The sequence below is a fragment of the Triturus cristatus genome, chromosome 7 (assembly GCF_964204655.1).
Source record: "Triturus cristatus chromosome 7, aTriCri1.1, whole genome shotgun sequence".
Taxonomy (NCBI): domain Eukaryota; kingdom Metazoa; phylum Chordata; class Amphibia; order Caudata; family Salamandridae; genus Triturus; species Triturus cristatus.
The window spans coordinates 692,461,084-692,533,172 of NC_140590.1; the positions used below are offsets into that span (position 1 = coordinate 692,461,084).

A 72,089-nucleotide genomic window follows, 5' to 3' on the forward strand; every position below is an offset into this window, starting at 1 on the left:
TAGTTTCCCCTCCCCACTCCCGCCTCCCAGCTGTCCAGCCCTCCCCGACACCTACTTAATGGCGCCCGTGGAGCGCCGAACGTGCGCCAAAGGCAAGCCCGTCTGCGCGCGTCCGCATCCCGAACGCGACCAGCGCCAGAAACTCTGGACCTACGAACCGTCAACGCTACAACCCAGCGTCACTCTAGGCACAACCCAGGTCGCAACAACAACTGCAAGCTAGCATCACCAGCTGACACCCACAGACCCTTCAGTTGTCACCGCTGCCGCCACTCCTGCAGCACCACCAAGACCACGGATCCAACACAGCCCGCCCGCAACAACGCGACTGCACCAAAGACCCTGCAATGCATCCTCCTCAACATCTGATCCCTCCACAAACACGCCGCCGAAATCTGGGACCTCCTCGACAGCACCACCCCGGACGTCGCATTCTTCACAGAAACCTGGACCAACACCACCTCGGGACCTGACATCGCCATTGCCATTCCCCAAGGATACAAGATCTCCCGGAAGGACCGACCCACCTGCCCTTGGGGGGGATCGCCATCGTCCACCAATCCACCCACCGACTGAGCACACTTCCAGACAAGCCCACAGACCTGATAGAACACCTACACTTCAAGATACAGACCAGCCCTACCACCACCCTCCGGGCAACCCTTATCTACCGACCCTGGACCCTGCAGACCATTCACCAACTCCATCACGGACAGCATCACCCCGCAGGCCATTGCATTCACCAACTATACCTTGCTGGGAGATCTCAACTTCCACCTCGACAACCAACAAGACCCCAACACCACATCCATTCTGGACAACCTCCACAACATAGGACTCCGCCAGATCGTGACTGAACCCATGTACTCAGCAGGACACACCCTCAACCCCATCTTCACAACAGGAAACGCCATCACTTTCAGCCACACCACCGAACTCCCGTGGACAGACCATCGCTGCATCCATCTCACCTTCAGAACACCCACAATCCACAGAACACAGCACCTGCTCCTGCTCCCACAAAGAGACTGGACTAAAGTCACCGACGACCAGCTCACCACCTCACTCGGCAACTCCACCCTAACCCTCACGGACGACGACCCCAACACCGCAGCCCGAACCCTGCACAGATGGATCCCCGACTGCACCAACACCGTAGCCCCCCTCAAGAAGAACAACAACACACACACCAGCAAAGCCAGCTGGTTCACCACCGAACACCGAGAGTCCAGACACACATGCCGCTACCTCAAAAAGGCCTTGAGAAACACCAAATCTACAGAAGACCACAACAACTTCAGAGCCACCACCAACACCCACCACCAACTCATCAGCTATACAAGAAAGAAAGCGATCAATGACAGAATCTCCACGCACGTTCACAACAGCAAAGAACTCTTCAGCATCATCAAGGAGTTCGCCCAACCCATCAGCGAGTCGACAGACATCCCTCCCTCACAAGACCTCTGCGACAAACTCAGCACCTTCTTCCAGCACAAAATCAAGAACATTTACGACAATTTCGACAAAGAACACAGAACCCTCACCAACCACCCCCGACACCTTAAAGTCAATGATTGACAGCTGGACAGCCCACACCACCGAAGATACACTGAAGATGATTAAGTAAATCAACTTCGGGGCCCCCACGGACCCCTGCCCCCACCACATCTTCAACAGAGCTGCCGACACCATCGTCCCCATGCTCCGCCACACCATCAACCGCTCCCTCGCAAACGCCTCCTTCCCCTACGACTTGAAGCACGCCAATATCAACCCCCTCCTGAAGAAACCTTTGGCGGACCCCACTGACCTCAAGAACTAAAGACCCATCTCCCTGCTCCCATTCCCAGTGAAAGTCATCGAAAAAGCCATCAGCAGCCAACTGGCCACCTTCATCGAAGAGCACAACATCCTCAACTGCTCCCAATCCGGATCCAGAAAGATCAACAGCACAGAAACCACCCTCCTTGCAGCAACAGACGACATCCGCTCCCTCCTGGACAGAGGAGAGACAGTAGCCCTCATCCTCCTCACCCTCTCAGTGGCCTTTGACACAGTCTCTCACCGTACCCTAACACACAGACTTCGCGACGCAGGGATCCGGGACAAGACCCTCGACTGGTTCCACTCATTCCTCTCTGGCAGAACGCAGCGGGTCAGACTCCCTCCCTTCCTCTTGGACCATACACCGACCACCTGTGGAGTCCCCCAAGGATCCTCCCTCAGCTCCACGCTGTTCAACGGATACATGGCTCCGCTCGCCCCCATTGTCAGAACCCACGGACTCAACATTGTTTCATACGCAGACAACACCCATCTCATCCTCTACCTATCCAACGAAGCAACGCCGCCAAACACTACTTTCAAGAAGGCATGAAAGCAGTCACCAAATGGATGAAGAGCAGCTGTCTACAACTCAACAAGGACAAAACAGAAGTGTTCATTATGGGCCCACATCCCGATGCCTGGAACGACACCAGGTGGCCCCCACCCTCGGAAGCCTGCCCACCCCCACGGGCCACGCACGCAACCTCGTAATAAGCCTGGACTCCGAACTCAAAATGGACCACTAGATCAACTCCGTCGCATCCTCCTGCTTCCACCCCCTGTGCCTCCTCTGCAAGACCTTCAAATGGATCCCACTTGAACACAGAAAGACCGTCACTCACGCCCTCGTCACCAGCAGACTTGACATCGGCAACACACTCTACACCGGAATCAACAAAAACCTCACCGCAAGCTTCAAAACATCCAGAACACCACCGCCAGACTAATCCTCAACCTGCCACGACACTGCCACATCTCCCAGCACCTGCACACTCTCCACTGGCTCCCCATTAAGGCAAGAATCACCTTCAAGATTCTCACCCACGCACACAAAGCTCTCCACATCACCGGACCAGCATGTCTGACCAGCCGACTCAAATTCCACGCACCCCAAGGAACCCTACGATCAGCCCAGCTCTCCCACGTCGTGGTCCCCCACACCAGGAAGTCCAGATTAGGAGGCCGCACCTGCTCCTTCCTCGCGGCCAGAGCCTGGAACGCCCTCCCGCTCCACCTCAGACAGACAACATCACTCCTCATCTTCATGAAGGATCTCAAAACATGGCTCTTCGATAGACCTCCACCTTGATGGACAGGACCCTGCGCCTCCTCCCTCTCCCTCCAGCGCCTTTAGACCCTTAGTAGTAGTAGTTGCGCTTAACAAACCCATGATTTTATATATATATATATATATATATATATATATATATATATATATATATATATATATATATTACCTACTGGCGGTCGCCAGTAGGTAGTTATAGTTAGGACCACGTTTCCATAGGAAAACCTCAACATTCTATTTTGAATAACTTTGGCGCCCGTCGACGAATCCTCGCGAATTTCTCAAAATAGGTGGGGCGCTACGCTCCGCTCCTACCCTGAAAGTCTCGGGGGGATCCGTCAAGCGGGGGCTGAGATAAAAGGGGGGTCCCAAAACGCGTTTTTCCCATGCATTTTTCCATAGGACCTTTAGAACGAGCTACAGCCCGAACGGCTGAACAGAATTACTCAAAATTTGGCAGAGAGGTAGTCCCTAGGTCAAGGAAGTGCCTTTTGTAGGTTTGGTGTAAATCTGTTCAGTAGATTCTGAGAAAATAGCCTTTAAATCAATATATATATCTGAGCCCGCTTACGGTACGCTTACCGTACGCTTACGGTAAGCGTACGGTGGCGTGCGCGAGCGCGATTCTGATTGGCTCTTAGATCTTAGTAAACATTCGAATCGGCCGAAACCAGGAAGCGGCGGCCGCCATTTTCTGTGTTTCACTCTGAAAAAAAAAGAGTGAAAACAAGAAAAGGGGGCAATGAGGAGAGTTACAGACCCCCTTACATTTGTGAGGGGGTCAAAGAAGGACTGTAAAGTACAAAACAAACATTTATTGATTTTTAAAAAAAATCACGGGGTACGCGTACGGTAAGCTTACGGTAAGCGTACGGAAGAAACATGGCGTGCGCGAAGGAGATTCTGATTGGCCCATAGATCTTAGTAAACATTCGAATCGGCCGAAACCAGGAAGCGGCGGCCGCCATTTTGTGTGTTTCACTCAGAAAAAAAACAGAGAAAACAAGGAAAGGGGGCAATGAGGAGAGTTACAGACCCCCTAACATTTGTAAGGGGGTCAAAGAAGGACAGAAAAGTACAAAAAAAACATTTATTGATTTTAAAAAAAATCACGGGGTACGCGTACCGTAAGCTTACGGTAAGCGTACGGTAAAAAAAATAAAAATAAATAAATGAAAAGCAGATTTAAGAGTTTGCTCATCATATGTCCTCCATGTGCGCACGGTGCGCGAAGCGCATCGTCCGTTCATGGCCCATCTAGCGTAATGTGGGCACGCGGTGCGCGAAGCGCACCGCGTGCTCACTGTGCGCGCACGGTGCGCGAAGTGCACCGTGCGCGCATGGAACGAACTGCGTTAAGTGGGCGCGCACGCCACAAATGGCGTAAAGTAACTTAGCATTTAAAAAACCGTACAAATTCACTGAAAAAACCATAGGTTTCACACATGTTATAGTTAGCTGGACATTTTACTGATAAAAAACCAATGAAATTCCCCCGTTATAGTTACTGTAGGCAACTATAACTCACGCGACCGTAATCCTCTGCTGATGACATATGTGTCTTTATGAAAAAAAAATATTTGTAATATATGTATAGCTAAAATTTAATGGAAGAAGACATGGGCAAATAAGTGTCTAAATACAGTATTAGCATCAGCAGAGGATTGCGGTCGCGTGAGTTATAGTTGCCTACAGTAACTATAACGGGGGAATTTCATTGGTTTTTTATCAGTAAAATGTCCAGCTAACTATAACATGTGTGAAACCTATGGTTTTTTCAGTGAATATATATATATATATTCACCACCAAGCTTACTTAATCTTGTAAGCACGAGCCACACCGATCCAAGTTTTGCTAAATCAGGTTTTTATTCCAGGCACAAACAGACGCGTTTCAAGCTCAACAGCTTTGGGTCACATGACCATAGTTCAAAGTTCACACAATATATACAAGTCGCATATCACATAACTCAGGACATAAAGAAAAGGTTTTGGATTTTAGCCATCCTCAAAAAAAATGTGAATACATTTTAAACGCATATATACATTGTAAAAATAAATCATCCTAGTGTGCAGATACAAACACAAAAAAATGAATACCGTGTTGTGCATTATTATTACGGCCAGTGGCATAGTGACACATACTTCATGTTCTCGGTATTGTGAAAAATAAGGTAACGCAATGATTTCGTTATATATGTGTAGGAGCTTTGTTAACTGGTGAAAATTACTTTAATGTGTATAGTACCCTGATGTCAATAAAAAAAACATGTTTAAGAGTCCGATGGTGATCTAGGGGGCTACTGGTTAAGGACGTGGTCTCTATGGTTCAATATCGTCCTAACAAAATATTCAAGGGTTTAGTACCCTATATCTATTCAATGTGGACCTAATTCATGGACAAGAGACCCTTTCCACTAAGGGACATCTACTATCATGATTACCCATACATATCTCGAAAAGGAGAGAGTAGTTGTAGGGACAAACACCTAGTTCTCCGTGCTCATAGTTTCTAATCGCAGTGCAGGCACCCCAAATCAAATCCGTGTGGACAATCTGCAAAGGAACATAAGAACAGAGATATTTTAAATGAGTACTGCATATCTTATGCTGATTGAAAAACCTTTTGTTTGCCGGTATCACCCTCCCAAAACTTCTCTTACATAATCTAATAAACTGTTTAATTCCAAGCTCCACATGGGTTCACTTATCTCTATTATTTGTTATGCCACTCAAGCTAGACCATATGTTATGCACGATTTTACGATACTCTAGTGAAAGGATACAGAAAGAAAAATAATCATGGGATGGGTTATGTTTTAAGTCTTTCACGTGTCAGTACGAACATTCACCATCGTCGAGCCTCTGAGGAAAGCGCATCAAGCGCTGAAACATGTCAGGCTAATTCGGCTTTTGGGACTGCAAATGCTATCACATTGCCTGTTTCCGTCTTTACCCATTAAAGGCTTGGCTGTCTGCTGTTGTGGAGTGCCTTCTTGCTGCTGAGGGGCAGAACTGGAGCATTCATTCAATATATATATATATATATATATATATATATATATATATATATATATATATATATATATATATTCACTGAAAAAACCATAGGTTTCAGACATGTTATAGTTAGCGGAAATTTTACTGATAAAAAACCAATGAAATTCCCCCGTTATAGTTAGTGCAGGCAACTATAACTCACGCGACCGCAATCTTCTGCTGATGCTAATACTGTATTTAGACACTTATTTGCCCATGTCTTCTTCCATAAATTTTTAGCTATACATATATTACAAATATTTTTTTTTCATAAAGACACATATGTCATCAGCAGAAGATTGCGGTCGCGTGAGTTATAGTTGCCTGCACTAACTATAACTGGGGAATTTCATTGGTTTTTTATCAGTAAAATTTCCGCTAACTATAACATGTCTGAAACCTATGGTTTTTTCAGTGAATTTGCAAGGTTTTTTAAATGCTAATTCCTAACTATAACGTGTGTGAAACCTATGGTTTTTTCAGTGAATTTGCACGTTTTTTTAAATGCTAAGTTACTTTACGCCATTCGTGGCGTGCACGCCCACTTAACGCAGTTCGTTCCGTGCGCGCACGGTGCGCTTCGCGCACCGTGCGCGCACAGTGAGCACGCGGTGCGCTTCGCGCACCGCGCGCCCACTTTACGCAGTTAGTGCCGTACACGCAAGGTGGGCACGCAGTGCGCTACGCGCACCGCGTGCCCACGTTACGCACCGTGCGCACATGGAGGACATATTATGCGCTTCCTTGTGATAGGTAATCTGTTAAATTTAATTTGTAAGTGATGACAATAATATGCCATGCACAGAGAGTGTTTTTTTTTTTTTATTAAAATTTTTAGCGTAAGCGCACCGTACGCGTACGGTAAGCGTAATCGGCGAAATTTTTAAAAAATAAAAATTTACCGTTTTTGGCCTTGGGGGATCTTTGAGGACTCAACTAACATGGCTATGTGCATGGGCGCTGTCTAAACAGCCCCTTTATATGTTTTTTGCCTTTGTTTACAGCCCCCCCCTCAGAGTGCGAGAGAGAAAATGGCGGCCGCCGCTTCCTGGTTTCGACCGATTCGAATGTTTACTTAGATGTAACAGCCAATCAGAATCGCGCTCGCGCACGCCACCGTACGCGTACGGTAAGCTTACGGTAAGCGTACCGTAAGCTGGCTCGGATATATATATTGATTTAAAGGCTATTTTCTCAGAATCTACTGAACAGATTTACACCAAACCTACAAAAGGCACTTCCTTGACCTGAGGACTACCTCTCTGCCAAATTTCTAGTAATTCTGTTCAGCCGTTCGGGCTGTAGCCCTGTCTAAAGGTCCTATGGAAAAATGCATGGGAAAAACGCGTTTTGGGACCCCCTTTTATCTCAGCCCCCGCTTGACGAATCCCCCCGAGACTTTCAGGGTAGGAGCGGAGCGTAGCGCCCCACCTATTTTGAGAAATTCGTGAGGATTCGTCGACCGGCGCCAAAGTTATTCAAAATAGAATGTTGCGGACTTCCTATGGAAACAGGGTCCTAAGTATAACTACCTACTGGCGACCGCCAGTAGGTAATATATATATATATATATATATATATATATATATTTTTCTTTTCACCACGTTCTCCCGTCAACTCCCTGCTCTCAACACAGCGGGTGCCCCAGCCGCGAGGACGAAAACTCGCGAATTCACGCCAGCCACAGTTCAAAGATTGCTGCGCACTCCAACCAGTATTTTTAATTATTCGAATTTTTATTCGTTTGCAAACACGATCAATAAAGTTACTGACAAACGCGTTTCAGCCTCCTGGCCTTCGTCAATGTCAGTGATTCCCTGCTCACACCTCCTATATAAACAAATCATTTCATTGGTTAGCAGGGTTTCCAATCAAAGAAAAAGAATGTGCAGTAATGAAAAAGTAAAAATAGAAAACGGTCCTGCAGAGACTGAATACCGCTTTGAGGAAATGTCAGCCATTTTAACATTGTGTTCTCTACCATTAAACAGAATGACAGTCTCACATTATATACCACGTTTTCACAGGATAATCTAACGAAAAGCAATAAATTAATTCCTCAAGTGGAATTTAGTCACAATATAGCTTTAGCCTGTCCTTGCTGATCATTAGAAAAAGTGTGCCCCAATGTACTTATTAGATTTTATAAACCCCTAAATAGGGTGGGCGTGTGGACAACGTGGTTGGATTGTCGAGATCCAATCAAATCAAGATAAAGCTCTGCATGAGCAGACTCAAATTTCTGCTGTCTATTCTGTTTTCGGTAGTTATTCATGGTTAATACTTTTCCCCATTTGTTAAGCTCTAAAGGCGCAGCGCATTGTTTCTACCAATGTTTTTGTTTATCCGATGAATGACCACAGTTCCTCCTCCTGGGTTAGCCCCCCCGGGATCCTGGTACGCAGTTCCACTATGAGTTTGGCCTCCAGTTGTCTTAGATTATCCTGTGAAAACGTGGTATATAATGTGAGACTGTCATTCTGTTTAATGGTAGAGAACACAATGTTAAAATGGCTGACATTTCCTCAAAGCGGTATTCAGTCTCTGCAGGACCGTTTTCTATTTTTACTTTTTCATTACTGCACATTCTTTTTCTTTGATTGGAAACCCTGCTAACCAATGAAATGATTTGTTTATATAGGAGGTGTGAGCAGGGAATCACTGACATTGACGAAGGCCAGGAGGCTGAAAAGTCAGTAACTTTATTGATCGTGTTTGCAAACGAATAAAAATTCGAATAATTAAAAATACTGGTTGGAGTGCGCAGCAATCTTTGAACTGTGGCTGGCATATATATATATATATATATATATATATATATATATATATATATATATATATATATATATATATATATATATATATATCCAGAGCACTCCTACGCCACCGCTTTGGAAAGCGCCCGCAAGTTCACAGAAAGGAGCACGGACCACAGTTTTGGTGCTCGTGATGATTATTTATTTCATTCGAGGTAAGCCAGCCATGACGCGTTTCGGCTCCGTGGAGCCTTGATCACATGACACGCCATGAAGTCACCTGATCATTTAAATACAAGTTTTCACCACTTTTTTCTCTTACAACTTCCGTTTAAAGTTAAAGTGACAGTGCTAATAGTGCAAACTTAACCATTTACGTTCGGGGCTTGTTGAAACACATCTCGGTAAAATACAGTGATCTCAAAGAAACCATACATATACAGCCGTACATGTGTGCAAAAATAGCAGTAAATAACACTAATAAAAAAACACATATTCATAAATGAATATAGTACATAAATAAATAAATAGATAAATATGTATAAATAGCATCCATCACACATAACAATTTTTAAAAAACGAATATAGGTTTTGTTAAGATATTAGAGATATTTTTTAAAAGAAAGGATAAAAAGTGGATAAAACTGTGTATATGTTAATCTCAACTTATGTTTGGAAATCCTTGTATTGTGGCTGCACAATTACGGTTTGAATACCATATCTGTGTTTTGTTATCTCTGTATGTGTGAATTTGTCAATATTAGATGGTATTTATGTCTTTTAATTCAATGAGATCAGTAGTTAGCCCCTAGGTTTAAAAACGATTTTATGAGTGAGTGAAAAATAAGAAAAAAAGAGAATATAGTGTGAAAAATAAGTGCAAGGGTGGATGTAGTTTATCTTATTTAATGCAGAAAGGCCTTTCTGCTAAAAAGATCAATAAAATACTCCTAAATGTAACCAAAAAATAAATGTATTTTAAAAGCTGGATAAGTATTTTGGATATCCTGCAGTTTTTGGGACTTCTTAAGATGGTGAGGCCGCTAGTGTTCTCGTGTCCTGAATTGAGTATATCATCTGTGCCAGGACCAAGAACGACTAGGTTGAAGTACAACAGGAAGTGTCTGTTGTGAGCCACTGATAAGATGTGTTACAGAGATATGTCAAAGGAGATAAAGTCATATGGTTTGAGGGTACTGCAGTTTATTTACCGTGTATGTTAATCCATGTTAAAGATAGGTATACATGTCTTCATTTGCATTTAGGCTATTGGGGCTCTTGGAGTCTAGTTCTAAAATGTAGCGAGTCTCCAATTGTCTAAGTTTCTTTTCTCTGTTGCCGCCCCGTTTATTTAATGGCACACTGTCGATTATAAAATATTTAAGAAGTTTGGGATTGGAGTGATGGTGTTCAGCAAAATGGCGAGCCACCGGGTATGTGGGGTCTTTGTTAGTTATTGCTCGAATGTGTTGTAATATCCTTTTGTGTCCCTGCAGCTTGGTGCTTCCCACGTACCTCAGCTTGCAGGGGCACTCAAGGACGTAAACAACACATTCAGTTTTGCAGAAAAGGGCTTTGTTAATAGTGTGTTCATAATCACTAAATGCAGTTTTGTATGTTAGTGTGTTGACCCCACATTGGCAGGCTTTACAACTGCTGCATTTAAAGAAGCCCTTTCGCTGATTGAGCCAGCTGACTTTGGATTTAGTCGTTGGATTGTTCTGTACCAATTGGTCGCGCATGTTTGGTGCCCTTCTGTTCGTAATGGACAGTTTAGCAGGGACAGTGAGACCTAAAATGGGGTCATTTCTGATCAAAGGCCAACTGCTCTGTACAATTTTATTAATTTCAGAGTTTTGTCTACTGTATCTCAATATCATCCGAAATTCTTCATTTTTGGAGCCAAGTGTAAGGCTTGGAGTGGAGATGGGTGGTTCGTTACAGTTAATTTTGAGAAGAGCTGATATATAACAAAGTCTCCAAGCACACGGAGCCCCCGACCCTACAGGGCGGCCTCTGGAAACAATGGGCATGGAGCAGCCCATCAAAGCGCCATCAGCGTAACAACAAAGCAGAGGCCCATTTCTGTGTTGAAAGCGTTTAATCCAAGGACAAGCAGCATAGGTTTCCATATCCCTACGCGTTTCGGCGTGAGCCTTGTTCACGGGTGGAAACAAACGTGAAAACAAAGTGCTTTGTGCGTGCTTATTTATGCTGGAAAGTCACATGACCATAATTAAAAAATACCTTTCCCATAATGCACGGTATTTTTCCATTCCGATATTTCATGGATTTCACAGTGGATCTTTATTCTGCTTAGTGCATTATTTTCAAAGTTAAATACCTGCATAGCATCGTAGCAGTAATTGATGTTTCCGGCATGTGTCTTTGTTTTTATTGCCAGTGCTCATTAAATCCAACCATCTCTGGATAACGCTTGTCACACAGAACGGTCAGAGAGAGAGGTTATCTCCTCCGACTCCCTTCCTGCATCAGTCACCACTTTCACCATTTTGGCAATCCTTTGGTAGGCGGGTGGCCGAGAGTGGGTCATGCTCCTGAATAGTTTATATAACAAAGTCTCCAAGCACACGGAGCCCCCGACCCTACAGGGCGGCCTCTGGAAACAATGGGCATGGAGCAGCCCATCAAAGCGCCATCAGCGTAACAACAAAGCAGAGGCCCATTTCTGTGTTGAAAGCGTTTAATCCAAGGACAAGCAGCATTGGTTTCCATATCCCTACGCGTTTCGGCATGAGCCTTGTTCACGGGTGGAAACAAACGTGAAAACAATATATATATATATATATATATATATATATATATATATATATATATATATATATATATATATATATATATATATATATACTCCACACGTAGCAGGATACCAAAATTGGAAAGATCCACAAGCCCGCTCAATCGGCTTTGCAACAGTTTATTCTATTTTGACAAAAGAACACGTTTCGACCACGTCCGTGGTCTTGATCACCTGACCCCGCCTTCGGTCATACACCCTTTTAAAGTTTCCATTGTGGTCAAACATACCACGTGACAAAAACATAAAAGAAATACATATCAATCACAGTGAGTGAAAGTTGCAACATTGTGAATTGAATATTATCTAAATAATGCAGATTGCTAAATATTGACTGATGGATGTTAATTGAACATCTCGGTTGTCTATGGGAGTAATTTAAAATCTGAGCTTGGTATGTGTGTTTTCTTGGTAATGCCCGTTTTCCGTGCTGCGTGGCCGGGGTATATGAATGAGGTTTGTTCAATATTGAGCAAAAAAACACAAGTCTGCGCTTAGTGGTCTAGTGCCCCAGTGTATGTGTCCATGAGGGGATCAAGTGTGCCCTGGGCTTTATCCAGGAACTGTGTTTGCTGTTGCGGTGTCCTGGATATTTTTGTCTCACATACTGTATGGCAGGGTGTAGTGGTATAGTACCTTAATGTGTACACCCTGCCTCGTGACTTGATGCAGCTTGTGAAGTGATCGCAGGGAAGTGCTGGTGTAGTACCATTATTACAGTCTCGACGGTTGACTAGTGCTGTGTTGGTGATATATGGGTGTGACTATGGGTCAGATGATCAATGAGTGAGAATAATGTCAGGATCCTCCATCCCCTCTGGGTGTGTATACTTTTATTGTAGGTGAGTGAGTCCCTCGAGCACCACCAGCGTTGTCTCCCTGTAAAGAAGAGTACAAAATCACATGTTTATACCGGTCATAGACCACATCCTTCGATAATACAACTCATTGTTCTGGCATTTGGCAGACATTTAGGCAAACAATCAAAGAAAGTTGAAGCTCATTAATTCACACACCCCGATTTGAATTGATATTTGATACGACTATGTGCATGTGAAAGACTTGTAGGTAAAAGTGAACTGGGTAAGTGAGGAAAGAAGGAAAGGGAGGGGGTGGGTGCGTGAGGCTCGTTGTAACTAGTCCTGATTCTTACTACTGTATCAGAGATGTGAATGCATTTCTTCATCAAAATTCAACCCTTATGGGAACTTGCTACTTGCGTGTAGGATGAAGCGTGACTCTAGTCTCCGGAGAGCTCCTATGTTCTGCTGTGAAGTGCCTCGCTGTGCTATAACAGTGGTCTTTGTTCGTTATTGCTCTCCAGTTTTCGAGAATTCTCTCCTTCACAGGAAATGTCGTGGAACTGATGTACCACAGGTTAAAGGGACAGACTATGACATACACTACAAATTCAGTGTTGCACGTTATTAACTTAGGGATGTGTCTGCATGCCTTTCACTTTCTGCACTTAAGGAGGCCTTTGGCTTGTTTGAGCCAAATGGATTCTTTGGCTTGTAGGTGGCTATGTACCAACATGTCCTTCAATGAGATGCTCCTTCGGTACGATATAGAGGGGTTGGGTCCTATTTTGTTCCTTAATATGGGGTCCTGTCTCAAGATGCCCCATCTCCGGGGTTCTCTGACTCTTGCTTCTGCTTTTTTTAGTGCCTTTGTTGAGTAACCTGTCTCCCTGAACCACGCTTTCATGGCTAGTTCTGTCTGTTCTAATGCTTTGACGTGCTACAGTTCCTCTTTGCTCTGAGGAACTCACTGTAAGGCATCCCCCATCTGAAGCTGGGTGGGTGGTTGCTAGCTGCATGCAGGAAAGAGTTTCCTGCAGTTTTCTCTCTAAAAAGATTAGTACAAATCAATCCATCTTCAACTGATAATTTCAGATTGAAAAAGTCTATTGTCTCCCTACTCTAGTGTCTTGGGAATTTCAGGTTCACATCATTTTCATTCAGAAGATTGATAAACAGATTCAATTCCTGTTCACTCCCCCCCCACACAAAAAAGACATCATCGATATATCTAAGCCATTTTTTGACGTTATAGTACCATTTCTCTGTGTGGTCGTTCCAGAGCACCTGCTTCTCCCACCAGCCCAGCATGAGATTGGCATAGCTGGGGACGAAGCAGGTGCACATGGAAGCCCCTTGCAGCTGTCTGTAATGATTCTTTTCAAACATAAAAGCATTCACTTTTAAACATGTATTGATCATCTCTATGAGCATATGTGTGTGTGTTCCAAGAGATTGATGTCCCGTTTCTTAAGGAAAAACTTACATGCCTTAAGTCCATCCTCATGTCTTATGCTTGTACAAAGTGACTCTACGTCTAAACTTACTAGCCAATGGTTATCAGTAATGACTATGTCCTTGATCTTTCCCAGGAAGTCATTTGTGTCTCTAATGTAAGAATTCAGGTCTTTTACATAAGGGAATAGGAAATGGTCCACAAATGTTGACGTCTTTTCCAGAAGGCTATTCTTAGAGGAGACTATTGGTCTGCCAGGAGGTTCATCAGCAGAGGATTGCGGTCGCGTGAGTTATAGTTGCCTGCACTAACTATAACGGGGGAATTTCATTGGTTTTTTTACGAGTGAAATGTCCAGCTAACTATAACATGTGTGAAACCTATGGTTTTTTAAGTGAATATATATACATATATATTCACTGAAAAAACCATAGGTTTCAGGCCCGTTATAGTTAGAAATTAGCATTTAAAAAAATGTAGAAATTCGCTGAAACAACCATAGGTTTTAGGGAAAGTTAAAGTTAGTTCGACATTTCACTCATACAAAACCAGAGAAATTCCCCCATTATAGTTAGTTCACTATAACTATAACTCGCGCTCCCGCAATGCACTGCTGATGATGTCACATATTACATCACTCATGACATGGTCAGTGACATCACTGATGACATCACTCATGACATCTCAAATGACATCACTGATGACATCACTCATGACATCATCCATGTGATAATTTGATGCATCTTCTCACACCCTAATATAACCTTTGAAACACCCACTCTAAATTACAGACTGCCATTCTCAAAACCATAGATGCTCCAACACCAATAACTACATACCCACTCACTGATTCTTAGGTTTGCACACTCATCCGTACAGTCACTCATACTTATGGTCACTCAGTACAGGACTATCATATGCACTCATACACCTATATAGACACTCGCCCACCGCCACTCATCCATAGAGGTACTCACACACCTATGGTTTGTTCAGTGAATTTCAAAAGTTTTTTAAATGCTAATTTCTAACTATAACGTGCCTGAAACCTATGGTTTTTTAACTGAATTTCAAAGGTTTTTTAAATGCTAGTTTCTAACTATAACGTCCCTGAAACCTATGTTTTTTTCAGTGAATATATATATATGTATTTATTATTGGTATCCATGCCTAGAAACTGTTGTGATGGCGTTTTATTTTCCCATTCAAAATATAAACAGACCGGCGTATAAAATCAGTAATAACGGGTGCTTAGTTACATAGAGCTTTATTGTCTAGGTAGGCTTCAGTGTGCTGTCATAACAAGAGGTTGTATTAAGCCACATACTGGTGTTAATGCTACAATCATAGGAACAAAGAAATGCTAAGTTGCCCCGTCATGTTTTCGAACCGTTGATCTACTTTTTTGCACAAAAATCCATTAAGTGGGTGTGTTAACCACCTGAACAGTCTTTGTCGGAGAATAGCTCGAGAATGAAATTTTCAACTTACTTCAAAAGTCAAAAAGCCAAAGGTGCTGTTTACTTCAAGCAGGGCTCGGATTGCTTGAGTCTAAGGGCAAGGTACTGGTGCTATAGGAGGACAGAACACGCTCATATGCCCAGTGCTTTAAGTGGTCCTGCCGGTGTTCTGAAAAGCAGGTGCTGAGATGGGTCCTTATCGGGCTCTCCATTTTTGCCCTCACCCTCCAGGTGAAAAAAAAAAATCTAACTCTTTAGCACTGCCACCCTTCACTGCCTCTGCACTGTTACTGCCTCTGCTATGGTAGCACAGATTTTTAGTTTATGTGTCTTTAAGGCTCGCCCTTAATTACATCGGCCAGTCCCCTTTGAGAGAGACTCCTCCACATGTTTATTCATCCCACTTAAAGCCCTGCATACACTAGATAAAATCCTAATTCTCTAAATGTTGGTTTCTGAGTGACTGGGCCCCACTGCTTTCCTCTCAGAGATGCAGCAGGCATGGATTGGTTAATGATGGAACAAGATGGCTTGTGCAATTATGGTCATTGAAATAAGCACGTGTTTTGGTTCCTTTTTTTCTGATTTAAATATACTTTAAATGCAGCATGGAAAAGTGAGATAAGACATGAATATTCCATGTGCAATCCTATAAAGTACACTGAATTTTACAACCAAAATATGCACCAGTCACTAAGATCTTTTATATGAAGTCATATTTGCGCGTATTTCATTTTATAAAGTTGTATAGATAGTGTTTTGCAGACTTCAAAGTGCTCCTGGATTTGGGAGGTAAGAGAACTAAAGCAATAATGGATGGGGGAGCTGCCCACAATCACACCGCTCGATTAACTGTACCGCCGGGATTGGAACTTAAACCCTAGATCACTGTGGATATTCTATATGAGAGACTGTGGCTGTTGTAATTTACATAGTATATTTGTTACTACTGATCTCGTTTGTGTGTACCTGGGTGTTATATGGAGAGAGAGAGAGAGAGAGAGAGAGAGAGAGAGAGAGGGAGAGAGAGACAGAGAGAGAGAGAGAAGGTTTGTGTGTATGTGTGTGTGGTGAAAGTGAAAGGGTGTGTGCGTGTGTAGAGAGAAAAGGTATGTGAATATGTGCAACGAGCGTGTGTGTGTGTGTGTTGTGTGTGTGTTCGTGTTTGAGGTGAGGAGAGAGTGTGTGTTTTTGTGTGGCGAGAGAGATTAAAGGTGTGTGGAGAGAAAGGGTGTGTGTATTGAGAAAGGCTGTGTGTATGAGTAAGAGAAGTGTGTGGGAGGAATGAGAGAGAGAGTGTGTGTGTGAGAGAGTGCTCGTTCTTGTGTGAGGTGAGGAGAGGGGAGAGTGTGTGTGTTTTTGGGTGGAAAGAGAGAAAACGTGTATGGAGAGAAAGAGTGTGTATGCGTGTGTGTCGAGAGAGAGAAAGGCTGTGTTTATGTGTGTGAGAAGTGTGTGTGAGGAATGAGAGAGAATGTGTGTACGAGCGCTTGTGTGTGTTTTTTCGCGCCTTTTCTGTCTGGAAAGTTGCCTCAGTGCAGCTGCACAAAGTGAATGCTGTTATCAGATATAAAAGAGTCCAGATACGTCCAAAGCCACGAGAACAGTTCACCACAAAACTTCACACGAGGTGAGAATCCACCTGACCTGTTCTTGTGCAGTGTTTTGTTGTGACAAAAGTGAAGCAGGTCTTGCAGCTGTGGACTGGATTGCTGTACATTGCTCGAGACCTCCCTGCAGACTGGGTTAACTATTTGCACTCCATGTACAAGAAGAAGGGTGTTGGCTGGAACGTGCAAAACCAGCCGCAAGGGCTATTTAATTAAGACTCTATTCAATTAGCGCTCCCTTCCAGCCAGAGGCTGCTCGGCGCTATACAGTTCTCATGCGCCGTCCCCACTGCTGCTCCCAGGTAGTCCTCCAGGCGAGGCATGCTTGGGGACAAGCACAGAAATGAGATGTTTGCAAACCCGACGCTGCAGAGCCAGCGTTAAAGTACCAAGACCCCAGCGTGAAAGCGTCGAGGCACCATTTCATGTCCTCGGTTACAAACATGAGCATCAGAGAATAATACAAGGGAGTGGTAAAGAAGTAACGCGTATTTACGGCTGTGTGACAGGCTGTCAACAGGGGCGGGGGGTGGGGGGAAAGGGTTGTGTTTCATGGGACAAGTTAGCGCTTCACAGAGGCGACTGCAGCAAATGGCGCTGTTGCTACTACAGCGCTTTGTGTTTATTTGGGCCGGTGTGAGGAATTAGCCGGGTTCAATGTGCTTTAATGTGTTTTAGTGCCGCCCAGAAGGAAGCTCATACGATGGGACATTTGGCACGAAAGTGGCGTCCAGCCTTGAAATCACAAGGGTGTACGGGGCGCCGCTTGTGACATTCATCGAGCACTGGATACTGGACATGTGTAAGAATATTTCTTTTTTCGCTGTATCCATGATATACTCTGCATATTTCGGGTACCCCCTGCAAATATTTAAGAAAATCCCCGGGGGGTAAATAATAACAAAGCGCGGGAGCCTGTACTTTGTTGTTTTTTTTCTTGGCCGGATTCGTGCACCCAGCGCGAATTTTGGCGATTTTCTTTTTTTTTATTGCTTTTTTGGGCCCTGGGGGTCCTTGTGGGACCCCTTGAACAGGCCTAGGGGGTCAGGGTGTTTCTACCCTGGCCCCTATTCTTGTTTTACGTGATTGTTTTTGTGTTTTCTTCTGACTCGCTTCTACCGAGTCACAAGATGGCTGCCAACACTTCCTGATTTGGAGTGCTGACAGCCAATTAGAATGAAGCTCGTGGTCGGGAGGGTCCGCGGATCCACCGCGGCCATAGATGTCGAAACTTTTATTTTTGATTTTCTCAGCAACTTCTGAACGGATTTACACCATTTGAAAAAAAGGTCTCTTTCTGAACCAAGGGCTACCTTTTTGCCAAATTTGGTGTAATTTCCATTCAGCAGTTTCGGCTGTAACCGTGTCTAAAGTTTGCTATGGGAAATTGGTTTTCCGACCTCTATTATTTGAATTTCTCAGGAACTACTGAACGAATTTTCGTCATTTAACAAAAAGGTCTCTCTCTGAACCAAGGGCTACCTTTTTCCAAATTTGGTGTAATTCCTTTCAGCAGTTTGGGCTGTAGCCGTGTCTAAAGTTTCCTATGGAAATTAACATGGAGAAAACACGTTTTGGGACCCCCCTTTTTTCTCGGCCCCTGCTTGCTGAATCACCCCGATACTTTCAAGACAGGAGCTTACCGGAGCGCCCCACTAGTTTTGAAGATTTCGCGATGATTCGTCAACCGGTGCCAAAGTTATTAAGAAAAGAAAAAATGCTTTTGGAATCGAAACAAGGTCCCAACTATAACTACCTACTGGCGACTGCCAGTAGGTAATATATATATATATATATAAAATATATATATATATATATATATATATATATGTATATATATATCACAAGCAGCAATTACGGAAGTCCGGTGCTTCAAGTGCGGCGGTCCTGGACGGGCTCCGTCAACCCCATATCAATCGCCAACTTTTGCTATATCAAAAGAAATCCAGGACACGCAAGAGTGTGTGTTGAAAAGATTTACTGGGGGAGTTAGCGCCTTACCGACGCATTTTGCTTTACAGCTTTCTCACGGTATGGCTGACATTTTGTTTTCCTGTATTTACATCCTGCCTCAAACATTAACATTGAAGAGGGACTTCAAGGATTACGTGGGCTATCCTGTGCAAGCGTCAACGCCATTTTAGCATGTTGTGTAATACAATACAAAATTACCAATTCATACAAATATTATCCAACATAAACACAAATTGTACTTTGTGGAGTCCGACAAATGTAAAACTTTTCAATCCAAATTGTATATTTTAACACCATTGCTTCCATGATTCTATGTTGTACATTGATGTCAATACCACGCTTCATTGTTTTTAAACAAAATTGCGTATAGTGTGCAATGGAGAGTGCAAACCCCAGTGGGTTGCAGTTCAAGCATTCTAATTGCATTAGAGTGTCCGCAAAATCCTAGTGCTTTTGTGCGATAAAGCATTATTGACGCCACATACAATTCAACTGTAGTCGACTAATAATTTTGTTGATGGCCATCAGATACTAAGGGCCTTATGTAGGTGGGCTTGCATTTACCACTTCATAAATACCGAATCATACCGATTCGGTATTTATGAAGTGGTAAATGCAATGTAGGTAATGAGTCGGTAAATATTACCGATTCGGAAAAATTCGGTAATTACCGAATCGGTATTTACCGATTCGGTAATGAGGCATACCTTCCCATTGATGGGAAGGTATGCCTCATTACCGAATCGGTAAATACCGATTCGGTAATGGGGGAGCACATGCAAGGGTGGCAGGGTGTCACATTGACACCCTGTTGCACCCCTGATTCGGCCATGTGTGCACATGTGGCGCACATACATGCCCTACGGGCATGTATGTCTGCCACATTGCACACTTAAACATGCACAAAAATGCTTTTTGTCACCTATTCGTCATTTACCACCAACCTTTAGTTGGTGGTAAATAACGAATCCCCACACCCACCACACACTCCCCCTACATCTCATTTCATGAATCGGTATTTACCGAATCGGTAAATTTACCGATTCGGTAATTTTACCGATTCGGTAAATACCGAATCATGAAATTCTCCCCCTACATCTCAAAAGCCAAAATACCGGTCGGTAATGGTATAATTACCGAAAATCGGCCGTTACCGACCGGTATTTGGCTTCCTACATGAGGCCCTAAATGAGCGCAAACCCAAGTGGGTTGCAGTTCGAGTATTCTTATTGCGTGTTGTGTACCAGATACTTTGGCCCAACAGTCCTGAAAAATCTCGCCCAAGTGGGCCACTAGTTTCATTATACACAAAAGCTTGGAGCAAAACATAACTAACATTCGTCTTGTCTGCACTTGTCAGGATGTTATGATGACGCTTGTATTCACAATCGCTTGTCTTAAAACAGCCCATACTCATAATACCTCCATAACGGAAAACAAAAGAAATGTGCAACTCAACATCATTAAACAGTATTACAGCAGCTCAATCCCTCCTGCTGTAGTAATAATGAATTCAAAATCATCTACAAAGCTTTTTTCTTTTATAGCGAAACCATTTTTGTTTTACAGAAACCATATCCAATTGTTATCTTTACAAATGTACAGCCATCTCTTCACTCGAATTTAGTCCTTCAGGCATCATGCTATCAAAGTCAATTATATACCTTGATTCCAAACATCTTAGCTGACGCTCTCTGTCACCACCTCTTTCCTGTCGTGCAATTGCATCTACAACAACAAAAGATAGTAATTTTTCATTTTGCTTATGTGTGTTGAAAAAATGTCGGGCTACAGGATATTGGATGTCGTGTTTTTTAATAGCGCACAGATGCTCTAAGACTCTTTTCTTTGCTTGATGTACTGTACTGCCTATGTAAAGTTTTGCACATGGGCAAATCAAACAATATACACAATACTCAGTTTTGCAATTAAAATTCCCTTTGATTATAAAGTCTCTTGTGATACCCGGTAGATTAAGTGTCTTACAATCCACACTTTGTGCACATGCCTTACACCATTTACATGTTTTAAAACCAGTATAACTTTTAGGCTGACCAACTTCTGTAGCGACTACCACATTCTTGCACAAGTCATCTTTCAAAGACTTGCTTCTGCGGAAAGTTATCTGTGGAGTATCATTTAGATATTTGTTAAGAACTAAGTCACTTTTCAAAATATGCCAGTTTTTGTCAAATAGTTTCCTAATTTGAAAAGCACTTTTTCAGAAGGAAGTTATGAATCTAACTGACTCAGAAGGTTCAGACACCGTAGATTTCGAATGTAGAAGGTTTGATCTAGTCAGTGTGTCAGCCTTAACAATCGCTTGTTTGATGGTTTTCTCGCTATACCCACGTTGTGTGAATCTAATACTCATGGTTCTTTTTTCTTTTTCATACTCCTCTGCTGTGCTGCAATTACGCTTAGCCCTAATCAACTCCCCGTAAGGAATGCTCTGAATAAGGCTAGACGGATGGGCGCTCTGAGCATTCAAAAGACTGTTCCCAGCAGTCTGCTTTCTGTGCAACTTGGTAACCAATGTATTATTGCACACTGATACTTCCACATCCAAAAACACTATTTTAGAATGACTTATCTGGGAAGTGAACTGTAAATTCTTATAATTGTTATTAAGGGAATCAATAAATGTTATATCCGACTTCTCATCTCCTCTCCAAATTAGAAATATGTCGTCTATAAATCTTGCCCATGTAACAATCTTGTCCCCTTCCATTTCCCAATTTTGGGACACCTGCTCCTCCCACCAGCCCATGTAAAGATTTGCATAGCTGGGGGCGAAGCAGGTGCCCATCGCAGTCCCTTGAACTTGTTTGTAAGTGTTGTTATTAAACAGGAAGTAGTTGTTCATCAAGCAATATCTTGTCATTTCTAACAGCATTTCAGTATGAGCTACTAGTGAAATTGGTCTAGCTCTCAAAAAGTGCCTGATGGCCTGGATCCCTAGATCGTGTGGTATACTTGTGTAAAGGCTGGTTACGTCTAAAGTAACCAGCAGAAAGTCTTTTTCCCACACTACACCATCAATGAGTGTTAAAAAATGAGTGGTGTCTTTTAGATATGCTGGTAAAGCACTGACAAAAGGTCGTAAATAGTGATCAATAAACTTGGATGTTACTTCAAGTTGAGAACCTATAGAAGACACTATGGGTCTACCCCGGGGTTTCTGAGAATTTTTATGTTGCTTTGGGAGTAAGTACAATATAGGTAATCTGGGATGTTTACAATACAGACTACGAAATTCGTCCCACTCTAGTAAACCTAAATCATTCCAATTAACCAACATTTCGTTGTATTTAGAATAAGAAGCTAACACTTCTGATTGGTTACTAGCTTTGTAACAAATGTTGTCATTGAGTTGTCTTAACCCTTCATTCAGATATTCAACCTTGCTCCACACCACCACATTGCCCCCCTTGTCGGAACCCCTGATGACAATGGAGTTGTCATTGCGAAGATCTTCAATCGCTTTATATTGCTTTAAATTTAGATTGCCTCTAGAACTCCCTTTTAGATTAAATCTCATTTTCTTGAGTTCTTTTGTAACAGTTTTCTCAAACACCTCAATTGCATCACAATGTAAAGTCGGCGTAAATGTAGATTTGGGTTTAAATTTACTTGACTCAGTAGAGTCCAATACTAAGCCAGGTACATTCAAATTGCTCACAGGTTCTTCACGATGCGGTATATCTTCATCAAGCTGTGCCAGGGTATGTAAAGTGTCAATGTCCGAAATGCACATTACCCCCGGATCTACCTTTGCCTTATTGTTTTGCTTTGAGGTTGCCTGAGTGTGAAACCACTTTTTCAATTTGAGTTTCCTCAAAAAACAGAAAATGTCAATGCGGGTCTGTACATAATCCAAACGTCTAGATGGACAGAAAGACAACCCCAAGGAGAGTAAATTAATGTCAAGAATTGATAACTTACGATCTGAAAGGTTCACCACATTCATTTGGCACCCCTCTTCGCTCACGTTGACACTGCTGTTGTTTTGTTTGGCTCTCCTCTTTCTTCTCCTTGACCTTGCTTCCTGGTTCCTACGGTTCCTCCGCGCCCTCTGGTTCTTCCTCGTGTGCCACGTCCTCGGCCCCGCCGAAAATCCTGGTCCCCAGTTGTTGGATTCATCTTGGCTCTGGTCATCATTTGGAATTGCTTCAAGAAATTACTTTTGCCTGTATCGCTGTCTTGTACATTGCGTGCCAGGGTCTCTGCTGAGATATCAGAGACATTGCCATCCGATACATCACTTTCTTCTGTAAGTTCATCCCTCGGTAGTTTCTGAGGAATTACATTGAATTTTGAAGTTGTTAATTCATTGAATAAGTGATCATATTTCTTATGAAAAGTCAAAGTTCTACCAGTCTGGTAGTCTTTGAAGTCTCTAATAAACTTTCTTTGTTTTTTGCTTGTAATTTCTTCTTCCAGTTTGTCAAGTTTAAGTTGAACTTTAGCCATGAACCCTTCAAAGGCTTCCCTGGAAATTATTTTCAATAGTTCTTCACTGATCCTGTCAATTTCTTTAAAGATCTCTGCCCGATCTTTTAGGGCATACTTAAAAAGGATCCTCATCATGACTGTGGAACACTCTTTGGAATTCCCTGCCCATTCCTCGAGCATTTCTGGGTCAGGGTTTTCATGAGTAGGGACTGTGTAAATACGGAGTCCTCTAGGGACCCGGCCAACATCAATGTACTTCTGCAGGGATTCAGCCTCCCACCATTTAGACAGTTCTTTCTTATGAAGCTTCTCCAATTTATCATAGAGGGCTTGAATCTGCACCTCCTGATTGATAAAAATGTGTTCTTGACTGTGTGGACCTACATTGGATAATCCTTCAGTCGTTTGAGTAAAAAATAACTTGTTGGAGGTTTCTTTGCGTTTCGCTTCTATTGAGGATGCCATTTCTCAAAAGGTGCTTCCAAAACCCAAAGGTAATTCTCTTTTTCAAACACTCGTGCGCCCGCTGACTAGCTTGTCAGCTTACAGTCCGCTGGGCTCCGCTCCGTCAAATCCACAGCTCCGCGACCCTTAAAAACCAACACAGTTCCCGCTAGGACGAGTCCACCTCCGTGGCTCCGCCCACCGGTTACCTACAGTTGGTTAATGGACGCTGTTAAGAGTAAATTTCTTCGAAAATTACCATTCGTGCGGAAATCCATATTGCTTCAATGTTGATTTGTTGCTTTCAACGCAGTCACTTCTGCCATCAGAAGACCGCTTCGGGATTTGGCGGGTAGCTCCGGTCTTACAAATGATTCACAAACAGCAATTACGGAAGTCCAGTGCTTCAAGCGCGGCGGTCCTGGACGGGCTCCGTCAACCCCATATCAATCGCCAACTTTTGCTATATCAAAAGAAATCCAGGACACGCAAGAGTGTGTGTTGAAAAGATTTACTGGGCGAGTTAGCGCCTTACCGACGCGTTTCGCTTTACAGCTTTCTCACGGTATGGCGGACATTTTATTTTCCTGTATTTACATCCTGCCTCAAACATTAACATTGAAGAGGGACTTCAAGGATTACGTGGGCTATCCTGTGCAAGCGTCAACGCCATTTTAGCATGTTGTGTAATACAATACAAAATTACCAATTCATACAAATATTATCCAACATAAACACAAATTGTACTTTGTGGAGTCCGACAAATGTAAAACTTTTCAGTCCAAATTGTATATTTTAACACCATTGCTTCCATGATTCTATGTTGTACATTGATGCTATTAGTCGACTACAGTTGAATTGTATGTGGCGTCAATAATGCTTTATTGCACAAAAGCACTAGGATTTTGCGGACACTCTAATGCAATTAGAATGCTTGAACTGCAACCCACTGGGGTTTGCACTCTCCATTGCACACTATACGCAATTTTGTTTAAAAACAATGAAGCGTGGTATTGACATCAATGTACAACAGAGAATGAGTGGATGAGTGTGTGCATGGGTGTGTTAGTGAGTGAATGACTGTCTCAATAGAGTAACTACATATGTTTTAAACTAGTATATGTGACTATTGGTGTATATAAGTGAGTATATGTGAGAGTGAGAGATTGAAAGAGTTCCTGTATGAATAAGTATGTGTTTGTCACGTTCCGCTGTGGCTCCTGTAGATCCGAATGAAGCACAAGGGTTCCACCTCCCGACGTACCTGGCTCTGGTTATAGAGACACAGAGTGCCAGGGCAATCAGGCGAGGGAAAGGACTAAAACGGGGTACCGTGGGAATTGGGAGTCCTGCAAAGAAAGAACAGAAAAGAACATAGGATATAACCACAAGGTAAACTACTCTCAGTTAGGTCTCACTAAGTGTAGCTGCCAAATGTGTCACTTCATGCATACCATGTCCCCTTAGGGAGGAAGCCTTCCCTTCAGACTCGAGAGGACCAGCCCCCTCCAACACTCGCAAGATCTAACAGACCTTCTTCCCCTTTGTTCCCCTGTCGGTTCCCCCCGTGGCGCTACTAAGCGCTTCTGAAATTATGTACAAGAGCCCTAATCCCAAAGTCACTAATCCAGCATTGACATCATGTATAGAGTTAGCGCTTGCTGTGCCCTTGCCTGCATGAAAGGGAGTACCAAATGTCTCGTATGTCGGGTTCCCTTCCTCCTCCTCTCTGGCAACGAGAAACAGTCCTGAACAGAGCCGACCCCTCCCTAGGTCCCGAGATACCTGTTTCCTTTGCCGGAATCTCACAGCGTCGTCCTCGGCTCCTGAGGGGAGTAGAACCGCTCCTTACCTAGTTCAGTCCGGGGGTCTAGAAACGCGGCGACGCTTACGTCAGCGTCCCGCGTGTGGTTTCGTGAAGCCGGAACTGGCTTCCCTGATCCGAGTACCTCGTTCAGTCCTGAGGTCTTGAGACGCGGCGACGCTTACGTCAGCGTCCCGCGTGGGGGTTCCGTGAAGCCGGATCTGGCTTCCCTGATACGTGTACCTCGCGGCGGCACTCCGCCACAACCCGATACTCTCCGAAACTCGATAACAGACGCGAACACACGCGTCTTCCTCCTTCTCTGCTGGGCGTCTTCTCCAGCACCAACCACCTTCCAGTATTACGCGCCTCGAATGGCTTGCAACGCGCATATTTACCACTTCTGGTCACGCCTCTATACAGCCGGGGATTCTGGGGGATGTAGTCCTCCTCTGGCTGTACCTTCGGTAGGCGCCCTAGATCCGCGCCTGACAGTATGCCCCCCTTCCCGTGCGCCTCCTAAGACCAGGCTTGTCCGGGAACCGGGTGTGGAATGACCGCACCGCCTCCGGCGCGTGGACATCAGCTGCCGGAACCCAGGAATCCTCCTCCGCCGAGTAACCCTTCCAAGCCAGAAGATACCACAGCCGACCCCTCCGGATTCGGGAGTCCAACACCTTCCTCACCTCGTACTCCATCTGGCCGTCACGATAGATCGGCGGGGCTGCCACCCTCCGAGCCCCCACCGCCGGCTTCAGTAAACTGCAGTGGAACACCGGATGGATGCGCAAAGAGGCCGGCAAAGCCAACCTATACGCCACTGCTCCCACGCGACGAACCACTGGATACGGACCGATGAAGTGAGGATGGAAAACGCTGCGCAACTTGAAGCGGAGGTACTTCGTGGACAACCATACCCTGTCGCCCGGGCGATAGGATGGTCCGTCCTGCCGATGGCGGTCAGCCCATGCCTTGTACAGGCCCTTAGCTCTCTCCAGATTCGTCCGGAGGTGCGCGTGCAATTTCCCCAGAACTTGTAACTGGGCCGCCAGAGCGGGCTGGTCCCGCACGTCCGCGGGGAAAGACAACGGAAGAACCTTGGCATGATATCCGTAGGTAGCCCGAAAGGGAGATTCCCTGATGGAACTATGCCATGCATTGTTGTAAGAAAGTTCCGCCAACCAGAGGAGAGATACCCACGAGGCGCTTGCTTCCTTGGAGTAGCATCGTAGATACGTCTTGAGTGTTTGATTAAGGTGTTCGGTTTGGCCATCCGTCTGTGGGTGGAAGCTGGTGGATGTGGCCACCTCCACCTGCAGGGCCTTACACCATGCCCTCCAGAAGCGCGCGATGAACTGCGGGCCTCTGTCCGAAACGATCACTCTAGGGAATCCATGGATACGCACCACTTGAGATAGCAACAGCTGAGCGGTCTGACTGGCAGAGGGTAGATTTTTGCACGGCACGAAATGTCCCATTTTGGTGAGGCTGTCTACCACCACCATGATCGCATCGCAACCCTGGTCCATCGGTAGGCCCACCACGAAGTCGAGGCTGATGTTCTGCCAGGGCCCCGCGGGAGTCGGCATCGGGACCAACTTGCCTTTGGCTTTTGAGCGGTCCCCTTTGGCTTGGGCGCACACGTCGCACCGTTGTATCCATTGACGGACATCCTTCTTCATGTGTTCCCACCAGAAGTGACGTTGTAGGAGATGAAGAGTCTTCGTACACCCAGGGTGACCTGCTATCAGCGACTCATGACACCATTCGAAAGCCTGACGCTGCAGCGCCACTGACGGGACAAACAGCCGATCCCGAAAGAAAGGCAACCCTCCTTTCATTCGCCTCTCTGCTCCCTGTTCCTCCCATTGTAGCCATTGCGTCAGAGTTCGGTGTGTCCTTACAGTGTTCAAAAACGTGTCTGCCCTGATCCCACAGATCACCTTTGCTGGGGGTATAATGGCCTCTAGGACCTCCCGACGAGCCGTATGTCCTCCGGATTGTCGGGAAAGCGAGTCAGCTTTTACGTTCTCCGAACCGGGTCGGAAAGTGATGACAAAGTCAAAACCTGCGAAGAACAGCATCCACCGCATCTGCCGTTGTGTGAGATGTCGGGCTGTCTTTAGGTATTGTAAATTCCGGTGGTCCGTATACACCGTCACAGGATGCGTAGCCCCCCACAGGTAGTGCCTCCATTCCTGAAACGCCTTTCTCACGGCTAGCAGCTCTTTTTCAGCGATCGTGTAGTGTGATTCAGCCGGGGTCAATTTCCTGGACAGAAAGGCTATGGGATGCAGTTGACCTGTCCGTGCCTCCCGTTGCGAGAGTACCGCCCCCACTGCTATGTCAGAAGCGTCAGCCTCTACTATGAATGGTACGTCGGGTCTGGGGTGCTGCAGAATCGGGGCGGTAGTGAACGCTTGTTTTAGCTCACAGAACGCCTGCATAGCCTCTTGGGTCCAGGAGAACTGGTGTCCTTTCCTTAGCAAGCGGGTAAGTGGAGAGACGAGCTGTGAAAAGTGAGAGATGAATCTCCTGTAATAGTTCGAGAAGCCCAGGAAGCACTGTACGTCTCTCACTGTCTTGGGGATAGGCCACTCCTGTACCGCGGACACCTTCCTCTCAGCCATACTCAATCCTAAAGGACTCAGGACCACCCCCAGGAACTCCACCTTAGAGACATGAAATTCGCATTTGCTCAACTTGCAAAACAATTTGTTCTCTCCCAATTTGTGTAGTATCTGCGAAACATGTGAACTGTGGTCTCTACGATCTTTGGAATATATCAATATATCATCGATGTATACCACAGCTGTTCTATCGATGTACTCTTTGAGAACGTCATCGAGAAAGTATTGGAATGCCGCCGGGGCGTTACACAGCCCGAACGGCATTACTCTATACTCAAAAAGTCCATATCGCGTCTTGAACGCCGTCTTCCACTCATCACCCTCCCGGATCCGGACCAGGTGATAGGCCCCCCGCAAGTCCAACCGGGTGTAAATGGACGCCTCCTTCACCTGGTCCAGCAAGACAGGGATGAGCGGAAGAGGGTAGCGGTTACGCACCGTGTTTTTGTTCAAAACGCGATAATCGATGCACGTCCTCAATTCGCCATTGGCCTTTTTGATAAAGAAAAGAGGCGACGCTGCCGGAGAACGGGAAGGCCTAATGAAACCTATGTCCACATAGTGCTCCAAGTACTGTCGTAGGTGCTCGGTCTCCGGCTCAGATAAGGCGTACACTCTGCAAGAGGGCATGATAGCCCCGGGGATTAATTCTATTTGGCAGTCATAACTGCGGTGGGGTGGCAAAACTTCCGCCTTGCTCTCGCTAAACACTTCCCTGTACTGATCATATACCGCGGGGAGTACCGTCTCTTTCTCAGCGGCCGTGAGAACGTGATACCCCCGGGTAAGGGCGAGAAGATGTGTCCGGTGTGCGTCAGCGCATTCCCCTTTACAATACTCGGTCTCGAATTCCACCGTTTTTCTCTTCCAATCTATCGAGGGATTATGGGTGGTTAGCCAAGGCATCCCTAGTATTACCTCATACTGGGGTGCCTCGATGATATTTAGGGCGACCTCTTCCACGTGATCCCATAGAGGACCTGGTTTGGTCAGAGTCAGGGCTTCCGTGACCTCAGTGATGGGCCCTGATACCAGAGGCTTCCCATCGACAGCCCATACCGTTTCTGGACTAGTTCTCGGGATGCGCCTTAACCCCAGCTGCTTCACCAACCCACTATCCACAAAATTCCCTGTGGCCCCGGAGTCAACCATGACTCCGACCTCATGGTCTTGTGATCCCACCGTCAACCGCATGAGCAGCGTGACATGTGATTCTGAAGCGATTGATTCGATGACCGCCAAAGAGGGCAACTGCAACGCACGGGGTTCGGATACCCGAACGCTCTGTTCTGAAGCCAGGGCGTCTGGGAGGGGGACCTGCATTGAGGTCACCGCCACTTTCTTCAGGCCAGCATACCCACTCTTCTTGGGTTTTGAGGGGCAGTCCCGAACATAGTGGCCCTTCTTGCCGCAGTACATGCATAACCCGGCTTGTCTGCGGCTTTCCCTTTCCGCCCTAGATAACGGGGCCCAGATTGCCCCCACCTCCATGGGTTCCGCCTGGGTATCAGAAGGGGTTCCGGTATTCCTGATCCCCCTCTCGGATTTCTCTATCGGGGCATACACTCTCTCTCCCCTCCGTTCAGACAACCTATGATCGAGTCTCAACGTGAGATTCATCAGATCTGTATACGTGGAGGGCTGCGGATCTATCTGGGCCAGTACGTCCTTCATGTCATCGCTCAAGCCTTGGTAATAGAGGGACATTCTTTTTTCCTCAGGCCAGGCCGTTTCAGCTACCAGACGGTTGAATTGGGTCAGGTACGCGACCAAATCCTGTTTCCCCTGTCGGAGTCTCAACAGTTCCCGGTCAGCTGAGAAAGTGGTGGCCCTTCGATCAAATACCCTCTCAAACTCGCTTCGAAAGGCGTTCCAATCCGACAGCATGGGGTCGTCGTATTTGACCAAGGGCACCGCCCAGTTGGCAGCGTCCCCAGTCATATACGAGATGGCAAAAGCCACCCTAGAATGGTTAGATGGAAAGGAAGCGGGTTTGCACGAAAAATGCAAGGCTATTTGCGTCAGAAATGTTTGAATCTTGAGAGGATCCCCAGAGAACCTCTCGGGGCTAGCCAGGGGAATGGGAGGAGAAACATTCACATGTATGGGAGATGACGACGGAGAGGCGTCAAACGGATTTCTACCCTGTCTGTCCACCCTATCTCTTAGGGCGGCCGTTTCCGCCTTTGAGGCGGCCAATTCCTGTTGCACCACCAGGAGAGCCTGTAACACATCGTCTAGTGACGCCATGCTTGTGCTTTATTCGAATTCACAGGAGTAATATCTTGGGCGCGTAATTCTGTCACGTTCCGCTGTGGCTCCTGTAGATCCGAATGAAGCACAAGGGTTCCACCTCCCGACGTACCTGGCTCTGGTTATAGAGACACAGAGTGCCAGGGCAATCAGGCGAGGGAAAGGACTAAAACGGGGTACCGTGGGAATTGGGAGTCCTGCAAAGAAAGAACAGAAAAGAACATAGGATATAACCACAAGGTAAACTACTCTCAGTTAGGTCTCACTAAGTGTAGCTGCCAAATGTGTCACTTCATGCATACCATGTCCCCTTAGGGACGAAGCCTTCCCTTCAGACTCGAGAGGACCAGCCCCCTCCAACACTCGCAAGATCTAACAGACCTTCTTCCCCTTTGTTCCCCTGTCGGTTCCCCCCGTGGCGCTACTAAGCGCTTCTGAAATTATGTACAAGAGCCCTAATCCCAAAGTCACTAATCCAGCATTGACATCATGTATAGAGTTAGCGCTTGCTGTGCCCTTGCCTGCATGAAAGGGAGTACCAAATGTCTCGTATGCCGGGTTCCCTTCCTCCTCCTCTCTGGCAACGAGAAACAGTCCTGAACAGAGCCGACCCCTCCCTAGGTCCCGAGATACCTGTTTCCTTTGCCGGAATCTCACAGCGTCGTCCTCGGCTCCTGAGGGGAGTAGAACCGCTCCTTACCTAGTTCAGTCCGGGGGTCTAGAAACGCGGCGACGCTTACGTCAGCGTCCCGCGTGTGGTTTCGTGAAGCCGGAACTGGCTTCCCTGATCCGAGTACCTCGTTCAGTCCTGAGGTCTTGAGACGCGGCGACGCTTACGTCAGCGTCCCGCGTGGGGGTTCCGTGAAGCCGGATCTGGCTTCCCTGATACGTGTACCTCGCGGCGGCACTCCGCCACAACCCGATACTCTCCGAAACTCGATAACAGACGCGAACACACGCGTCTTCCTCCTTCTCTGCTGGGCGTCTTCTCCAGCACCAACCACCTTCCAGTATTACGCGCCTCGATTGGCTTGCAACGCGCATATTTACCACTTCTGGTCACGCCTCCATACAGCCGGGGATTCTGGGGGATGTAGTCCTCCTCTGGCTGTACCTTCGGTAGGCGCCCTAGATCCGCGCCTGACAGTGTTTCTATAAGTGATTGTTTAAAAGACTAAGTATGTGTAAGTTTCTGTAGAAGTAAGTGTGGTGGTGTGTGTATAACTGTATATGCAAGTAAATGGATGTTTGATTCTTTATTAGCATGAGTGACTAGGTTTGTGAATAACTCTATGGATGAGTGGCGTTGTGTAACAGGATGTATAGGTGTATGAGTACATATGATGAGTGAGTACATGTATGAGTGACTGTATAGGACTGTTGGTGAATGAGTGGATGTGTATGAGGATCTTAGAATTACTGAATAGGTTGTTGTAACTGATATTGGTATGTCCATTGTTTTGAAAATTTTAGTTTCTATTTTTGAATGTGTGTATCAAAGGTTATATTAGGGGGAGAGGTGGTCTGCCACTCTATCACAAGGATGATGTCATCAGTGATGTCATTTGAGATGTCACCAGTGATGTCATGAGTGATGTCACTGACCATGTCATGAGTGATGTAATATGTGACGTCATCAGCAGTGCATTGCGGGCGCGCGAGTTATAGTTAGCTGAACTAACTATAACGGGGGAATTTCAATGGTTTTGTACGAGTGAAAAGTCCAGCTAACTATAACGCCCCTGAAACCTATGGTTTTTTCAGTGAATTTCTAAGGTTTTTTAAATGCTAATTCCTAACTATAACGTGCCTGAAACCTATGGTTTTTTCGGTGAATTTCAAAGGTTTTTTAAATGCTAATTTCTAACTATGCCTACAGAGATAGGACATGTGAAAGAAGGAAAAACGCACAGAAAGAAAAAAAAGAAAGGCAGAAAGAAGCAACAGAAGTCCTCAAAGACGAAGAAAAGTGCAGGAAGAAGGATAACGTGCAGAAAGAACGAACAGAAGAGCAGAAAGAAGCCTTGTTGCAAAATCATCCTGTACCCTCAACTTTTTCAGACGGATACTGGTGGTAACTGAGTCTGACTAACCAGTCCTAGAGCCAGTGCTATGTTAAAAGACACTCAGAATACAGTGAAAACACCTACATACACTAGGAACACTATGCGTTGGGGTCCCCCTGTGATCAGCATGACCTCCTCTGTAAGCCCCTAGTATATAATAGGGAAGGGGATTAAAACTACCTCTTAAAACGCGCCACAGGGCGAGTTTGCACACGTCCCCTCAGGCCCTGTCCCCTCACTTCCCCACTGTGTAAACACGCCCTGTGGCCGTTTTGAGTTGGGAGATTAAGTCCCCTTGAATCCTGAGGGTCCCTAGGGTCCAACTAGACCACTAGGTACCTCCAGTAAGTGCCACAGAGCTGCGTTGCAGAGAGATGTAAAAAGGGGCACGGCCTAGACCACCTCTCTGCAACGCAGCGCAGTGGCGCTTACTGGAAGCACCTGGTGGGCTAGTTGGCCCCCAGGGTCCCTCAGGATTGAAGGGGAATTATTTCCCCAACTGAAAATGCGCCACAGGGCTTGTTTGCACACGTTAACTCAGGCCCCGTCCCCTCCCTTCACCACTGTGTAAACACGCCCTGTGGCCGTTTTTAGTTGGGAGATTAAGTTCATTTGAATCCTGAGGGTCCCTAGGGTCCAACTAGCCCACTAGGTACCTCCAGTAAGCGCCACAGAGCTGCGTTGTAGAGAGGTGCAAAAAGTGGCACGGCCTGGACCACCTCTCTGCAACGCAGCTCAGTGGCGCTTACTGGAAGCACCTGGTGGGCTAGTTAGCAGCCAGGGGCCCTCAGGATTGAAGGGGAATTATTTCCCAACTTAAAACGCACCATAGGGCGTGTTTGCACACGTCACCTCAGGCCCCGTCCCCTCCCTTCCCCACTGTGTAAACACACCCTGTGGCCGTTTTTTAAGTTGGGAGATTAGGTCCCCTTGAATCCTGAGGATCCCTAGGGGCAAAATAGCCCACTAGGTACGTCCAGTAAGCGTCATTGCAGAGAGGTGTAAAAAGGGGCACGGCCTGCACCACCTCTCTGCAACGCATAGCAGTGGCGCTTACTGGAAGCACCTGGTGGGCTGGTTGGCCCCCAGGGTCCCTCAGGATTGAAAGGGAATTATTTCCCCAACTTAAAACGCGCCACAGGGCGTGTTTGCACACGTCACCTCAGGCCCCATCCCCTCCCTTCACCACTGTGTAAACGCGCCCTGTGGCTGTTCTAATTTGAGAGATTAAGTCCCCTTGAATCCTAAGGGTCCCTAGGGCTTACTAGCCCACTAGGTACCTCCAGTAAGCGCCACAGAGCTGCGTTGCATAGAGGTGTAAAAAGGGGCGTGGCCTCAGAACACCTGTCTGCAACGCAGCTCCCTGGCGCATACTGGAGATACCTGTTGGGCTAGTTGGCCCTCAGGGACCCTCAGTATTGAAGGGGAATTAATTCCCCAACTTACAACTGGCCAGGGGGCACATTTGCAGTGTACTGCAAGGAGGGGGCGTGGCCTCCGGCGCGATGTCGGTCTTTTATTTATTTAATTTTTTTAAGAAGGAGGGCTGTGTGGCCCCCCTTTTTCTAATTTACTGGCCCTGGGGACCCAATCCCCCAGGGCCTGAACCTAATTTTTTTTTGTTGAAAAAAATAAATTTGGCCCTCCCAAGGCCTTAATCGGCCCCGGGGACCCCAACCCCCGGGTCATGGCCTTTTTTTCTTTTTATTCTTTAGGCGGGGGCTGCATTGCCCCCCTCCTCAGGCCTTTGTTTTTTATTATTTTAAAAGTATATATATTTATAGAAAAACCTAGGACATGCTGGAAAAACCGTATGTACCTATCACCATGATGATTTGCGTGATATTCATTAAAAGGCGACTATGCATAGAATGAATCCACATGGAATGTATTTACACCGCTAGTGAAGCTCTGACGTGTCTGACGCCCTACCGTGCCTAATCCCGGCGCCCCCGCCGGTGGGTACTCTCCAAGTAGACACCCTTGTCGTTTATTTATACAAACATGGGTAGCTATTGACGGGCACATTTAATATACACGCACACCAAGCCATTCAAAGGGGATTCGACAAAAATTCGACCAAACTATTCAAGAAACCCCCCTCACAGTTAATAAAACACACATCCACCGCCGGATGTGTAATACTTTTTATTTTACTCTCTGGAAAGGAGACGAACCTCACTTGAGAGTCACAGCGTGCTCCTGGCTGAGCCCAATGCTGTGTTACACCCAACAGTGCCCGCCGAGTGCCTCACACCTCTGTGTTGTATTCCACCAGCTAGTGCGTATGCTATGACACTCTCTAGCCCATGTGCACTGTAACACCACCCCGTGAATATGTCATGCCACATTTGCGTTCGCACGGGTTATATTACCCCATCTAACGTGCCTTCCTCGATGCCTATGTTATAACGCTAAGCGCTATGCCATACATATTACAATCTGGGATCCATATCTTTGTCACAGTGCATATGCAACGTAACTCTCCCCAGCACATATTTTATATTACAACTTTAGAGACTAGTTAGGTTACACAACACTGCCCTGTGCATATTACACTCCAAGGCGCATATCGCATAGCACGCGCTAGTGCCTGTGCTATCTCGCGCTCTCCAATGAATCTGTCATTGCGCACAATGTATTGCATATTATATTTCACGCCCCGCTTCATCTTATATCACACCTTTGGGTGCATAGTTTATACCATATACCATATCTAGTTTTCATTTTCAATCGAGCTCTCAGGACTATGTTCTATATAACACTGCGTCCACCTAACCTTTTCACGGGCATTACATTTTGCGATGGGGGTGGAGGGTCAGGGGGTGTTTCTGCCAAGTGAGCCCGGAGTCACAGTCACAAACGTCCTCTTCTTCCTGAATAAAAGTGAGATTATGCTGCATACTTGTTCATATTTTAAGTAGTTCGCACAGACACACATTTTAAAAACAATAAAGTTCCTAATACCCACCTTCTCTGAACAGTTAGCTTGCTGCCCCATCCGCCTCCTCCCTATCCTCTGTTGTCTGAATCCATGGACTAGCCTCCTCCCCCCTGCCATGCATGGTCTGATGTGCTGCCACTGCCCTCCATTTAGCATGATGTACCAGTCCACTCCTCCTGCCCTCCATTGCCCAATTCTATGGCCCATCATTGACCTCCTGCTTAGCCTCTGTGCTTAGCTTGCTGCCCCTATTCTCCTTCCCCCTGCCCTCCGATGTCTTTGTGCTTGCCCCTGCTCCATCCTTTTTGCCTACCATGTTCCATGGACCTGCCACTCCTATCTACTCTGAGTGTTCTGTTGAGCTGCCACTCCCCTCCCACCTGCCTAGCATTGTCAGATGACTGTAACCTGTCCCTGCCACCTCCACCCTGCCTTTCCACATGCCATGCCCCTATCCCCTTCCTCCTGTCCTCCATGGTCCATTTTACTGCCACACCCTTCTGCCCTCCTTGGTCTGTTGTGTTGCAATTGCTCCTCCTGCCTGCCCCGCGCGGTCTGTTGGGAGGCCCCTTCCCCTGAAGTCTCTTGTCTGTGCCCAGGTCCTGACCCTCCCTTCTATCCTCCATGGACCTTTGTGCATGCCCCTGCACCCTCCTTCTTGCCCATCATAGCCATTGTGCTGCCACTAACCCTCCCGCTTGCCATGCATGGTCTTCTGTGCTGCCATGGCCCCTCCCACCTTCCCTGTGTGGTCAGCTAGCTGCCCCTGACCCCCTCCCACCTTCCCTCCATGGTCTGTGTGTATGCCATCATAGTCTCATTGTTGCTCTCCATGGTGTGTCTTGTTTCTAGTGCCCATCCTGCCTGACCTCCATGGTAATCTTGCTGCTCCTGCCCTGCCCCCTTGCCCCCAGCCCTCTGTTTCCATGTGCAGACCCCTATTCCCTCCCTCCTGGCTTGTCTGTTCCATTGTAATGCCCCTGATCCGTCCCTCCTGCCCTTTATGGTCTGTTATGCTGCAGCTTTCTATCCTGTCTGTCCATTATGGTCAGCTAGCTACCATTGCCTCTTTCCCCTCTGTTCTCTGTTGTCCATGTGCATGGTCCTGTCCCCTCCCTATTGCTTTCTATGGATTGTTGTGCTGCACTCCCGTCCCGCATGCGCTGTGTGGTGTATTGTGCTGCTGCAAACCCTGATGCCTGCCCTGTAGGGTCAGTTTGGTGCACCTCTCCATGTCCCTCCTGTCCTCTGTTATCCGAGTTCATGTCCCTACCCAAAGTCCTCCTGCCTACCATGATCCAATGTACCATACTTGCGAACATTTTGAACTTGGTAAGAGGGAGCTTTGAAAAAAAACTGGGGTATTGATTTTCCCCTTTGAGTTACATTGAAAAAGAGGAGATTGTAGATAGGAGACAGATCAAATAAAGCCCATTTGAGCTTAAAAACATTGGACGTTTCCTGGCTGAAACGGGTCTGTTGGCATGTATGGTTGTACTACCACTGCTTCTTCTTTCTGTCCACAATGGTCTATTATATTGCCACAGCCTCTCTTGCCAGTCCTGTATTGTTGGTTTGTTGCCCCTGCCCCCCTTTCCACTGCCCTCCACAGTCTGTTGTGCTGCCACTGCCCTTCCTGCCTGCCCAGTGTGGTCAAATTGTTGCATCTTCACTCTCCTACCTGCCTTCAATCTTCAGAGTCCGTGTCCCTGGCCTCTGCCTCTCAACAGTATCCCAATGAACAACAAGATTGCTATCATTCTATATTTATTACAAAAGTGTGGAACGCCTGACGTCATCTTGATGTAATCAAAACTGTAATACCTAGAGTATTTCCTTTAGAAATTACATATATGAGAGGGTCTTAATTGCATCAAAATTATGGTTAGTGCTCTAAAAAACTAAAATGAGGACATATTTTCTGAGTTTTCAAATAGCGACAAAGAACTATTAAATTATTTGTAATCTTTATGTTTTTTTATCCAGTTGACCACTTGATTAAATGTTGCACCTAGGTGAGAGGATGCGGTGTTACTTCCAGAGCTGCAGACTTTGCAACTAGGGAACCAGGTTGGAGTTTCTGCTTCAGCTCAACATTCTGTTATTCTGGTCAAATCACTTAATCTCCCCATGTCTATAACCAAAATGAATTTGATCTTGTGTGATGTAACCAATGCTCATGTAAAGCACTCCAATACCTGACAAGCCTGCACTATATAAAACTACAAATACACAAAAAATACATGTTTTGCACACTTCTGTCATTGGGCTACATGTGGGCTACATCTGGGTGATATTTGTGCTGCATTTGGGCTCTTTTGTCTCTGGTGGCCATCTTGGGAGATTTATTTGTTATGAAGTTTCCTAATTTCCTCATTTACTGCAGTCTCCTCAGTGGGAATACTTTCAGTTTTTTATTTTGGTTCCATCAAGAAGGCATTCAGATGTGTCACACATTTGCCATAATTTGTGAATGTTAGCACTCTAGTTGCTTATTAGATCACTGTAGTAAAACTACTGCTCACCAGGGAAGTCTGCTGCTGGTATTCAAAGTGCATGTTTCAGTCTGCATGTCAGAATTTTTTTATGAACTAGAAGAGGATTTAAGAAGTCCAAATCTGCCCTAATTATTCTTTCTGCAGAACTAATCATAATTTCTATGGCAAAATGAACCCCCTCATTGTGTTCCTTTGTAAATTAAATGTTTTAAGTGTTACCACTTTATTCCAATCAAGATGGCTTCAGGTGTGCCACACTTTTGTCATAAGTAAGACTGTTAGCGCTCTAGTTGTTCATTAGAACACTCTGCGACATTCTGTCATTGGGCTAAACTTGGGCTACATCTGGGTGATATTTGGGCTACATTTGGGCTCTTTTGTCTCTGGTGGCCATCTTGGGAGATTTATTTGTTATGAAGTTTCCTAATTTCCTCATTTACTGCAGTCTCCTCAGTAGGAAATACTTTCAGTTTTTTACTTTGGTTCCATCAAGAAGGCATTCAGATGTGTCGCACATTTGCCATAAATTCTGAATGTTAGCACTCTAGTTGCTTATTAGATCACTGTAGTAAAACTACTGCTCACCAGGGAAGTCTGCTGCTGGTATTCAAAGTGCATGTTTCAGTCTGCATGTCAGAGTCCTTTAATGAAATAGAAGAGGATTTGAGAAGTCACTCAAAATGGGCCCTAATTTTTCTTTCTGCAGCACTAATCATACTTTCTATGGCAAAATGAACCCCCTCATTTTGTTCCTTTTTAAATTAAATGTTTTAAGAGTTACCACTTTATTCCAACCAAGATGGCTTCAGGTGTGCCAGACGTTTGTCATAAGTAGGACTGTTAGCGCTCTAGTTCTTTAGAACACTCTGGGAAGCTGCAGTAGAACACAAAGGAATCAACTGGCAGTCTCTGCCCTTGTTGGATGTACATGTTTTACTGAGAATGTCAGACTTCATTCTCACATGACTGAGAAAGATAATGTGAATTTACAGACAATATGCTCTCAGTTTAGCTTATAAATCACCTTTCAAACCTCTGTGGGAAAAGCATGAGAAAATAGTTTTCTCTCAAACATGATTCATGATATCACAGCAGAAGGCTTTTTCGCATGGTAAAATCACCTTAGAACACACCACAATTCATAAAATTAGCATGGTACCATCAACAAATGATTTATAATGTAACTAAAGTCTTAAAACCTTCTATTAACTGCAATGCTTTTTGATGAGGTGCTATCATGTATATTGGTCCCAAGATGGCTGCCAACACTTCTTGGATGAAGTGCTGACAGCCAATCAGATCTCACGATGAGATTTGTGGTTAGGCTCCGCCCAGATATATATGTGATTTTACTTTTGATTTTCTACGGAACTACTGAACGGATTTACACCATTTAAGCAATGGGCACGAGTATGAACTGAGGACTACCTCTTTGCCAAATTTGGTGTAATTCCGTTCAGCACTTCGGGCTGTAGCTGCGTCAGCAGGTCCTATGGGAAAATGCATGGGGAAAACGCGTTTTGGGACCCCCCTTTTTTCTTGTCCCTCGCTTGACGAATCACCGTGAAATTTTCAGGATAGGAGCGGACCGGAGCTGGCCAAAAGTTTGGAAAATTTCGCGAAGATTCATCAATCGATGCCAACGTTATTCCAAATAGAATGTTGCGGATTTCCTATGGAAAATAGGTCCTAACTATAACTACCTACTGGCGACTGCCAGTAGGTAATATGTATATATATATATATATATATATATATATATATATATATATATATATATATAAAAGCTCAAGTTTTCCCATCGATTTTGAGGACACACTCGAACTGAAAGCCATTTATTAGGTACAAACGTGCACCACACGCCGATATAATTTGCAGCTGACGTGTCAATGAGCCCGATGTGTTTCAGAGATTATTACTCCTTCCTCAGAGGATCGACAGTTCAAAAATGTGCATACTCTGACACGCCCCCATTTATCCTCTAATGAGGTGCTCGCGTTGATACCTGGGCGTTGTAGTCCGTGTCAGCAATTCAAGCCCGGATGGGTGCACTCAGTATTGCTGCTTTAATGTTCAGACCCTCAATGAGCCTCAGCATGTGGGCATGATTTCAATCCTTTGTTGCAGTCCCATATATGTGGTCGGTGAATCCCAGCCGCATGGCCGCCATAAGTTAAGGGTGGTGCGTCCTCTAAGGCAGGACGGCCGTACATAAATGAAAGCTGAAAGTTGCCCATCGATTTTAAGGACGCACTCGCACTGCAGCAAGCGTCAGGCTCATCGACACGTCAAGCTGCGAATTAAATCGGCGTGTGGTGCACGTTTCTACCTAATAAATGGCTTTCAGCTTGCTGCAGTGTGAGTATTTTCCCAATAACTCTGGCACCGGTTGATGAATCTTCGCGAAACTTTCATTACTTATGGCCCGCTCCGGTCAGCTCCTATCCTGAAAGTTTCGGGGTGATTTGCCAAGCAGGGGCCGAGAAAAAAAGGGGGTCCCAAAACGTTTTTTTTGCATGTTATTTTCCATAGGAAACTTTAGACACGGCTACAGCTCGAACTTCTGAACCGAATTACACCAAATTTGGCAAAAAGGTAGTCCTTTGTTCAGAAAGAGACCTTTTTGTCAAATGGTGTAAATCCATTCAGTAGTTCCTGAGAAATTAAAAAAACGAGAGGTTGAAAAATGCATTTCCCTCAGGAAACTTTAGACACGGCTACAGCTCGAACTGCTGAACGGAATTACACCAAATTTGGCAAAAAGGTAGTGCTTGGTTCAGAAAGCGCCATTTTTTAGGTCTCACTGAGGCAGCGCATGCGCTGCTCTGCGTGACATTTAGTCAGTGGCTTTTGGAAATGCTTCCAAAGGCTGTTGATGGCCACCATCTTTCGGTTACGCGCACAAGCGCGCGCGCCTCGCTCCGCCTCTGCAATCAACGCTGCTGCGCGTGCATCCCTCGCGTGCTGAGCACACAGCGCGTCATCACGATAACTTGCGTTTCACCGCGATCGCGATGACTTTTGCTTTCACGGCAAACACGTTGTCATCCACCAACAGCACTAACTACAAACAGTACCTTCGCCAACACACTACTATGCTGTTGAACCATCCATACTGATACTGCCTGGACTGTGGGACTTCAGTTGCTGTTTCGGGTAGGTCAACAAATCTACTTTGGGTAGGGTCTGGTAGGTGTCAGCAGTTATACTGGAGACAAGGCTCTGGGTTGGCTTAATTCAGGTTTCTGCTTGGAGGAATAACGTGTACATTCTTGTATGACTTAGATGACTATAGGTGTCGATACACCTCCGCACTTCATGGCTGGTAATTTTCCCCACCAATTAGGTTAGTAGCGGAGAAACTTGGTTTTTTTTCTCACAGAAAATTAGATCAGTAGGGCGAACATGGGCATCAGAACTTAGGTAAATTGGAGTGAAAATCTCAACAAAATGATTCGTCTGTCACATTTCTGACACTTTTGTAATTAGTACGCCTTAGTTTGGTAAATGGAAAGCCATTTATTTAAACCACAGGCAATACTTTTATTTTTGTTGCATGGGGGTTATAATAAAGACACTGGTGTGTAGTGGAAGATCACTGCACTGAAGTGAGCTCATAATCCCCAAATTTTAGACTTTCTACCTATCTGACCTGGCACATAGATATTGATCCTGTTGAACATTTCAGTTTTTGTACTGTTCCACCCGAATGACTTCTGACATCGATGCGGTACGGTACAGGGCGTTGTCAGCAGTTCTTAATGTGCAAGGGTGGTATCTTACTTTTGTGCACTGGTTGGCTACCCCTGCACATTTCTCCTAATGGGCAGCTCTATACACCATTTAACCGAGATAATGTTTCAGATGCATGCTGGGCGTCACTGGCGTGTGCTGCTTTTTTACTTTGCTCTTTATTTATGGCCCCTTACAATTGTTTTCCCTATCTAATTTTACTTTTGCCATAGTTCATTTTGATGAGAAACGTATGTCCATCAGAAATAACATGCATTCTCTTTTTTGCCAGTATTTTAGGCCAAGTTTATAGCTTATGTTTTTTTCATTCTCTTTTATGCACTCAAGGCTACAGAAAGGGAGGCTTTTCAAATGAGATGGCGTGCTCATGGTCATAATACAACTAGCATTGCAGAGCCAATAGGTATTGTGCTTGTTTATCCATGTCTCCTGTTATCCAGCCTGGCCTACCAAGATCAGGCTTCGGCTTGCCTCGGGCAGTGTGTCACAGCCCCCCCATCCCCTGCCAAGGGCTTCCTCATCGGAACAGTTGGTCAGTCACCGGTTTCTGAAGTTGGCATTGGCACTCAAATTTATATCATGACAGGCATGATGCGGACTCTGGCAGTTACACACTTCCTACTTATTGACCGCATGGTCATTGTCGATTACAAGTGGTTTCTTTTTTTCAGTCAGTGAAGTGCAAATGGGCAAGTGAGAGTTCTCTGTTTATATTTTATTTGCTACTGGTTGGATGCTTAGTCATCACAATGTGTACATACAAGTAGAAGTTCTTAGTCAGACTTAGATTAATGTTGGATTTGGATATTTTTGGACCCGAAGGCCAAGGGCTGCTACACAGTAGACTGCTCTAGCTTGGCAGCGGAAGGCTATTTGCAGTAAGAACAAGCACTGGCATAGCCAATAGGTCTCGCCTTTGGGACCTCATAAATGTTTAGCCATGCAACAGTTAATGTTGTTGCACAAAGGATATTGTGCTACATAACTAAATACTTATAAGGTCCCGAAAGGGAGTTTTTGAGATATTAAAGGAAAAAATATTTATGTATCTGGGTGGGACCTAACTATACAAGCATAAGCTTGGCTCTAATTGGCTGCCAACACTTCAATCCAGGAAGTGTTGGCAGCAATCTTGGTGCAATGCTTTTTAGGTCTCGTCTAGCGATGTGGCGCATGCGTTGCACACTACACAAACACTACTTCACTACCCTAAACACACACAATACCCCAGCATGACCCCCTACACTACCCAAACACTACTGTACTACCTTAAACCCTAAAACACTACCCCAGCACGACCCCCTACCCTACCCAAACATCACTGCACTACCCTAAAACACTACCCCCAGCATGACGACGCCCTACACTACCCAAACACTACTGTACTACCTTAAACCCTAAAACACTACCCCAGCATGACCCCCTACCCTACCCAAACATCACTGCACTACCCTAAAACACTACCCCCAGCATGACCCCCTACACTACCCAAACACAACTGCACTACCCTAAACCCTAAATCTACCCCCAGCATGACCCCCTACACTGCACAAACACCACTGCACTACCCTAAACCCTAAAACACTACCACCAGCACGACCCCCTAAACTACTCAAACACCACTGCACTACCCTAAACCTTAAAACACTACCCCCAGCACGACCCCCTACACTACCCAAACACAACTGCACTACCCTAAACCCTAAAAGGCGACACCCTATACTACACAAGCATCACTGCACTACACCAAACACTAAAACACTACCCCCAGCATGACCCCCTACGCTACACAAACATCACTACCCTAAACCCTAAAACACTACCACCAGCATGACCCCCCCACACACTACCCAAACACCACTGCACTGCACTAAACCCTAAAACACTACCCACAACACGACCCTCTACACTACACAAACACTACTGCGCTACCCTAAACCCTAAAGCACACCCCCAGCACTACCCCCTACACTACACAAACACCACTGCGCTACCTTAAACCCTAAAACCATAAAACACTACCACCACTGCACTATCCTAAACCCTAAAACACTACCCCCAGCAGGACCGTACACAAACCAAGCACCACTGCACTACCCTAAACCCTAACACACTACCCCCAGCATGACCCCCTACACTACCCAAACACAACTGCACTACCCTAAATCCTAAATCTACCCCCAGCATGACCCCCTACACTACACAGACACTACTGCACTACCCTAAACCCTAAAACACTACTACCAGCACGACCCCCTACACTACTCAAACACCACTGCACTACCCAAAACCCTAAAACACTACCCCCAGCATAACCCCCTACACTACCCAAACACCACTGCACTACCCTAAACCCTAAAACACTACCCCCATACTACCCAAACAGCACTGCACTACCCTAAACCCTAAAACACTACCTCCAGCACGACCCCCTACACTACCCAAACATCACTGCACTACTCTAAACCCTAAAACACTACCACCAGCATGACCCCCCACACACTACCCAAACACCACTGCACTACCTTAAACCCTAAAACACGACCCCCTACACTACAAAAACACCACTGCACTACCCAAAAATCTAAAACATTAACCCCAGCATGACCCCCTACACTACACAAACACCACTGCACTGCACTAAACCCTAAAACACAACGCACAGCAAGACCCCCTACACTACACAAACACTACTGCACTACCCTAAACCCTAAAACACTACTACCAGCACGACCCCCTACACTACTCAAACACCACTGCACTACCCTAAACCCTAAAACACTACCCCCAGCATGACCCCCTACGCTACACAAACATCACTGCACTACCCTAAACCCTAAAACACTACCACCAGCATGACCCCACACACTACCCAAACACCACTGCACTACCCTAAACCCTAAAACATGACCCCCTATACTACACAAACACCACTGCACTACACCAAACCCTAAAACACTACCTCCAGCATGACCCCCTACACTACACAAACATCACTGCACTACCCTAAACCCTAAAACACTACCCCCTACACCACACAAACACCACTGCACTACCCTAAACCCTAAAACACTACCCCCTACACTACCCAAACACAACTGCACTTCCCCAAACCCTAAAACACGACCCCCTACACTACAAAAACACCACTGCTCTACCCTAAAATCTAAAACACTACCCCCAGCATGACCCCCTACGCTACACAAACACCACTGCACTACCCTAAATCCTAAAACACTACCTTCTACACTACACAAACACCACTGCACTGCACTAAACCCTAAAACACTACCCACAGCTTGAACCCCTACACTACACAAACACCACTGCACTACACTAAACCCTAAAAAACTAACCACAGCACGAACCCCTACACTACACAAACACCACTGCGCTACCCTAAACCCTAAAACACTACCCCCAGCACTACCCCTACACTACACAGACACCACAGTGCTACCCTAAACCCTAAAACACAACCCCCAGCACGACCCCCTACGCTACCCAAACACCACTGTGCTACCATAAACCCTAAATCTACCACCGCACGACCCCCCTACACTACCCACACACAACTGCGCTACCCTAAACCATAAATAACTACCCCCAGCATGACCCCCTACACTAACCAAACACCACTGCACTACCCTAAACCCTAACACACTACCCCCAGCATGACCCCCTACGCTACCCAAACACAATTGTACTACCCTAAACCCTAAATCTACCCCAGCATGACCTCCTACACTACAAAAACACCACTGCACTATGCTAAACCCTAAAACACTACCACCAGCACGACCCCCTACACTACCCAAACACCACTACAATACCCTAAACCCTAAATCACTACCCCCAGCACGACCCCTACACTACCCAAACAAAACTGCACTACCCTAAACCCTAAAACACGACCCCCTATACTACACGAACACCACTAAACTACACCAAACCCTAAAACACTACCCCAAGCATGACCCCCTACGCTACCCAAACACAATTGCACTACCCTAAACCCTAAATCTACCCCAGCATGACCTCCTACACTACAAAAACACCACTGCACTACCCTAAACCCTAAAACACTACCACCAGCACAACCCCCTACACTACCCAAACACCACTGCAATACCCTAAACCCTAAAACACTACCCCCAGCATAACCCCCTACACTACCCAAACACCACTGCACTACCCTAAACCCTAAAACACTGCCCCCTATACTACCCAAACAGCACTGCACTAACCTAAACCCTAAAACACGACCCCCCTACACTACCCAAACACAACTGCACTAACCTAAACCCTAAAACACGACCCCTAACACTACAAAAACACCACAGCACTACCCAAAAATCTAAAACTCTACCCCCAGCATGACCCCTTACACTACACAAACACCACTGCACTACCCTAAACCCTAAAACACTACCCCCTACACTACACAAACACCACCGCGCTACACTAAACCCTAAAACACTACCCCTAGCATGAACCCCTACACTACACAAACACCACTACGCTACCCTAAACCCTAAAACACTACACCGAGCATGACCCCCTACACTACACAAACACCACTGTGCTACCCTAAACCTTAAAACACTACCCCCAGTACGACCCCAACACTACACAAACCCCACTGCACTACCCTAAACCCTAAAACACTACCCCCAGCACGACCCCCTACACTACCAGACACCACTGCGCTACCCTAAACCCTAAAACACTATCCCCAGCACGACTCCCTACACTACACAAACACCACTGCGCTACCCTAAACCCTAAAACACTACACCCAGCAGGATCGCCTACACTACACAAACACCACTGCGGTACCCTAAACCCTAAAACACTAATCCCCCGGCACGACCCCCTACACTACCCGAACACCATTGCGCTATCCTAAACCCTAAAACATTACCCCCAGCATGACCCCCTACACTATCCAAACACCACTGCGGTACCCTAAACCCTATAACACTATCCCCAGCATGACCCCCTACACTATATATATTATGTACTGGTGGTCTCCAGTATTATCTACTGGCGGTCGCCAGAAGATAGTTATAGATAGGACCTAGTTTCCATAGGAAAAGCGTTTTTTGTTTTCCCAATAACTTTGGCGCCGATTGACAAATCTTAGCAAACTTTTCATAACGTATGGCCTGCTCTGGTCAGCTCCTAACCTGAAAGTTTCGGGGTGATTTGCCAAGCAGGGGCTGAGAAAAAAGGGGGTCCCAAAACGTGTTTTTTGTGTTATTTTCCATAGGAAACTTTAGACATGGCTACAGCTCGAACTGCTGAACGGAGTTACACCAAATTTGGCATAAAGGAAGCCCTTGGTTCAGAAAAAAACCTTTCGGTTAAATGGTGTAAATCCGTTCAGTAGTTCCTGAGAAATTAAAAAAACACTACCACCAGCATGACCCCCCACACACTACCCAAACACCACTGCACTACCTTAAACCCTAAAACACGACCCCCTACACTACAAAAACACCACTGCTCTACCCTAAACCCTAAAACACTTCCCCCAGCACGACCCCCTACACTACCCAAACACCACCGCACTACCCTAAACCCAAAAACACTACCCCAGCACGACCCCCTACACTACCAGACACCACTGCGCTACCCTAAACCCTAAAACACTATCCCCAGCATGACTCCCTACACTACACAAACACCACTGCGCTACCCTAAACCCTAAAACACTATCCCCAGCACGATCGCCTACACTACACAAACACCACTGCGGTACCCTAAACCCTAAAATACTAATCCCCCGGCACGACCCCCTACACTACCCGAACACCATTGCGCTACCCTAAACACTAAAACATTACCCCCAGCATGACCCCCTACACTATCCAAACACCACTGCGGTACCCTAAACCCTATAACACTATCCCCAGCATGACCCCCTACGCTATATATATTATGTACTGGTGGTCTCCAGTATTATCTACTGGCGGTCGCCAGAAGATAGTTATAGATAGGACCTCGTTTCCATAGGAAAAGCGTTTTTTGTTTTCCCAATAACTTTGGCGCCGATTGACAAATCTTAGCGAAATTTTCATAACGTATGGCCTGCTCTGGTCAGCTCCTAACCTGAAAGTTTCGGGGTAATTTGCCAAGCAGGGGCTGAGAAAAAAGGGGGTCCCAAAACATGTTTTTTGTGTTATTTTCCATAGGAAACTTTAGACATGGCTACAGCTCGAACTGCTGAACGGAATTACACCAAATTTGGCATAAAGGAAGCCCTTGGTTCAGAAAAAACCTTTCGGTTAAATGGTGTAAATCCGTTCAGTAGTTCCTGAGAAATTAAAAAAACACTACCACCAGCATGACCCCCCCACACACTACCCAAACACCACTGCACTACCTTAAACCCTAAAACACGACCCCCTACACTACAAAAACACCACTGCACTACCCTAAACCCTAAAACACTTCCCCCAGCACGACCCCCTACACTACCCAAACACCACCGCACTACCCTAAACCCAAAAACACTACCCCCAGCACGACTCCCTACACTACCCAAACACCACACACTACCCGAGTGTGCGTCCCATCGCAGTTTGACTGTACTGTGCCATTCTAGGTTACGGGAGGCAGAAGCGGCATCCATCGCAGGTCCTCTTGTACACTAAAAAAGGACCAAACTATGCTTTCCTTTCTTTTCTTCTTCTGCCTCACCATCTGTTCTTCCTCCTCTACTGCAAGTGGATCAACTTCGGCAAAACTAGAAGCCATAGTTGTATTAAAAATAAACAAACACACAAAAAAGGTATATCAATATAAAGAGAAGCAAGAAACAGGTCTTCTCTCTATCAAGGACAAAATGTAAGGTAAATATCAGAAGAATGGATCCTCCCTCTTTCACAATGAAATTGATTTCAACCAATCAGATTCCTTTTTTCTTTTGCCGACATGAAGTCGCGTAGGCTGCATGCACTCGTCATGCACCCTTCACTACCCAAGCACTACTGTGCTACCCTAAAACCTAAATCTACCCCCGCACGACCCCCTACAATACCCAAACACCACTGCGCTTCCCTAAACCCTAAAACACTACCCCCAGCATGACCCCTTAGGCTGCCCAAACACCACTGCGCTACCCTAAACCCTAAAACACTACCCCCAGCACGACCCCCTACACTACACAAACACCACCGCACTACCCTAAACCCTAAAACACTACCCCCAGCACAACCCCCTACACTACACAAACACCACCGCACTACCCTAAACCCTAAAATCTACCCCCAGCACGACCCCCTACACTACCAAAACACCACTGCACTACCCTAAACCCTAAATCTACCCCAGCATGACTCCCTACACTACCAAAACACCACTGCACTACCCTAAACCCTAAAACACTACCCCCAGCATGACCTCCTACACTACCCAGACACCACTACACTACCCTAAACCCTAAAACACTACCCCCAGTATGACCCCCTACACTGCACAAACACCACTGCACTACCCTAAACCCTAAAACACTACCCCACCACGACCCCCTATACTACCCAAACACCACTGCACTACCCTAAACCCTAGAAAAGTAACCCCCACCCCATGCCCAATCCCCCTTACCTGTCACTCCTCGTGGTTCCTGCTTCACGTCGTCTCTGAGGGGTGGTGCATGTCGTTGTGAGGAAACGGAACAACCTATGTTTCCTTACAACGACGTGGATCATCTACATTTTTTTAGAACGCATTGTCATTTACCATACATACCTTTACAACGAAATTCGTTGTGAAGGCATGCGTGGTAAATGAGCATGCGTTCTAATAAAATGCGTAGTATTGACTTCACAATGTAATGGTATTGCGAAGTAAAAAAGTCGTTGTAACAGCTGTTTACCGATTGAAGCTAGCACCTGTTCTTCAGTGAGTCTTTTATTTGATTAGGAAGAAGGAATGTGTTTTTTTACCGAAAAGTGCATTCCCGGCTGTTGTATTGTGAATGTGTCCGCGTGGCCTGGTTTCACTTCCGGTGAGAGAGTGGAACAGTCGGTTTCGCTCTAAAGGAGTCCTGTTGTTTGGCGGGGCCGGCACGACACGTCATTAGAAAACACAGCTAATGGAAAGCGTCCTCCCCGAAGTGTGGAGCAGTGCCATGAGAGGTCAACGAGTGGGCGTCCCACCGCAGTTTGACTGTACTGTGCCGTTCTAGGTTACGGGAGGCAGAAGCAGCATCCATCGCATGTCCTCTTGCACACTAAAAAAGGACCAAACGATGCTTCCCTTTCTTTTCTTCTTCTGCTGCACCATCTATTCTTCCTCCTCTACTGCAAGTGGATTAACTTTGGCAAAACTAGAAGCAATAGTTGTATTAAAAATTAACAAACACAAAAAAAGGTATATCAATATAAAGAGAAGCAAGAAACAGGTCTTCTCTCTATCAAGGACAAAAAGTAAAGGAAATATCAGAAGGATGGATCCTCCCTCTTTCACAATGAAATTGATTTCAACCAATCAGATTCCTTTTTTCTTTTGCTGACATGAAGTCGCGTAGGGTGCACACACTCGTCACGCACCCTTCGCACACCCGCGAAAATCATATATATCATTATACACTATAACAAAAAGTTTCTATGAACTTTTAACAAGTATATAGGCAAAACTGTTCAGTCTAATATCATATTAAAACTTTCTATAGTCATTTTTTCAACTTTAAAAGTACGCCGAAGTCTCGCCTTCGGCTCGATCTCAGCGGCATGACCCCGGAAATACGCTTGGGGAGAAGTTGAGCACTTTCAGTGGCTACACCGAGCATTTCGTAACTTTACTTTACTCGAAATTATATTGAAAATAATACTTTAAAATACTTTTTTTAATAAATGTAGACAAACACTTAAAGGAAAACTTTTATTTATAATTAATTTAAAGATATTTCATACTTTACAAATTACGGCAAAGTCGCGACCCCAGCGCAACTTTTCAAAATGGCTACCGGAATGTGCGCAGCCATCGTGTAGGATGCGCGAAGGGTGCGCGACTTCTGTATAATATTACAACAACAAAAAAAGAATGAATATAGTTTTCCTAACTAAACATTATTCACAATTTTTTTAAATCTATATATATGTATAGAAAATTAAAAAAAACATAGGATTGAGGTACATTAGACTTACAAATTTTCATTTAAAAAACCTTTGAAATTCATTGAAAAAACCATAGGTTTCAGGCACGTTATAGTTAGAAATTAGCATTTAAAAAACCATAGAAATTCACAAAAAAAACCATAGGGTTCAGGCACGTTATAGTTAGAAATTAGCATTTAAAAAACCATAGAAATTCACTGAAAAAACCATAGGTTTCAGGAACGTTATAGTTAGTTGGACATTTCACTCGTACAAAACCATAGAAATTCCGGTGTTATAGTTAGTTCAGCTAACTATAACTCATGCCCCCGCAATGCACTACTGACGACGTCACATATTACATCATTCATGACATGGTCAGTGACATCACTGATGACATCACTGATGATATCTCAAATGACATCACCGATGACATCATCCGCGTGAAAATCTGATGCACCGCCTCACACTTGAATATAACCTTTGATACATCCACATACAGACTACCATTTTAGAAAAAATAGACACATCAATACCAGTTACTAAATACGCGCTGACTGATTCCTAGGTCTGCACACGCATCCACTCATTCACCCATACAGTCACTCATACATTCAGTCACTCATCAATACAACACTATCATATGCACTCATACACCTATACAGACACTCACACACTGCCACATATCCAGAGTTACTCACACAACTAGTCAGTCATGCAAAGAATTAATCATACTTCCATTTACTCACCTACACAGTTATACATCACAAAATCATTAAAAAAAAACTTTATTAAAACCTAGTGTTATTGACCATGCACTGCCAGGCTGGGGTAATAAAAGGCGGGTGGGTAGGGGAGACGTGCTTTCATTATCTTCCCTGCTGAGCGTATGACAGCCCTACAGGCTATCTGGAAACCTTTTTTTCCAGTCCCTCCCTCCTCCCTTGAAATGTAGTCTTCCCTACCGTCTCTGTCACCTTTTTAGCACCCTGCCCCTCCTTCTTCTGCACCACCCTCAGGCTCCGAGCAGTGTGAAATAGATGCTGCTGCAGGGAACTGTTAAATAACTCTCCCCACCCTCCTACCACCTTAGTATAAAATGGGAGGGCGGTGGAGGGAGCCAGATTAACAGTTCCCTTCTGCAGAATGTTTTTCACGCTAGGAAGAGATATGTCAGGATGATGCCAGAGACAGCACACATTTTAAATTGAAATCTACACTCTCTCTGGCATCAGGCATGCCTCTTTCCAGCTCGGGCGCTGTGCGGGTTGCTGGTTTGCTGGTAAACCCACAGTATTTTTGTGACAAGCCCATTGTGTGCCAGCCTGTCGCACAAATACTGCAAATGTTGCTTTTTGTTGGCTGCAATTTAATTATTTGTGGTTGCAAAATATGGCAAACCATTCAGCGATATCCTGGGGGGGGTCTGATCTGTGCTCTTCTAGTTATGAATGTTTCTGCTATACTTTCCTCCGAAAAGAAGCTGAGGATTAGGCTCGAATGAAAGCTTGCATTAATACCGTCTACAGAAAAAAAGATTTGCAGATGTAATAGGTATATCGCCGCTAGATATATTGAAATCCATTCATTCAAATAATCATCAAGGAATAACTATGTATTAGAACAATCAGTTGATAACCCCAATATGCTCAATTACAAATGAATTTCTTTCTCATGTGATTACCATATTGGAAACCTGCCTTGTGTTTAAAGACTTTTGGTGAGTAACCAAATCAGGATTTTATAGTGAAGATAGGAACAGGTTTTATTGTTTAACCATGTAAAGGATGGGATTAATCGTGATGGCAGTTGTTATAAGCAAGACCTGATATAGACAGTTGGTTATTATATCTTTAAGATGGTTTCAGGATAAACCTAACTAAGATATGGAAAACAACTTCAACCTGACATGTATGTTGAGAAAGTAGGATGGTAAAGTTGGGCCACTGCGGAAAGTAGTTTATGGCAAGAGCACACAGGGCTCCATATAGATGAGAGTTAATTTAGCATGAAACAACAGATAAAAAAAAAATCAATATATATCAGTGAAAAGCAAGTAGCCTAGGATGTAATGAGTACGCCTTGTAATGGCTGAAGTAGCATGCAGTTAGCAACTCACTGAAAGTCCTTGCACGAGTATAGTTTCCACTGACCCCTGCTCCATCACCTCCATGTGTGAATTTTTCTGGGCCTTTTCTGCTGAGCTATTTTAAGAGAGCTGACAAGTAGCCGTTATAATAGTAGTATTAATAGTAATGCTTATGGGTCATTGTTGTCAGGGTCACTCTCTAATCCCAGAATACATGGGTAGAATTCAGATATACCCCAAACAATATTCTAAAGGCAGTTTTATAGATTTGACTTTGCCGCATAATTTTATATGACATTGCTCTACAAAATGTAATTATTAAAGTTGAAAGGGGATGACTTGCAGGTATATGTATAATTTAAAAAATACCATGTTTATTACCTGATATAACAAGTTGTTTTTGTTCAACGTTTCTGATTATGTAACATTTTTGTGTTGATATTAGTAGTGTTTTTCACATATAGAGTTCCATTAGAGCAGAAGAGATTCAATTTGAAGACATAAAGAACTAAAATATGCTATACCTTGACAACAGTGGTAATTTTTGTAATTGAGTTTGAGGTTACTCTAGGCTTAAAATTCGTCTTTTGTGAAATCTGGTTTTGTGTGCATTGTTTTGCAGGTTATTTGTCAAATCAGTTTAGGTCTATGTTCTCAAAAATGACGGTTTGAATATTTGAAGGATCAAAAGGTGAATAAAAGATAGAGGGTAACAAAAAATCTGTCAATTAGGTGCAGACACAGACTCCCTCCGAATTCCATCACTTTGCCTCATGTTGCTTAGATTGGAGTGTTTGTATTAAATTTTACCTCCCTGATAACCGATACTTTCCCTACTGTTGCTTAGATCAGAGTAGGTGTAGAAAATCTTACCCCTTCAAGGGCCAACACTCAGTGGCGTCACTAGGGTTGGTGTCACCCGGTGCGGGTAACTCATGGTGTCACCCCCTCACGATTTACCGCATGGACCTCCTCCGCTCCGAGTCCGCCAGTGGACTATTAACCAAAAGTCAAACTTAGTTCCAATTAAATCCGAGGAAGGCGTCGAGCGTGCTAGAGGGGTTCGAGGGTGGGCAGGCAGCACGGGGCTCACATGAAGAAATCCACTTGTGAAAGCTCACCTAATCTCCCTGATGGCCCCCAGTGCCTTGACACCCTTAAGGGGTTGCTATGTTCGAGCTTTACAAATACCTTGAACTGCCCCACTTGAAGAAGTCTTGGACTGCCCTAGACCCAAATCCTTGAAAACTGAAACACGCTTTGCAGACCTAGCGCTTCCCCTTGCTAAATGGCAGATTACGCACCACTGGATGTCCTCCACTGTGACCCTAGTGAGTAGTTGACGTGAAGAGGTCTGGCAATGAGGTTCTGCTGAGAGCCCATCACTATGCAGGAAGAAATACCGGGCTGTGCAAGCAGCCCATAGCTATGGCATGGGATGCCATGCTGGAACTATTTAAGGCACAAGGAGACCCAATGACTGATTCTGTGCCATGGGTTAGTGGCCGACATGGTCGGATCTCCCACTCATAACACATTTTGTTATTTTGTGTAATCAGGCACACTGTCCAGTTCTGCACCCGACGCACTGAGTTAAGGGTTTGCTATAGATCAAGATGAGACAAGGTACCCGATGTATCATTCAGCCCCTGGAGTATGCGTGCCACAGAATGTATCTCTTCCCAAGCACTGGTTCTCCTTGCCCTCTTAAAGACCCTGCTTGACCTCTTGGATTACTTTTCTACACAGTGGCGGCCACCATAAATGAAGGGTGGTGGGGTGGGTGAGGTCACAAGGGAGGCGTCGGGCGGGTGATTGAATATTTAAAAAAAAAATAAAACTTAAAACTTACCTTTTGCTGCCGGCTGCTCCAGCATCGCATCTCCTATTTCCGCCTCTTCTCTTCTTGGGTCCCAGCAGCCCCGGGGACAGACTCCATGTCCAGTCTACACACTGCACTGATAAGTCTGGGCAGGCAGGAAAGCCGCCCTGCTCAGACCAGGGAGTCTGAGGGGTTTCTCCAGCCCGGCTGCTCAGTGCAGCTGGGCTGGAGAAAACCTAAGTGCGCATGTGTGTATTGGTCGGCCTGAGACGGCTGGCCAAAAGACATATGCGCACTTAGGGAGTGGAGTGCACTAGCACTCCTCCTCCCCCTCACATACCTCGGCCTCGCCCCTCCCAGCAGCGCTGGCTGAGAGCCGTCAAATGTAAATGCAAGAACATTGTTTTAATTTACATTTGCTGGCTCAGAGCCAGGCAGTGAGGCGATACTCATACACCAAATCCCACCCAGCAACAGGAATCCTGGGGCCCTGGTCAGGGTGAGGAGACAATTCTGCTTTCATGTGGACATGAATGGAGCCATGAAGATCTGGACAGCTATATGAGCATGAACAACAGATTTTTGCGATGCGTGGATCCTAGTGCACCCCACAGACCACGTAGTGTTCACCTCATCCCCTCACTGATTCCTTTTTGTAAAGCCCCAGAAGATGCCTCTTGAATCAATTGGACAACCATGTGAGTTGAAAGGTAGCAGCCTCTGCGACTAGGCCATGGTTGTCCGCGGGGCCCTGGATTTTTCACTTGCCCTTCAAAAAAATTTCAAGATCGTGCTGCTGTTTCAAAAGGGTCAGAGAATGGAGGACGGTAAAATGATGTCTCCCCCTGAAAAAACGTCTGCGGACCCCCATGGACTAGGCCCCTTTTTTTCTCTCAAGCAGTGACAATGTTGCCTATATTTACTGCACACCCTGTGATATTGAGTTCTCTGCTGACTTCTGAAGAATCCGATCCCTGTATTTCCCCATACAATTCTATGGGCTGTATACCTATCGTGGGACCCAAACCGATGGCACCCTACCTCTCATGTACCGAAGCACTTCTGACACATACTGCGTGTGAACAGGGGGAGTCAGCCAGTGCTTATTTTGTAAAGAAAAGCCCTTGTCAGTACCAACACAGTTACTAATCATCACACTCTTACAAGTGTGACAATTCAGACTACTCCAGGCCCCCCAGGCCATAAGAATGGCTTGGGCAGCAGTCAATAGTTATTTTTTAATGTATATTGAATTAATAAACAAGTGTTCTTGTGCTCATCTTTAAATAAGACAAAAACCACCACCTTGTAGCAGACTGTTTCAAGCCCCAGTGTTGACAATCAAGTGCCGGTGCCGAACACCAGAAACCACCGGCTCAAATTAAACACTGCGCCAGTGACCCCAGGGAACACAGGCTACATGGATTTACCAGTAGGCAGGCACCCACTGCATAGCAGATGCAAAGGGTTTGTCCACATGAATTTAATCAGATGCCACCAAGTGTTGATTGTGACATCGCCTTGTGTGTCTTGTCCACCAACAGAGCCCGGCACTAGAACTGTGAGCAACAGGAAAAAAACATGCAGAGCACCTGTTGTTGAGCGTCTGCTACTACCTGCACAGGAAATCACACCAAATGGGTCAGAATGGTAAAATGAGGTGCAGGCTGTCCGAATGCCAGTGGAACAGGAACATTTTCGACCCACACTGGGATTATCAGTTAGGGGACTCTTTGCACACGAGTCTCATTAATTCTTCCCAACATCAAACCGAGAAAATGAAATTAAGAAACAAGAATTTAGTTGACAATGGACACAATGTCACCTCACCCCGACGCTCAATATAATGAAACTGTAGAAGTGTCAACAAGTAAGGATCCAAGGGTGGAACCAAAACCTACATTGGACGATGAAGCAACTCAACGTCACGCAAAAACATCAATGTGTGTGACCCGACAAAGGGATTCTGCAAATGATCCAATGGCTGCCCTTGTGGGTGATGAAGGGTCCCTCAACAAGGGCCATCACAGACAACCTAGATAGACCATGTAAAGTTTTAAAAACAACCAAAGACCTACTAATTCAGGGACTATGCTCTCATTTAGAGTATCAGATCAGGTTCAGGTTAAATTTTCCAATCAAAATTTCCTTAGAGGGATATTACAGCATGTAGAAGAACATTTGCAGTGAGCACAACATGGGTCTTGTTTCCCATTTACACATTGTTGGTAAAGTGGTAATGCTGTTTTATGGAAGTTATGCATGAATTGGTAATAAACATTTTTTGGTACTTTTGCACAGGTTTTTACTACCAGCTTCAAGATCGTGTTGCATGTCATAATGAAAGGGGGAGCAAGCACAATTTGTGCTAACCTCCTGATAGCCGCTGGTGCTGAAATGTGTCCAAAATCATCTGCAGGATTGAAGCCCTAACATCGGGCAGCATAAATGACAGAGTGACGTTCAGAGCTCTTATAAATCAAAGGTGGGGTGCAAACGGAAGTTTGTATGCACATTAGAAGCCCAAGGTTTACAGAATTTACGGTACATCCAAAGTTTCGCGCTTTCACGTGTCGATAGAAAACCTGGAAACATGTGAAAGGGTAAAAGAAGGAAAGCCTGTGCTATCGGGTACTCACAAATCTGAGACCACAGATTAGTTCACTTTCGGAGCAGAAAAACTTGGAATTGGGTGGGAATATTGCACCTGGTACACAGCACACGGCGCATTACAGGTATTTACGACAAGTGGAAAAATGATGTAAAAAAATGCACAAAATAGTAACTGCTGTAAATTGCATGCAGCAAAACCACACGTGTGAAATGCACATGCACAAATCACGGCGTGTACGTACAGAAAATGTGCCGACTTTATGAACATGGCTGGTCTCAATGCTGAGACAGGAAAGGACGATGTCCCTCTAACTGTGTCCAAGGAAAACTGCGAAGAAAGTACAGGCCCGCCTTCTCCCCTCCAAGTTGATGAACTGTGAGGATGCAAATATTTGAAAGAGGGATCAACAATATTAAAAGGGGCGATCAACATGGATACGTGTTGCTGAAAGGAAACAGTGGAAATTAAATCGACACCGACCTGAGCATTAGCAACCAAGCATTATCTCTCTTTTTAAAAAAACACCACAAATGATAATAGTATTTTTTAAACCTACCAATCAAGCTTCCTTCCCGTTTAACTAAAAATAATACCACTTCAAATCACTTCTCGGCTCAGTTATCATTTAACTCTCGTTAGTGCTCACAGACAGAGGGGGCACTCGAGAGGTTTAATAAGACAATAGCAACCCCAATAGAAAATGTCCCTTGCGTTGTCTCAAACACCCTCTGTTTGCAATGACAGACACGATAATAAACATTAACACGCGTTTAATATACAAAAGCATATACCATCAGCATATATTTACTAGTAAATAATAATAGATAGTTTGGTACGTAGCAAAGTTTATAGTTCAGTGTTCACTGGGAAATATCTTCGTCCCCATTAAATTGAGGTATATGACAGCACTGTGACATCACTTCCTGTGACTGCAAACCACGGGGTGTCATTATGCATTATCTCTTCTGATTAATACTCCACTTATATCAATTTTTGAACGTTCAATGTTTCATGGCTGCTCACTTGTCTCGGTCATGAAGTAACAGAACAAAAGTAAAGCGAAGACACAGGGAAAGTTCAGTACAGTGAAGTAACCAAACCTGCCAACTCACAAGGTCCCATCTTTGTCTCACGAGATGGGCTTTCTTCACACGGTCTCCCGATGAAGAGCCAGTATCACACTGTGGAAGACAATGGAGGCCTGCTGCTGCTGCCTCCACACGTCGGGGTAGTTGGCGGGACGGTGCGTGCTGGTGTGCCGGGGCGTGGCACTTTGAAAAAAAAATCTACGCACGCTGCCTGCTCCATACCACAGACCTTCCCTTGCAGAACCAAATCCAGCCCCCTACCCAATCAGTGTCTCCCAGCCGGGCCTGTCCATCGCAGCAACACTGAAGGGCTGCAGCCCGCCCCCTGCCGCGTAACGCAAATTTTAAATGCGCATGCGCATCGTCATTAGAATAAATAAATAAAATGAGTTTGAAATTGAGAGTCTGCGCGCGCGGAGTCTGAGCCTGCCTGCGGTAATTTAATTTTATATACTGACTACTCTAGTAGTCTCCTGTCTACCCACATTCAGATTGCCTGCCATTATCACGTGCAGACAGCACTGGTGGTGTCACCCCATGTGACGGTGTCACCCGGTGCGGTCCGCACCCCCCGCACCCCCCTAGTGACGCCACTGCCAACACTTTCCCTATTGTTACTTAGGTAGGACTGGGAATAGTAAATCTAGCCACTCGGATGTCCAACATCTTCCATCCTGTTGTTTAGATTGGAGTAGGAATAGTAAATCTAGCCACTCAGATATCCAACAACGTCCCTACTGTTGTTCAGAATAGATTGGGAATAGTTAATTTTGTCCTTCTGAAGTCTAACAGTTTCCCTATTGTTGCATAGAATGAAGTGGTAAGAGTAAATGTAACCCCTGCGATGTCCAACGCCTACCCTACTGTTGCTTAGAGTGCACGCAATACATAAAAGAGAGAATAGCTGATTAATATGAGCTCTGTATCCCTCCTAGACTGGACAATTCATCAACCTTTGAAAAAACCAAGAACCATATAATTCAATAGGTTACCGTCCAGGTTCCCAAATGTTCATAGAGGAAACAATTCAGTCCTTAATGAAGGTTCCAAAATCATGTGGCTTTCACCTTTGAAAATCTCTCCATGGCAAATATGAATCAATAAAGTAGATAAAACAAAATCCCTTACTTCTGCAGAAAGAAGAAGAAAAACAAATGCATGGGCATATTAAACATGGAATACCTGGCTGTAACTAAACTGCAGGTTCTGAAAGGCTGAGAAACCAAATCTAGGGTTGGAGGCACTCTAGGTAATTCGAGCAATGAGTTGTGAGAACCAGCGCCCTCGCCTGGGCATGTCCTTCCTAAATACTGCCTGACTTCCTGGGTCTGGCAGCTGGCATCTGTTGAGTGCAAGGGTGTCACCAGATCGGAACAAGGAAGACACGTTCCACAGGTAAGTTTTATCTGGTTTTAGATGCCTGATAGTGACATTTATATATTTAAATAGTATGAATAATGTAGTTTAATTTAACATTACATCTTATGGCATTTTATTATAAGTCCCTCATATTATTTATGGTTGTGTATTGCGTTATCAGTGGTTGGCCATGTGTGTTGAAGGACTTATTTGACAGTTGAGGGCCCTTATCTGCGGTAGTAACTCTAGAATTGCAGTTTCTGAATAGCAAACGACTTAGTTGTTTGTGGACCGGTGTCAGTCCTACCCTAAACTCTCTCCTCAGAGCTCCCTAAAGCTCTCCTTACTTCTGCCTAAACCCCTCCTATTTAGTAGTAAGTATGCAGTTAAGGGGCTGATTACAATGCCGTTTTTAACCTTTTCTTGGACCGACTGAGGGGGAGACAGCTCAGTTGGCCACCAAGTGCGCCAATTACATACTGCTGGTTAGCCCAAAAAGATAATGTCAGATTTGTCTGGATTGCTTTTTAGCTGATTAATTTTAAGCCAGTTGAAACCTTGTGAGGCAAGATCTAATGCTGTCTCTGACAAAATCTGCTCCATGTCCACATGTAAAGATCAGTTGTATATCATCGGCGTAGGAGATAATCTTAACTCCATCTTCGTCTATGAAAGATGCTAAGGGTGTCATATATATATTGTAAGAGAGAAATGAAAACGTGGATGAAAACATAATCATTTTGAAAATCTAGATGGAGTCGAGGCTTTATTGTGCAAAACTTGGGCGTTGTCATTGACATTGTCCTTTCCATGCACCCCCAGATTCAAATACTGATTGGCTCCTGCTTTGGCATACTCCTTATGCTAAAGCAATTTCTCCCTTTGTTGTCGGTGGACACTAGGAAGATTGTGGTTCAGGCTTTAGTGACATCAAAATTGGACTACGCTAACTGCCTGTACCTTGGACTACCTGACTATCTCATTCAGCATCTACAAGTGGTGCAGAACGCAGCGGCCAGAGCCATCCTCAGACCAAAGCCTAGATCTCATATGACCCCCATTCTCAAATCTCTGCACTGGCTCCGTATGAAAGAAAGGATTACATTTAAAGCCATGGTGATATTTTTTAAAGCACTCCTTGGCCTAGGCGCTATGTACCTGAAGAAGCGTGTTATCTGTTACTTCCCAACCAGGACCTAAAGATCCTCTACTGCAGATCTTGTATGAATCCCCAAAATATGCCTAGCGTGCATGGGGGAATATCCTTTGGATTTTTGAGTGCACAAACATGGAACAGCCTACCCATCTCACTGAGAGCCTCAGCTAACTTGGCAACGTTCAGAAAACACATTGAAATCTGGCTTTTCAAGAATTAGTCTTGCTTAGTATTCTGCCACAATGCCCATCGAAGCACCTATGTCCATCTTAGCACCAGGACACTCTAGCTGGAGTAGCTGTTTGCGCTATATCAAATTCTGTCATTTCATTTCATCGCGTGCAGCAAAATGTGCACTGATGCTTTGTGATGACAAGCTGTTCTTGGAGAAACTCGGTGGAAATCATTTTGTAAAACTGTATCATTCAAAGGTCTTGTCCTGATCAACCACTGTAGGTCTATTTATTACAGGCAACAGAACTTCGGAAAAACCTGGAAAAAAGAAACTACCCACAGAAAATGATAAAGCCTGCCAAGAAACACGCACGGAACAACCATCGAGGAGCGCTTTTAGAAACACAAGAAAAACGCAAAGATGAAAATAATTACATGTGTTACAACTTACACGCCTAAATCAAATCAGGTTAAAAAGGTCCTATTAAAACAATGGAACATCCTGAACATAGGCGAAATGCAACAGCAACTCCCAAGATTCGCATTCAGGCGTACACAGAACATAAAAGATATCGTTGTCCAATCGAGACCACAGAAAAAACAAGGGGACAGTCAGAGGATGTTTTGGGACCTGCCGACAGTCAAGGGACACTATCCATGCGGAACTTGTAATGTCTGTCGGCTCACAGTACATACCAAAACACTCCAATTGAAGAACCAAGAGTGGACACACAAAAGATACACCAATTGTAATACAAAAAATTGTGTCTACATGGTGAAATGTCCTTGCAACCTACTATACACATGGATGACCGCTAGAGCTGTAAGAACAAGGATTAATGAGCACAGGAGCAACATCCGGTGCGGTAGGAACACCACCAAAATGAGCAGGCACTACATTGAAAAGGGACATACACCAGACCAAGTCAATTGGACCGTCATTGAGTCCAATCCCCTTTGGACAGCAAAGACTATTTTCCAAAAAGAGCAAAGATGGGTCCATCACCTCCAAACGAACGCCCAGGGTCTTAACGATGAAATACCTTGCTATAGTCCCTCAGACTATAGCAACCAAAGTCTTGACAACGACCCCACCAGTGCGACATTCATAAACACTATAGTGATGACTATGTTAGCACACACCTCAGCTCTTAAAAACACTATGAAAATATCCAAGGTGCACCACCCACCGCAAAATGATGCACCAACTGTGAAAACTGACAAAGAGGACACTGATGTGCCGCAAATAACACCAATAAATGCGGTAACGTTTTATTGTTATTCATTAGTCCATCAGGGATAATTTACTTACCAACATCTATCGAAAGAACCCACTCTAAGATGGCGACCGAGACATTTCCCATGCATGGCGCATTAAAATATACATATAACTTTATGCACAGTACATGCATCGCCTCCCTTTGAGAAATATCACCATGCCAGCGACACTTAAAAACTCAGAACACAAATATCCAACACCCCGAGAATATTCCTCATACAAGCTTAATATCGAGTATACTCACTAAGATGGCACCCATAGTAACAACAAAAACTTGCCAATCAATCCAGTGATTAAACAATTAACGCCCCACCCGGAAGCAGGCTACTCCTATAAAAGGAGACAGGGCTTTCACTTCTCCACCGGCGGAGACAGCAAGAGGCACACAGGTGACACAGCCCAGATGCACCGAGAGAACCGTGAGTAACTAAGATGTAAGATCGGTCCAGGACAGATCCTGCATATGGCTGCATCCCATCCCTTAATTTGAAAAACCAGCTGTGGGTTATACCTTAGAGCCTTAGGAAGCCCTCCAAAATGTCACATGTGGTTTTCTGTTTTCTTTTTCATTACAACTCTCAAGTGACCCTCTCTGATCTCATGGGATCTTACCCTACCTACTAAGGGGTGAGATGTATACATATTATCTATGTATTTGTGCATATACACACAGCGTCTCGAGGTTTGCCATCAATGGTGGGGCCAGACGGTATTAATTACCTAGATTTAAAAGGTTCACAAGCTTACTGGATAATAGAACCTTTTCACTTTTGAATTTTGATTTTATTTATACGATTCACATCTACTTGACCAGGGCATGTTTACAAATAAAAATACTGATACAGAGAACAACCCTGACACCATTCTCTCAGCCGTAATCACTGATCTTTTATGTCTGTCTGTCTGTCACTTAGCTATAACTTACATTTAACCAATTTTTAAGAATGATCACAGCACCTTTAGCTCACGTATATATAATGCGATCGTTAGCAGTAATGATCACGCTACAAACTACAAGCACCTGGCCCTCCAATGGAGAACCCAGACCTTAGCAAAACTTCCATTAGTATAGATACCCTAATGGTAAATTGCATCTTTGTTTCTTGATTCTTGTCGTTTCAGAAGTTCTACTCCCTTCATTTATCCGAGGGCACCAAAATCTTTGGACCACTGTAGATACAACTTTCTTACTCTGTCCTGACAAAGCGCCCTGGATCTCCCCCTGAGAACACTAAAACGCGAAACATGTTGACCAGAACATATGCCCACTAGAGTCATATAGTTACCCAGCTACCAAGGGACATAATACCCCATAAAGCAGCACCATACACTTTGTTTTAATAATGACAGAGGGATCACCTTAATAAAAATTAATCACACTCGCTCCAGCCATTTTTTAATACACCTTCTAGGACTTCACTGCCACTTACACCCACGCGGCTTCATCAAAAGATCTCCGAAAAAGAGACCCTTCAGGGGACCCGTAGGGCATTGCAGCGCTGGCCCGACGAGGAGCAAAAGCCCAATGATGAAGCGTGACATCCTCCGGGGTGTGTGAGGGCATCAAGATGAGGACACACTGCCCCCCACAAGTAAGTTAGCACACGACGAGAGTACCTCTTACTTCCCTTCTTTCTCTCTCTGCTTAGGAACGGTGACTCCCTTTTGGTATAAGTTTAACTTCGGGAGAACGGGTCACCGGACCTTTTGAATAGCTCTAGAGTCCCCCTATTTTGATAAATAGGAATATTTATTTATCAAACTACCATTATTTTTTAGCAACTACATTTGCTCATGTTATACTGACTGTGCAATTTCAATTGGTTTCCATTGTAAATTTCGTTAGAAAAAGCCATGAATCTGGGGCTGAGCCAGACATTTTGTAGCGAGCCTCTAGGGATGTTGCCTGATTTTTCTGAATATTGATTTGCGGCATACTTTCAACCTAGACTGATTTTGCTCATGCTGTATCTATTTCATTAGATGCTGTTAGCCTTTATGCAAACTGATATCTGCGCCTTTTGCCAATTCACTATGACTGAGGTATTATGCAATTTGATTGATTTTGAGACTAATCATATATTTTTGCCTTCTGTATTGCACTTTTAATTTTTAATAAACCTTCATGGGTGCTAACTTTCTAATCTGAAGCCTTCGTAAGATGAAAGCTTTATTTGATTAATTGCTATTTGAAATGTTGTTTTGAGTCTTATCTTTAGGGGCAAATTTTCTCATCGATTCATGAGGACAACCCTATCCCCGATCCTATGAGGGCACTTTATCTCTGTCTTATCAGATTATCTAAGATAGTGTCAACATCATTATTTTTTGGCTTTTCCTTTGACTTCTTAGGTTACATTATTACAATGCCAATCACTTTGCTATAAATTAAAAGAATTATTAAATAATTGCCACTAATATCTCAGTTGCTGGATCAGGTATGAAATGATACTATTTTTTTCTTTACTTAATTTACGTGGTGCATTTCATTTGACCCAAGTAAAAGAATCCGCTTGAAATGGGGGACCGCTTTTCAAACAAATTTTGGGTTATTTGATTATTCAGTTCTGCCCTTTGGGTTGTAAAATACCCTTGCATCCTTTTTTTCTTCATGAATCAAGCCCAGTGAAAATGTATGTGCTATGGTATACATCAGGGTTCTCCAAAGCTGGTCTTGGAGGGCCGAATCCATCCCAGATTTTTTTTATTTTTATATCCCCATTTAGGTAAGTGTAGTTATCTTAGGAGAACCCTTAGATACATTGGTATACATTGATGTTACTTTGATTTATTCAAAGAATGAGAAGGAACTTGTTGAGCATTTACCTTCTATACTTCAATATCTACAAAAATATAATTTGTTTTCAAAATTGGAAACGTGTGTTTCATGCGACCACTGTTGAGTTTTTTTTTTTGTCTTCTCCAACTGGGGTTGACAGGGATCCAGAAAAGGTTAAAGCCATAACTGAATAGAAATCCCCAGAGTCTATTAAAGAATTTCAAAGCTTTTTGGGTTTTACAAACCTTTACATATGTTTCATCAATCACTTTTCAGCTATTTAGCCATCACTTACTTACTTAGAAAAGGAGTGCAATTTGTCTGTTCAAAATAGCTGAAGAAGTGATTCTTCAATTAAAGAATTGTTTTACTACTGCCCTCCATTTCACAACACCCAGTCACTAATAGACCTTTTTTTGATAGAGGCAAATACCTTGGAAGTAACAATAGGAGAAAATGATCTTCTGCAGAAAGCCATTACATAGTTGCAGTTAGAGAGATGTTGGCTATTAAAGTAGCATTTGACGAGAGAAGACACAATTTATTGGGTGCACTGTAACCATAATTACAGACTGTTCCAATTTACAATTCTTAAAATGTAATAGGACATTTTCAGCATCACAGTTGCAGGGGCTCTTTTTTTATAATGATTATGATTTTGTAATCCAGTTTAGATCACGACGTAAAAATGGAAAAGCAGATACTTTATCTTGTTATGGATATCCAGTGAAGGACACTTCTTCTATACCTCCATTGATTATTCCTCCTGATAAGATAATTGGGAATTAGTCTGGAGATTTCTATCCGGAATGGTTGAGGGCTTATCAATTTGAAGATGGTGACTGGATAAAAAATCATGGGCGAAATGTTGATCATTGAAAAATGGTTGGTTGAGGAGAAACTGTATGTACTTCACAAATAATTGAACGGAGGATTAAACTGGTGTCATTGGTCTGCTTTAATGGGTCACCCTGGTAAAAATAATGGACTAATTCTACACTAGCATTGGTGGGCAACTATGTACTAGGATGCTAAAAGGTTTGTGGCTACATGTGACACCTGTGCTCGTAGTAAAATTATACATCAGCTTCCAGTAGGTTTGGTCCAACCTTTGTCAGTAACCCCTGGGTCATGGCATACAGTTTCCTTGGATGTTATAGTGGAATTGTCAAAAGCTAAAAAGGGATTTGATACTGTCTTGGTGGTTGTAGATCAATTTTCTGTTATGACCAATTTTGTCCCCAATAAGGGAGATCCCACAGCCCAAGAATTGGCTAAATGATTGTGGCAGAACATAACCAAATTACATTGCCTTCCATCAATTGTAATCTGGGATAGAGGTTTGCAGTTTGTTTAATCTTTTTGGAATTCCTCCTCCAATCTCTTGTGTACAGAAGTGTGATTATTGTCTACTTACCATCCTCAAATGGATGTCCAGACAGAGAGAGTAAACCAGGAACTATAATAGTTCTTGCACTGTCAGATGGCCTCTGAAGCTGAGGATTAGGTGGAGTCTCTCTGGCTGACGAAGTTTGCATATAATAATGGATTTCATTCCTCACTTATGTTCTCACAATTCTTTTGTTTTTATGGTTTCCACCCCTAAATGATTGATGATTGGTGAGATTGTTCTGCTATTGCAGAGTGTAATAGCAGGTCAACAGACTGCAGATAATCTTAAAGAGATGTTCAAAAGGGTGCAGCAAAATTCAGAGGTTGCAAAACATAAAGCATAAAAAATATGCAGATATATCCTGAATGGATGCTCCGGATTACCTGGTAAAAGAACACATTTGGTTATCTTCCAAGAATATAAAACTAAAAAGCAGTAACAAATTCTGACCTTGATTCATTGGACCATGTGTAATCAATAAGATTATAAGGCAATAAAACTCCCACCCAGGAGATCAACAGATTATTTTATTCTAATGTTAGGAAATTATCTAAAAAGAAAAATGTATTATATTATTTTAAAATATTTTAATAATCGTGACAGAATAAAAAGATTGTTTTAAAATTTAGTTGGACATTTTTTTAATTTGAATATCAGAAAAATTATATTAATTTTCTCCAGTGTATTAAAAAAATATATATTTTATATTTATAGGAACCCCTTAACTTCTGAGCCTTTTACGCTCCTGTGCTGGGCACTTTTTAGCTATTTGGGTACTTCGCGCTTAGTTCTCCATAACATTTTTGTGGTAGAAACCATGTGAAACCCATGGGTGATCCTGGAAAGCTAGAGATTTCTGAAAAGTAGATACAATTCTGATTTCAGAAAGGAGTCATTTGTGTGAATCCTTCAAGGGTTTCCTAAATAAACTAACTGTTGAAAAAATGCAATATTGAAAATGAGCAGGAATAAAACAACCATTTTCATCTGTAACGTCTTGTCACAATGGCTGATTACAAAAGCAGTCTACTACCATGTCGGCTAGACCCTTCTGGTTGCAGGGATATAGAAGATGTGTAAGTTGTCCATGAACCTGAGGGAGCCAGAGGCAACAACTAAGCTGCACCTTATAATGTTTTTTCATTGTGTGCTGAGTATAGAGAAAATCAACTGGTAAAAATAAAGAGTGACCAATGGGTATCAAAGAAACCTATATACTTCAAAAATGGACATCAGATATGGAGTTTAGGAGCAGTGACTATTGGTACATGTCTGAATTTATACAGATGTAAACATTGGATTCAGAGGTCATTGTTCAAAAGGTCATCTTTCTTAAACACTAGCTTACGTTTGGAAGGCAGAAATGCAGTGGAATCTAAATGGTCACAAACAATGTTCTACTATTCTGCATTCCCACATGTCTCCCAATAAAAATGGTACTTCACTTGTGTGGGTAAGCCTAGTGCCCGTGACAGTGAAGAACCCAAGACACAACATAGACACATCACATTTTTCTCCTGAAAACTGGCCATTTTCTTGCAATGTGGATAGCTTTAAATTCAGGGTGCTAAACCAGCCAACACCTACAGAAACCTAGCAAACCTGTACATTTTGTAAAACTAGACAACTAGGAGATTCCAGGTTGGGGTGACCTGCAAGACTAGCACCAGATTTTCTTATTTAGAAGCCTTAGTAAACCTCACACTTTAACTAAAGCACACATTTTCCTCACGTTTCTGTGAGGAAAAAATCTGGAATCTGCAGGGAGCCACACATTTCATACCACCCAGCATTTCCCCAAGTCTCCTGATAAAAATGGTACCTCACTTGTGTGGGTTAGCTTGCGTGGCTCTCACCAGGGCTTACCCAGAAGGGGGAGCACTCCATCCCCCACAAAACTCTGCATAAATGCAGTCCCCTTTGTTTAGCAGGCTACCTGCCCCCTGGGTGGCTGGCAGTATGGAGATGAATACCCCTATCCACCCCCAGGGGGCCCAGAAAGTCTAATTGTCCATGGATTTGGGCAAGCACAGGCCCATGCCTAGGGAGGTCATTCCACCCACCAAAATCGTATCTCTGGTGTCCAGTGAGTGGATTCCTGTTTGGGGAACACTGTCCTGCACTAACCCTCAATGAGGAATCCACTAGGGAGGAATGTCATTGGAAAGGGGAGATTCTTTCCTTTCCAGTGTTATCTCCCCCATGTAAATCGGTGCTCGAAGGGCTGAGATATGCATCTGAGCACTGATGCAATGAAAGTGAAAGGAGCTGATCAGCTAAATACACTTTCACATTATCTGCAATGACGTCAGTGCGAAGATCGTAATTATAAAGGGAAACAACACAGCCTTGGTTGTTGTGGAAGCTCTTCCCCACAACTGAGGCAGGAAATACAAAAAAAGAATCCTCCTGGTGCAAGCACCAGAGGGTCCTTGTAAACCCTGCCCAGCAATGGTCATCAGACGCACTGAGGAAGGATTGAGGATGTCGGCCATTGGCTGTTCGCCATTGACCGATGCTCGCACTTAAAGGGTTAAGTTATTAATGTTGTAACCTTTTTTATTTTCTTCAACATTTAAAATAAATATATAAAGTTATTTTACAAAAATAATTTGCAATTATGTTTAATATAAAAATATTTCTAGTAATTTTTAAACCTTAAATCAATTTTTTTCCTTTACCCTATATTTCATCATAAAGAGATTACTAATTTACTAATTTACTAACAATAACACCTAAAGTAAAATATTTATATTTATTTCTTAGGTATTAAAAATGACAAAACATTATGAGTCTTATTTCGAAGTCGGTCGGAAAGCCTCCGACCGCTGGTCAGGGGCTTTCCCACCAACATGGACGGTTTACATTTCCACCCCCCAATTACAATGTCTGCGGTCAGAGTGTATACCAGCCGGGGAAACCGACTGGGTTCCGATGGGCTCAAGTAGCTTGTTGGCCAGTTGGAAATCGCTCATAATTCTGCTATCGAGATTAAGATGTCGGTTTCCGACAGCCTCTCCATGTCGGCCTTTCTGATATTAAAAGGCTGTCGGAAAGTGATTTTGGGTGCCCCTAGCAGGGACCCCTTCTTCCCTGGCCCTCCAGTTGAGATCCTGTGGGGGAACCTATGGTGCCCCCCTTCACATCCCTGCACCGCGTGCTACATGGTGCAGGGATGCGCAAAAACTTCCATTTTACAATGGGAATGTTAGACCTGGACCCTTTGACAGGTTTATCCCCAAACATTTTACCTTTTGCTCCAATTTTTCAGACCCTCTCAGGATGGGGGGGAGTGGTCGTGATCTATCACAATTCAATCAGGGCAACATTTCAGTCTGTCCCATCTGCATCATGTGAGGCCTTATCCTTCAATCTTAATCTCTCCAACCATCATACCTTTAAGGGCACTCTCCTATACAGGCCACCGGGAGCCAGGAATACCTTAGCTTCATTGGGTGACCTGTTGGAAGAAGGCCTTTGCACAGACACCTACACAATCATGGGAGACTTTAACTTCCATCTTGAGACTTTCTCTGATCCCAATACAGTGATTCTAACAGATATGATGAATAGTGCAGATCTGAAGCTGCAGGTTTCAGGTCCAACGCATGTGGCAGGGCATACCTTGGATGGCATTTTTCTAAGCATCCTGGCCTACAGTTTATAGGCCTCCTGCCTCTCGTGTGGTCAGATCATGCTGCCGTCCAATTTGAGTTAACATTTAGGACTGGACGTGTAAGTGGACTTCACCCAAAAGGCCAAATAATAGCTAGAGCCTAGAATAAAATTGAGGGGACTGATTTGCAGGAGCTTCTCACCTCCACGGCCGATCAGGTGCCAGGGGGAGTGGAAGAGGCCGCCATGCTATATACAAAATGGCTGGAGAAAGCTTGTGATAAATTGGCCCCCAAAACTTTTCTCTTCCCTAAAAGAGCACAACCATCTGCCCCATGGTATACAGAAGACTTGAGAAATCACAAACTCATTTGCAAATGTTTAGAGTGAAGTTGGAGCATGGGCTATCAAGAAGAAGGAAAAAACTCTACAAAATGTATAAACAGCTTCTCTTCTTAGCTAAACTAGAGTTCTATGTGGCCCGTATTGATCTAGCACAAAATTTGGCAAAATAACTATTTAGAACTGTTTCTAGCCTGGCCACTCCACGCCCAGCTATTGTTGAATCAAGTCAAGATCTATGTGAGGAGATAGCCAAGTTCTTCCTAGCTAAAGTGGAAACTAACTTCTCAGCTTTTTGTGGCCCAAAGACTATCATGCTGTCTTCGGCAAACGAGAAACCGAAGCTCATAAAAGTCCTCTCTGATACATTAGACACATTCTCGCCAGTATCCCCTGGACAATTTTGAGAAACTGCTCTTAGCAGCTAAATCAGGTTCTCCCCATGATCCTTGCCCGGTGGCAGTGGCCAAATTGGCCCCGGGTCCTATTGCTCGATCATTGTCTTCGATTTTTAAGGGCATTTGTGAAACAGGGCACTTCCCCACCTGCTGGAAATTGGCCTATATATTGCCCCTTTTAAAGAAACCGAGCTTGGATCCTAAGAACCCTAACAATTTCCGCCCGATCTCACGTCTTCCGCTTCCGGGCCAAGTTGGTTGAAAACATTATGAATACACAACTCAGCTTCTTCTTGGCTGCAACACAAGCCTTGGACCCCTCCCAGTATGGCTTCAGAGGTGGACAAAGCACGGAGTCTGCTCTCATTAAGGCCACAGAGGAGATTAAAGAGGCCGTGGATCGGGGGTGGGAGGGCGGTCCTGATCCTGTTGGATCTGTCCGCGGCCTTTGATACGATCCATCATGGTATCCTGATGGACCGGTTAAAGGAATGTTGGATCCAATCTAAAGCCTGGGCTTTGTTGAGATCCTTTTTATCCGGCAGAGGACAAACTGTTGCACTTGGTGGATACCAGTCCAAACCCTTTTCATTACCTGGTGGGGTCTCACAGGGGTCCTTCCTGAGCCCTACCCTTTTCAATGTTCATGTTTTGTCCTTGGCCCCCATTATTAGAGCATCTGGGCTTGGTCTCACTTCCTATACAGATGATACCCAAATTGTGGTGTCTCTGCGACCGGGCCAGGAAACAGGCACACATAAACGCTTCCAAGCTTGCATGCAATCATTTGGGAGATGGATGGCAGAGAAGCTTAATTAAGGCAAAACTGAAGTTTTATTGTTTGGAAAGATTACCAACTTTTGGACACCAAGTTGGTGGCCTGACTCGATGGGCTCTCTTCCGCTGCCTTCGAAAAAGGTAAAGAATTTGAGAGTAATCGTGGATGAGACACTCACCTTTGGGGATCAGGTTAATGCAGTTTCATCAAAAACTGCATAT

General features: G+C 44.6%; 1 long non-coding RNA gene across 1 annotated transcript; it reads right to left on the reverse strand.

Annotated features, from left to right (window-relative positions):
• Positions 1 to 11,835: 11,835 nt before the first annotated feature.
• LOC146810348 (uncharacterized) lies at positions 11,836 to 58,858 on the reverse strand. The gene is made up of 3 exons (XR_014965677.1): positions 58,620 to 58,858; positions 20,696 to 20,759; positions 11,836 to 12,610 (listed from the first exon to the last, which is right to left on the reverse strand). It is a non-coding gene; the product is annotated as an uncharacterized LOC146810348 (long non-coding RNA).
• Between the last annotated feature and the right edge of the window lie 13,231 nt (positions 58,859 to 72,089).